This window comes from Bufo gargarizans, chromosome 1, assembly GCF_014858855.1.
Source record: "Bufo gargarizans isolate SCDJY-AF-19 chromosome 1, ASM1485885v1, whole genome shotgun sequence".
Lineage (NCBI taxonomy): Eukaryota > Metazoa > Chordata > Amphibia > Anura > Bufonidae > Bufo > Bufo gargarizans.
This window is the reverse complement of record NC_058080.1, coordinates 104,605,453-104,677,541: the sequence shown is the minus strand read 5'-3', so window position 1 is coordinate 104,677,541 and position 72,089 is coordinate 104,605,453.

The window sequence follows — 72,089 nt, the reverse complement described above, 5'->3', positions numbered from 1 at the left end:
ACTTTTGTAATTGCATATAATTTAAAATTTTGCATAGCCACTAAGATTTTCAATAAAAAAAATAATAATTTTGCCAGCTCACTGAGATGGCCACACATGCGCAGTTTCATCCTTCAACTGCCTCCTAAGCTGTGATAGGGAGAGAGCTCCAGCAGAAAGGACACACCTCCTGAGCTGCAGCAGAAAAGACACTCACCTTGAGCTGCCAGCTTGATATATACCTGTATCTAGCAGAACAATGAATGTGGAGATCACTGGATCCACGTGAGGTACAGGCTGACTCTTGCATTGTTAGAAAGAGATTGTCATTAGAGATGAGCGAAATTCTCTAAAATTCGATTTGGCTACTTCGCCGTGCATGAGATTTTGAGAGGGATCTTCAAGCAAGATGGCCATGCGTCCTCTTAATGCTCAAATGGATGAGGTAAGCATGATTTTTTTTTTTTTTTACTGCTATTTCAGAGAAAATTTATTTGTTACCATGAAGCACAAGGAAATTCAGCTTTGCTCCAAATCAAATTATTCCTGAAATTCAGATCGACGTTCACTTCATCGCTTAACACTAATTGTCATGTACTATATAATGTCTTATTTTTTATTTTTACATTAGTCATGGGATAACCCATTTTATTCTCAAAAATACATACGTTATATTTAGTGTTGAGCGGAATTTGGTCCAAAGCACTGAACCTGAATTTTCTCAGGTTTGGTAGAAACGAATCCGGTATTTCTAAAATGGTGGATGCACATGTTACAAAGAGAAACTAAGTGTAGAGGAAACAAGCTGAGGAAGGAAAGATCACCCATAATGCTGTGCAGCCAGACAATCTGCAGATAGCCATCCCCAATGATGTCACAGCCTTATAAAAACCTCATCCCATTTGGTTTCCACTATTGTCCTGTGAGCTGAGCATAGGAAGAGATGTGGCAAGCGCTCATGCGCTAGGGACAGTGTTTCTGAAAATGATTAATAGGGGGAGTGCAGGGAGACTTATTCTGCGTCAGTTTTATTTATTTATTCCTACATCAGCTGTAAACTAATATGTAGTTCAATACCAATAAGATGGAAGCCTTTATTATTCCACTGCCAGCATACCAACCAATACCATCCGATCTACACCCCCTAGGGTGGCCAGGTCTTAATGATGACCATCCTCATGTTTTGCTAGCTTTACTTCTTCCGAATCCTCATTCAAAGTCTCCATGTCCTAGAAAAGTCAGCAAGATGCAGAGAGATAGGAGTTGCTGGATGTTCCTGATGACATAGATTATGTGAAAAAGGAGGAAAATCAGATGGCAGAAGAAGGGCTCCCACCTGTAGGGCAGGAGAGCTCTGGGGTTAGAGAAGTGGGTATGTCAGAGCTGATCAATATTATGTGTTTACTGTCAAATAACCTGCAGGAGATTGCAGGCAAGAACAGCAATAATAATCATATTTGTTTACCCACCTAACCAGCCAAACCCCGTACCAGCAACCGCTCCTGTTTAAAGGTGCCACATGGCCATTAACAATAAAGACTGGCTTTACAGTGCGGTCTTCAATATTAAATGAAAGGCAGCTGTGGGCTAATTGGCTGCAACCCATCGACAGCACGGCCACTCTGGTATGGACCCTAAGGCAGAGTGGCCTGGGTACACCTGATTTATAGCAATATGTGATTAATTAATTTGTAATGAATAGTGTTGAGCGTGACAAATTCAAATATTGCCGCTGCCACTCATCACTAGTAATAAACTGAATTTCTTGTGGTAATTCTGAGAAACTTCCTAATCAAACATTTTAAAATTTTGCTTATCTGTAGATATATTGTAGTATAGTCCCTTAAATACTATGCACAAATTGATGATGGGTATGCTAAAAGAGCATTTTGTTTTGCGCAGACTGCTAACTATGCCCCTAAAAGGTTTTTGAAGCATGACAGTAGCTTTCTTCCCGTAGAATTTTAAAGTAGCTAAAATATATGGTAGATTTTTTTACAAGTGATCTATGATACTGGTGGAGAATAATAGGACCGTTTTCTAGAAGTCATATATCTACAACCAATATTGAATAAACAAACACAATGGAAATTTACTTTGTGGCTCCAAGGACAAAATAAGGTAAATCTACTTTATCCCTTCTCTGTAGGAATAAACAACAAAAACATTAGTAGAGGAATAAAACACTTGACATGTTATAGCGTTATTCAAATGTAGGCATGCCAAGGTGCACGGTCTAATACTACTTTGTATTATTGCAGGCTAGAAGATGGAAGCATTTCTAATTTCCAAGACTGCTCTAGCAATTCATGTCATGAGTTGCTGTCACGTCTGTACTTTATCCCAAGATTTTCCTAAAGGCTATTCCTGGTCAAGCGGTGATATTTCTACTTTCCAGACTTCTAGGCAGGGAAGAATTTAATTTCCTTGAAATATTGCTTATACTGTATTTCAAGGAAATGAGATTCTGTTCAAGCTGGATGAAACCTTAATTCTCTTCTTTTCAAACTAATAATTTATATGTAAAGAGTCTTTCATAGATGTTTAGATTGGATATAATAACTTGCTGAATGGTTTGATTCAAAGACGGAGTTATAAGCAGTGGGGAAAAAAATCTCATAAAGGCAGCTTACACTTTCTTATATAGAAGGATCTTTTACTACAAAACATTACACCATCTATTATACCCACAAAGCTAAGGCCAAAGACATAAATAATGGAAATGCAGCTATGAACTCAGCTTTCATTTGTTGTTGTGTCGTTTTTTGGTATTAACTCTCATATTAAATGGATAAAAGGAAATATTGTAAATGGAAAGACTGAAAATATTTTGTTTATTTTCTAAAGGATGGGGAAAAGTACAAAGTGTTATTTGTTATATTATTTTTTGTAAGTTCTGTTCATAATAAGAAAATAGTAAGAAGTTATCATGCAGCATGTAGATTTAATGTTAGGGTACTTTATAAAACATTAGAAAAAGAGAGTATCAACAGCCTTCTCCCGTTAATTTGCATTACATATGGTTTTTGCCACTGACTTCACACTATGCATTGCAAACAATGAAATCCAAGATTTCTGCATGCTACAGATTTCATATTTCAACATGGTTGGTTTTCATTGCACATGGATGGAGTTTTCAAGTGCCACTTATGTGTGGTCTAGAAATAATTGTATGTGGCAGTTTTAATAATTGCATTGCCACTGACGATGGAGTTTTCACTGCTGGAGAATTGTCTGCCTTTTAAAGTGAGGAAAAACCAAAGCATTGGAATTTATTGATTTATTTTGTGTTTAGCAAAGTAACAGGCAATGGTTGGGTTTGAACAGTTAGTTACCTGTATGATGTGGATGGAGTAGTCAAAGGAAAAGCGATGGGTGCCCCCTTCCTGCAATAATGGACTGGACCACCCCAATTAATGGAGATTATTCCATACAAGTGGCCCAGTCATAGTGTATATGACATACCCCCCCCCCCCCCGACTACCCTGTTTAGCAGTCCGTTTTTGTTATTTAAAGGCTATGAACATCCTTGCACTATTTTTTTTATTTTTCATTTGCTTAAATACAAAAAATATATAATTTCCTACCTGTGCTGAGTATGTAAGTCCTTCAGTTAAAGCTCTGATCATGTTTCTAACAGCTATCTGCTCATCTATCCCTTCTTTCCGTGTTAGAGATAGCAACAGGGATGGGAAGGAGGTTGATCACAAATAATCAAAGTGTGGGCAAGGTGAGCGCATATAAGGAGGGCAGATCACACAGGCTGTAGATGGGGAGAAAATCCCACACAAGGCAGACTGCATGGGATAAATATCACATGCCAGTGGTGGAAAACCTATGGCACGGTGCCAGAGGTGGCACTAAGAGCCCTTTCTGTGGACACCCATGCCCTAAAAAATGTCTATGGTGTACAAATATGCCTTAGAATTTTCCTGCCATTCATGAGCTCAGGGCACACTATGAACAGCACAGGGTATGCTATGAACAGCATAGGCAGCATACTGAATGCAGGCAGGCTATTATAGCTAAATGATAAAGTACATGGAAGATATACTACAGGGTGGGCCATTTATATGGATACACCTTAATAAAATGGGAATGGTTGGTGATATTAACTTCCTGTTTGTGGCACATTAACATAAGATAGGGTGGAAACTTTTCAAGATGGGTGGTGACCATGGTGGCCATTTTGAAGTTGGCCATTTTGAATCCAACTTTCGTTTTTTCAATAGGAAGAGGGTCATGTGACACATCAAAATTATTGGGAATTTCACAAGAAAAACAATGGTGTGCTTGGTTTTAACGTAACTTTATTCTTTCATGAGTTATTTACAAGTTTGTGACCAATTATAAAATGTGTTCAATGTGCTGCCCATTGTGTTGGATTGTCAATGCAACTCTCTTCTACCACTCTTCACACACTGATGATGTGTTTCCCTCTTTATGCACTGAAGCTGGCACGTTCCCTGAGTTTTTCCAGCAAGATGGTGCACCACCACATTATGGGTGTCAGGTCCGAGCATTCCTAGATGAACAGTTTCCTGGAAAGTGGATTGGTTGTCGTGGGCCAGTTGAATGGCCCCCAAGGTCTCCCGATCTGACCCCCCTTACACTTTTATCTTTGGGGTCATCTGAAGGCAATTGTCTATGCTGTGAAGATATGAGATGTGTATCACCTGAAACTACGGATACTAGAAGCCTGTGCTAGCATTTCTCCTGCGGTGATGCTATCAGTGTGTGAATAGTGGGAAAGAGAGGGTTGCATGACAATCCAACACAATGGGCAGCACATTGAACACATTTTATAAGTGGTCAGAAACTTGTAAATAACTCATGAAAGAATAAAGTTACGTTAAAACCACCCATCTTGAAAAGTTTCCCCCCTCACATATACTAATGTGCCACAAACAGGAAGTTAATATCACCAACCATTCCCATTTTATTAAGGTGTATCCATATAAATGGCCAACCCTGTATATTGGTATTCAGGTTAAATTGCCATTTTGGCACTTTGTGATAAATAAGTGGGTTTTGGGGTGCTGTTTGGGCACATGGCCGCTAAAAGGTTTGTCGTCACTGTCATAGGCCAGGTACAATGCAGATAGAAAGCAGAGCATCCATTGCAAGAGATAGAAGACCCCAATTGAGCAAAAGAGGTTTAAACAAGCGCAAGAAAAAATATTACTATATTAATAATGAATGACAACGCCAGTGCCCAGTGACTGGATTAAGTGGGCGACTATGATCAAAATAAATGTGCAGAAAAGAAGAGTTAAAAAGAGTTCTTCAAATAAAACAATTTTGTCAGAAAAAGTGAAATGCAAAACAGATATGTAAAGCATCATTGTATCCATAAACTTCCCCAAATGGGCATGGAACATAGGATATGACTGCCCTCAGAAAACCAAGGGATACTGAAGTGGACCTAGGCTATAAAGTAATAATGGGTCCAGCAGAAAACAGCCCCATTTCAACATGGCTTTGCAGGTACTCTCTTGCCACTAGTATCTATTTATTACCAGCTGATTCACATTTATCACATCAGACCTTATTGAAGATATGTTTTGTGAGTACAGTGGTAACAGCAAAGGTTACAATATACTGTAATTATTAATGGTTTCATATTCTGTATAGATAAAGGATGAACCTCAGAATAATTTCCTCTAGTCGGCCTGACACTAAGGAAGTGTGTCATAGGAGGGATCAGAATGACACTCTTTCCATCATAATAAGATGCTTTACATGAATCAGCAAGTGACCAATTCTTATCCTGTCAAATTGTATTGTAAATGTAACATTTCCTGTTGCCTTTTGATGTAAAGGAAAGCTGCCTCACGGTTGGAGTAGACCTGGACTTTGTGGTATCTTGAAAATTGTTTTACAGTTTTCCCTTCATTTGATGTCATGGTGAAAAAGATGAAGAGTGTCTTTCAAAAGCTTCAAGTAAGGCCTCATGCACACGACAGTTTTTTTTCACGGTCCGCAAAAACGGGGTCTGTGATCCGTGACCGTTTTTTCGTCCGTGGGTCTTCCTTGATTTTTGGAGGATCCACGGACATGAAAAAAAAGTCGTTTTGGCGTCCGCCTGGCCGTGCGGAGCCAAACGGATCCGTCCTGAATTACAATACAAGTCAATGGTGACGGATCCGTTTGACGTTGACACAATATGGTGCTATTGCAAACGGATCCGTCCCCATTGACTTTCAATGTAACGTCAGGAGTCCCTTTACTTTCACACTTGTGTTCATAATGCAGACGGTGGCTCCGTTCAGAGCGGATCCGTCTGCATTATATTGTTAAAACATTTCTAAGTGTGAAAATAGCCTCAGACGGATCCGTCCAGACTTTACATTGAAAGTCAATGGGGGACGGATCCGTTTGAAAATTAAGCCACAGTGTGTCATCTTCAAATGGATCCGTCCCCATTGACTTACATTATAAGTCTGGACGGATCCGCTTGCCTCCGCACGGCCAGGCGGACACCCGAACATAACTTGAAGCGTCCCCATCACCATGGGAACGCCTCTACGTTAGAATATACTGTCGGATATGAGCTACATCGTGAAACTCATTTCCGACAGTATATTCTAACACAGAGGCGTTCCCATGGTGATGGGGACACTTCAGGTTAGAATATACTGAAAAACTGTGTACATGACTGCCCCCTGCTGCCTGGCAGCACCCGATCTCTTACAAGGGGCCGTGATCAGCACAATTAACTCCTCAGGTGCCGCACCTGAAGGGGTTAATTGTACTATCATATCCCCCTGTGATATCCCCAGTTTGAATATCGTTGGTGGCACAGTGTGCGCCCACCATCGGGCCCCCCCCCTTCCTCCCTCTATTGTTATAAATCGTTGGTGGCACAGTGTGCGCCCCACATCGCCCCCCCCTCCCTCCCTCTATTGTAATAAATCGTTGGTGGCACAGTGTGCGCCCACCATCGCCCCCCCTTCCTCCCTCTATAGTTAAAAATCGTTGGTGGCACAGTGTGCGCCCACCATCGGCCCCCCCTCTCTCTATAGTAGTAACAACCATTGGTGGCAGTGTGCGGCCTCCCATTTCCCCCCCCCCCCCATCATTGGTGGCAGCGGAGTTCCGATCGGAGTCCCAGTTTAATCGCTGGGGCTCCGATCGGTAACCATGGCAACCAGGAAGCTACTGCATCCCTGGTTGCCATGGTTACTTAGCAATAGTACAATTGTAGAAGATTCATACTTACCTGCTTGCTGCTGCGATGTCTGTGACCGGCCGGGAGCTCCACCTACTGGTAAGTGAAAGGTCTGTGCGGCGCATTGCTAAAGAACTGTCACTTACCAGTAGGAGGAGCTCCCGGCCGGTCACAGACACCGCAGCAGCAAGCAGGTAAGTATGAATCTTCTACTGTTGTACTATTGCTAAGTAACCATGGCAACCAGGGCTGCAGTAGCTTCCTGGTTGCCATGGTTACCGATCGGAGCCCCAGCGATTAAACTGGGACTCCAATCGGAACTCTGCTGCCACCAATGATGGGGGGGGAATGGGAGGCCGCACACTGCCACCAATGGTTGTTACTACTATAGAGATAGGGGGGGCCGAAGGTGGGCGCACACTGTGCCACCAACGATTTTTAACTATAGAGGGAGGGAAGGGGGGGGGGCGATGGTGGGCGCACACTGTGCCACCAACGATATTCAAACTGGGGAGGGGGGGGTCTGCCCCCTGCTGCCTGGCAGCCCTGATCTCTTACAGGGGAATATGATAGTACAATTAACCCCTTTAGGTGCCGCACCTGAAGGGGTTAATTGTGCTATCATATCCCCCTGTAAGAGATCGGGTGGTGCCAGGCAGCAGGGGGCAGTCTTGTACAAAGTTTGCAGTGTATTCTAACTAGAAGCGTCCCCATCACCATGGGAACGCTTCTGTGTTAGTATATACTGTCGGAAATGAGTTTTCACGAAGTGAAAACTTAGATCAGAAAAAGCTTTTATGCAGACGGATCTTCGGATCCGTCTGTAAGAAAGCAACCTACGGCCACGGATCACGGACACGGATGCCAATCTTGTGTGCATCCGTGTTCTTTCACGGACCCATTGACTTGAATGGGTCCGTGAACCATTGTCCGTCAAAAAAATAGGACAGGTCATATTTTTTTGATGGACAGGATACACAGATCATGGCCTCGGCTGCAAAACGGTGCATTTTCCGATTTTTCCACGGACCCATTGAAAGTCAATGGGTCCGCGAAAAAAAACGGAAAACGGCACAACGGCCACGGATGCACACAACGGTCGTGTGCATGAGGCCTAAGGCTGACAATCATAAGCCTGGAACTTTTTCTAAGTCAAAGGTTACTCTTCTCATACATGAAGGACCCTTGGATGTTTAATTCAACCAGGTCAGGAGAAAAAAGAATTTGTATGCCTCTCATGAGAAGGACAATAATGATATGGGGAATATTATAATTCAACATCTACATTGCTACATTAGCAAACCATTTCATTTCAGGACTTTGGCAAACACCAGGAATATATACTCCTATGGCCAGGTACAATGGAACGTAGAACAAGTACTCGTTTGACTATTACCATCCCAAAGATCAGGGTTGTAATGACTTTGAAGTTGGATAAGCCTTCTATTTATTTGCATTTAGGCCTCACTTGTCTTAGTTCCCTTATTTATTTAAGTCACAGATCAATACATTGCTTTAGGAATAATGATTTAATTAAGATAAACTCTCTCGCTAAATGTTTGTCTCTACCACAAGGGAAAGCCAATATCAGGTAAGGGGTTTTCAGCAGAGTCGCATGCTTTGTCATAAATAACAAAATTAATGTTTTCTACCGACACTTCATTTTCATTTCAGCAAATATAATGTTCAACCAACTTCATTATAAGACATAAAAGCCGCTTTACACAAGTACTTTGTAAAATGATATGCTAATATTTATGTTGTCCTGAGGAATATATAGAAGATATTTTGTATACAAGATTGTAAAAGAGCTCAGTTTGATTATTTTTAGGATATGATCACAAGGGGAAAATATGTGCTGCAGATATCCTCTTGTGGAATTGCTGGTAGAAAATCTGCAGCATTTTACAAATAGCAGCAAAGTGGATGAGACTTTACAAATTTCATCCACATGGTCTGTAAAAATCTATTTGGGATCGATGAGGACATTCATCTGCAGTGTGGGTTTTAAATCTGCAGCTTGTCAATTAATGCTATTATTTTGCATAGCGGAATTCACCCTTTACTGTGCATAGGGTAAAATCCACAGCAAAATATCTGACAAAACCCACATGTAAATCATCTAGATTTTCCCTACAGATTTGAAAGCTGCTTTTTAAGTCCTACATGAATATACATTTAAGCAGGTTCTGTCATGACCTTTGACTGTCTACCTTGTTCTGCCACTCTTTAACAATGGAAGAAGATGGTTGAAAATTATCCTCTTAAATCCACCACATAAAGAGACAAGATGCTCCCCAAAAACTAGGTAAAACTCCACTTATTTATGTAAACTAATAAAAAAGGCATTTGCACTTGGCCAGGGATGCTCTATTTCCCTGACGGCACCCTGGGTGAATGTTTTGGAGGCCGGGGGTGAGTCGTACCCTAGGATAGCAAAGGTGCTACAGACGCCAGGGATTGCAGGCCCTAATTCTATCAGGGTTTTCGCCACCACCTACGTTAGTGGCTCCAACCCCCACTTCTCCTCCTCCTCCACTTCCACCTCAGAATTATCCACGTGCAGCACCAGTCAGTCATCAATCTGTAGCTGGAAGCAGTGTAGCACTGCAGTGGGGAAGCGGAAAAAGGTGAAGCTGAAGCTGATATGCTTGGGAGACCAACAGCACACCACCGCAGAGCTATGGCAGGGGATAAGAGACCAGACTGAGCTGTGGCTCTCACCATTCAATGTAGAACCAGGCATAGTTGTGTCTGATAATGTCCGTAACATGGTGGCGGCTTTGGAGCTCAGAAAGCTCACACACATCCTATGCCTATGCTCAGTGGCGTAGGGATCGCCATAGCAACCATAGCAGTTGCTATGGGGCCCTACGCCACTGGGGGCCCGTCCTGACCGCATAATTTTTTATATTTTTTTATATTTTTTATTAATACACTCAGGCAGCCAGCAGCCAGGCCCGACCGCCCGCCCAGTGTAGTGGGCGGGGCGCGGGCGGTCCGCGGCTCGGGCCTGGCTGGGGGGGGAAGGCGGAAGCCAGAGTCACACAGGCAGCCAGCAGCCAGGCCCGGGACCGCCCGCCCAGTGTAGTGGGCGGGGCGCGGGCGGTCCGCGGCTCTGGCCTGGCTGGGGCCCGGGGAAGGAAGGCGGAAGCCGGAAGGAGGAGAGGAGGACAGGAGGACAGGACGGCAAGTTGGTAGGTACTAGGCTGGCGGTCGGCGGACGCGGTGGAGGGGGCCGGAACGGGGGGCGTAGCTGAGGCGGAGCCAGGCTGGCACCAGCGCCGTAGACCCAGTGTAGGAATTAGGAAAGGAATGAATTTCCTCCGGCTCCTACTAACTAGAGGGACTGAGTGAGTGGGAGGACTCAGGTGGTGGAGGGGGCGGGGCCAGGCCGGAGGGGGCGGGGCCAGGCGGGGGGGGGGGGTTATGAACTTATGACCTACCTGACCTGTCCTGCTGTGGAGTGAGTGGGACTATGAGGCAGGCGCTATCTAAATCTGATATCCTGATTCCTGGCTGCCCAAAACCAGTCTGAACTAGTCTGAGGGGCAGGGCCAGAGTCCAGAGAGGAACCGGCTCACAATCAGTCACTACACTAGTCTCCTCTAGAGTCCTCAGTGGAGTCAGTGCCTGCCTGGTCTTCTCCCCACTCCAGTCCAGTGACAGTGACTCCTGCCGTGTGCCGTTGGTCGTGCCAGCCACTCCAGTCTGTGCGACTACTACAGTCAGTGACTCTAAAAGTAAGTGATCACTGATGTGAATATGTATTGTGATTCATTTGAATGTCAGTCACCGGGATTTTGTGCATGGAGCTGGGGACATGGGCTGCTAGATGGCCGTTAGCACATCCGCAATAGCAATACCCAGTCCCCATAGCTCTCTGTGTGCTTTTATTGTGTAAAAAAAAACGTTTTGATCAATATGCAAATGAACCTGACTGATATGTGTCCTGTGTCCGGAGATGAGTCCAGCGGAAAGGAGCCCAGCACCGCCCCGTGTCCTCCGAATCTCCTCCTTGCTGGCTGTCGTCACAGAGCTGGAGCGCCGAAATCTCGCAATGCGCGAGCTAGCGCATGCGCAGTGTCGGCATCATGTTCATTCCTTCGCTCCCTGTGCTGATGCGCATCACGCGATTTCGGCGCTCCAGCTTTGTGACGTCAGCCAGCAAGGAGGAGATTCGGAGGACGCGGGGCGTTGCTGGGCTCCTTTCCGCTGGACTCATCTCCGGATACAGGACACATATCAGGTCATTTGCATATGGATCAAAACTGTTTTTTAACACAATAAAAGCGCAGAGAGCTATGGGGACTGGGTATTGCAGATGTGCTAGCAGCCATCTAGCAGTTCATGTCCCCAGCTCCATGCACAAAATCCTGGTGACCGTGACAGGTTCCCTTTAAGGAAGTGAGATTATTGAGAATTTATGATTTCTGAGATAATCTAAATTCTTAAATTAAAAAGAGCTGCCTGCAGACTCAGAGTGGGGCCCAAGAGAAGCGCCCCGCCCTCCTTATCCTTGCAGGTCTGCTGGCATCTCTTTTTAACTTCAGATGATCAGACTCTTACTAATTACAGCACACGCCCTGCGCCCTGGCCTGTAGTGTCCACCATCAGACAGGGGAGGGAAGAAACCCCAGAACTAGAGTGTGGCACATTGGGGGGCACACTGACACTCTAGTTCTGGAGTTTCTTCCCTCCCCTGTTTGATGGTGGACACTACAGGCCAGGGCGCAGGGCGTGTGCTGTAATTAGTAAGAGTCTGATCATCTGAAGTTAAAAAGAGATGCCAGCAGTGATAAGGAGGGCGCCCCTTCCTTCTTTTGGGGGGCACACTCTTATATGACAGACATAAATGTACTTTTATACTTGCGGCAGGACGGATCCGGCAGTCTGTTCAGCCTGTCGGATCCCCGTCCTGCCGCTATTTCGCTGGACCGCTGCTCCGTCCCCATTGACTATAATGAGGATGGGGGCGGAGCTCCGGCGCAGCACTGCACGGTGAGAGGCCACCGGACGAAAAAGTCAGACTTGCAGTACTTTTCGGCCGCCAGCCTTTCACCGCACACTGCCGCGCTGCATCGGAGCTCCATCCCCGTTCCCATTATAGTCAATAGGGATGGAGTGGCGGCACGACAAAATAGCGGCAGGACGGATCCAACAGGCTGAACAGCCTGTCGGATCCGTCCTGCCGCAAGTGTGAAACTACCCTAAGTTCTGCTCCTTATTGAAGGTTGCTGTACTCGCAGTAGATGGTAGATGGTTCCACTGTGGGCGGGCTCAGGGCTGGTGGTCTGGTGGTGGCAGAGGCACTACTGTGGCAGGCACCAGGCTAGTCTGGACTGGGAGTCTGATGGGACTGACTTGTAAAAGTTAGATGAGAGTGCACTCAGACTTTTCTCTCTCATCTAACTGAAGACGCATGGTAAGGCCCCATTCACACGTCCGTAAGTGTTTTGTGGATCCACTGGGCCCGTGGATCCGCGGAACACTGACATCGTTAATGTGCGATCCGTAATTTGCAGTTGCGGACAAGAGTAGGACACGTTCTATTTTTTTCGTGAACGGAATTGTGCTGGTCCGCAACTCCGTATCCAGGCTGCACATCGTGCAGCCCCATAGAAATGAATGGGTCCGCAATTCCGTTCCGCAAAATGCAGAACAGAATTGCGGACGTGTGAATGGGGCCTTATTGGTAGGTGCCAGACCAGATGTGAATGGGGCCTTATTGGTAGGTGCCAGACCAGATGTGACAACTCCAGACCCCAGAATCTGCTCTGCACCCCTATAGTATATGAAGTGGCACTGCCTTGGGGTGCCCCATTACAGGACCAATGATCCAGCTTCCAGCCCGTTACTCTCCTGGGGCAGAGGGCTGGTTTGGTGGTGGCAGGCAGTACTGTGGGACTTGTAAAAGTTACTCTGGAGTCCGGATTAATTGGGTCCTGGATCATGGTCCTGTAATGGAGCACTCCACCTACCATGTCGTCTTATGCAACTGCGGCATATGGCGGTTGATATGAGTGGTTCCGCAGATTGTGTGCGGACCACAAATACAAATGTTTGAATGAGGGAGGCCTACAAATAGAAAATCAACATGAATTTCTGTCCGGATTTCTGTGTTTTCTGCACTAATTCCACGTGTTACTTTCTGTTTTTTTTGTTGCAGATTTTCGCGGATCTCAACCACACATTGAAAACGAAAAGGGTGAAAACAGCACAAAGAATTGGCTGCAGATTTCACAATCCAGGTAAGTTACCACTCAGAAATAAAAAGAAAATTGTACAATCAGTTTGGAAAATATTATTTACTTTGCAAGTACTCTATAAAGCTACATTCACACTAGAGTTTGGTGCGGATCTGTCATGGACAGATCTGTTCAGATAATACAACAGTCTGCATTTGTTTAGAATGGATCCGGTTGTATTATATTTAACGTTGCCAGCCAAGACGGATCCGTCATGAACACCACTGAAAGTCAATGGGGGGCTGTTTTCTATTTTGCCAGATTGTGTCAGAGAAAATGGATCCATCCCTATTGACTTACATTGTGTGTCAGGTTGGATCCGTTTGTCTCCGTTTCATCATGCGGACACCAAAACGCTGCAGGCAGCCTCCAGAGCGGGATGGAGACGGAACGGAGGCAAACTGATGCATTGTGAGCAGATCCTTTTCCATTCAGAATGCACTAAAGCAATAGGTAAAACTGATCTGTTTTGGAGAGCTTGTGAGAGCCCTGAACGGATCTTAAAAAACATAAACCAAAATGCCAGTGTGAAATTAACCATATTTAGTTGATGCATACTTTAGGAACTTTTCAGAAATAAACCAGCGTTTAAGGCCCCATTCACACTTCCGCAATTCTGTTTCACATTTTGCGGCCCTGACACGGAGTTGTGGACCCGCACTTACGGGTCCGCAATTCCGTTAACCGAATAAAAAAATAGAACATGACCTACTTTATCCGCAACTGCAACAGTAGTAGGCATATTCTATGCAGGGTCTGCAAGTTACGGATCGCACATTGCCGATGTCAGTGTTTTTCAGATCCACGGACCCGTGAATCTGCAAAACACTTACGGACGTGTGAATGGGGCCTAATATGGCTTTTCATACTGTGTGACAATTAAGGGTCTTTCTTTGCGCTGTTTTTCTAGAGATTGTAACATGTCTTCCTATACTTATCAAAGTGGTGCTCAAAAACGCAAAAAAAAGAGGGAAGAAAGCCAGAAAACACAAAAAATTCCCCAAATTACCAGCTTTTTTACTTCTCCCAATGCTGGTGAAAGCTCTAAAGATGCTGAGGGAGCTAGCTCAGAAAGCCTTCCTAGTGTAGGTAGTCAGATGGCAGTGCAGGATCCGATATCGCATGCATTTCAGGATTCCTCAGGTGAAACAAGTGCTGAATTGCCTACTGAGGTTGAACCAAGCCGGGCATATGATGCTGAACAAGCTGGAGGTCACACTCTTGATCTGCACAGCATTGCATCCGAAAAAAATGTCACAGACAGGGCACACTTTCCCATAACCATTTTAGATCCACAAGTGAAACGCTTTATTCTTTCTCATGGTCCATGTAGGCCTTCAGGGCCTTTTCCTAGAGACAATGATGCAGATAAAAGATGCTTTTTAGAAAAATACTATGAGAAAATCACCAAAACAGGATTTAAACTCCCAGTGACCTGGCTGTGCTACTCCCCTAAATTGAATTCGGTCTATTGTGAACCTTGTTGGCTTTTTGGGGATCGAAAAAAACTAGGCGTTGAACCTGCTTGGGCCAAAGGCATCCAAAAATGGAAAGGCCTGTCAACTAAAATTCAGTCCCACGAAAACGCACAGGCTCACTTAAATGCCTGTGTGGTTTATGACCAGTGGAGGAGGCAGGGCACTATAGATGAGTAACAAGAAAAACAAATCCAAAAAGAGAAAAACTTCTGGAGGGAAGTTTTAAAAAGAATAGTCAATGTTACATTGACAATGGCAATGAGCAACATGGCTTTTCGAGGCCACAGGGAAAAGGTTGGCGAAATAAATAGCGGTAACTTCCTGGCCATAATTGAGCTCTTAGCAGAATATGATCCTGTCCTTAAGCAGCTGTTGCAGCAACCTCATGGGAAAGTAAAATATTTAAGCCCTACAATTCAAAATGAGCTTATTGATATTTTGTCCAATCAGGTCCTCAATGATATCCTGTTAGAAGTCCAATAAGCTAATTTTTACTCATTGATCATCGATACAACACAGGATATTTCACGAACTGATCAAATGAGCCTGGTTGTCCGATATATTACTGTGGACAGAGATTCAAATATGAGAGTAACAAAAATCAATATACATGAGTCTTTTCTCGGTTTTCATCCCATTACAGATCAAAGTGCCGCTGGGATAGAAAACCAAATATTGGCAAGCCTTGAAAAAAAGGGACTTCCTTTAGACAAATGTAGAGGTCAGGGTTACGATGGAGCAGCCACCATGAGTGGCATATATTCTGGTGTGCAGGCAAGAATTTTAAAGAAACAGGAAAATGCACTTTATGTGCACTGTGTGGCCCATAACCTAAATCTGGTTCTTCAGGATGCTGTTTCAGACATCACTGAAATATCCAGTTTTATGACCACATTACAAAGCCTTATTCGTTTTTCGGAGACAGCGGGAAGCGATGGGGCATTCTATCATCATTTACAAGTGAATCCTCTGTCACACTGAAAAAACTGTGCCCCACGAGGTGGTCTTCTCGCTATGACTCACTGTTGGCCCTGCGTTTCCGCTACCCAGATATTTTGAGGGCTTTGTCAAAAATTGTTCTGCTGTCATCAAAAAAAAGTGAAAGAGAGGAGGCTATGGCATTTAAGAAAAAATTGGAGTCATTTCACTTCATCTTTTTAATTGTTCTGCTATCAAAAATATTAAGCAGTGTAAACTCCTTGTCCAAAATTCTACAGTCTGAAAATATGGACTTGGCTAGAGCTTCTCAATTTATAAAAACTGCCATGGAAAGCCTTTCAGCATTCCGTAACAATTTTGAGAATGCCAAAACAGATGCCATTACCCTTGCAGAACAGTGGAATATAGCTCCAAAATTCGAAAGTAAGCGAATTCGCACAGTAAAAAAGCATTATGACGAACTGTATGTCGATGAGAGACTGCAAGACCCCGAGCAACGGTTCAAAGTCATAGTTTTTTACCAGTGTCTTGACATCATAGTAAACCAGCTTGCCAACAGATTCCAAGGACTGAATAACGTTGTTGAACGTTTTAACATACTTCAGCCTGCAGTTTTATCATCTGTCTCAGATGATAATTTGTTTACAGCTGCATCAAAGCTGCAGGAAAAATACGATAGTGACCTACCCCCATCTTTCCCAGGGCAGCTACTCAGCTTTAGAACAGCACTAAAAGATGAAATCCAGAAGGCACCTACTGTAAAAGATCTTGCACACTTGCTCCTGGTTGAGAACAATGCACTGGCATCAAATATACCAGATGTGTGCATAGCCTTTCTGCTGTTTCTATCACTTCCTGTGACAGTGGCCTCTGCGGAGCGGTCCTTTTCAAAATTAAAACTAATCAAGAGCTATTTGAGAAGTACTATGTCAGACCAAAGGCTTTCTGGGCTTGCAATCCTCAGCGTTGAAAATGTAAGAGCTAAAGCCTTGCATCTAGACAGCATTGTGGACACTTTTGCAGAAGTAAAAGCACGTAAATGTGTTTTCTAATGTAGTCTTCTGAGTGAGTATACTGGTTCAAATAGTTTCAAAACTTCCGTTTTTTCTTTCTTCCGTTGAAGAAAGTCAGTTCATGCTAGTTACACCACCTGTTGTGGTAAAAAAGAAGCAGGATTCCAGCCAAATGTTTCATCCTAGCCAAATTTTATAATTCAAATATTTTCAATTTAAAAACAAATCTGTCAGTTGTCTCCTCTTCAGATCTCCCCCTGCACAGCAGAATAACAAAAAAAAAGGAAGCCTAGTAGAAGGCTTAGTAGTTTGAAGAAATTTGATAAGAAACAGTAAAAGTATTTCAAAGGGAGGGAAGTGAATGTAATTGCTCTGGAATATGCAGTCGGAGTGCTCCTAAAGCTGCTCAGGTGACAGAGCAACCATAGGTAATGGGGTCACTTATCTGCCTTTGAAATGTAGCAGGGGAGTGTGAATCACAAGACAAATCAGATATTTCACAGGTAGAAGTCTGTTTGGCTGTAGTTCTGCTTCAACCGTTCAAAGGGAACCGGAAGTGAGGGACATCGAAGCTGCCCTTAAACCAGCAGACTACCTCAAATACTTTGACATAGACCCTGAACAAGCATGCAGATCAGGTGCTCTGACTGAAGTCTGACTGGATTATCTGCATGCTTGTTTCAGCCAGGTGTGTGATGCAGACACTACTGGTGCCAGTAAGACCAGGAAGACGGCCAGGCAACTGGTTTTGTTTAATAAGACACTTTAGGTACCCTTTCAGTTCAACGTTGACCGTTAAAGATAATTCTTCTTGCTTCACTGTTTACAGCTGCGTTGCACTCATTTTCACAATTTGTAAAGCTTTTTACAACTACACCTACAATCTTTTATAGGTTCAGCTCACCTGAAGGCCCTCATCTATAATTTTTTAGAGGGCCAGCTCACCAGCAGGCCATCGCATATAATTTTTTACAGGGTCAGCTCACCAGCAGGCCCTCACCCACAATCTTTTATAGGGTCATCTCACCAGCAGGCCCGCACCTAAAATCTTTTACAGGGTCAGCTCACCTGCAGGCCTGCATCTAAAATCTTTTACAGGGTCAGCTCACCTGCAGGTCCTAACCTAATTATGCCTAATAGGTCATTTGCTTGCATGCCTCCTTGCTTGAATGTGATAGCCATACTGATTCACCATTACCCGTGGTCACCATGGTTTGAGATGAAAATAACATCGAAAGTTGATAGAGCAGAACTCCGAATGGATAATCGCTGTCACAGGGACGTGCGATCGGCCCCAGGTCATCTAGAGTCACCAAAGCAGCAGCAGGCCCTCGCTTATAATGTTTTAGATGGTCAGATCAGCAGGCCCTTGCTCCAAATGTTTTTGAGGGTCACCAGCAGGCCATCAATCATAATTTTTCAAGGCTGCGTATGATGCCCTCCTTATTGTGTAACAAAGGGTATATTGGAGAGCTGCTTCCTTGTAATTTTTGGCAGCCCTTTCACTTACTGCATAGGCTTTATGAGTGTAGCAGTCCCACTACATGAACAATTGTACCACAATGTGAAAGAGAGCCTCTTTTATGTCATATACAGGTTGTATCGGGAGTGCCTCTTCCTTGTAATTTTTGGCAACACTTGCACTTTATATACAAGTAAATATACAGGAAAGAATGTTTCCTAACATTTTTTCTTCTAAAATCGATTTTATCTTCGGTTTTGTGCTTATTATTGTCAGTCTGTACTACTCGGACAACATAATTCCCAGCAGCGACCTGGGAGTTCAAGATGCATCCAGACATCCTCTCTATGCTGTTCCCAAACCATTTTGGTGGTGTTTCCATCAATTTCTGACCTTTCCCTATGAACCAGGCACCCTCCCCTCTTCAGAGCAGGGGTTGCCTGGTTTAATGCTCAGGTTCTCCCATTGACTTCTATTTTACTCCTGAGCATCCTGATGTGTTCGGCCAGAGCACCCGAGCACTTTCGTGCTCGATCAACACTAAAAATGACCCAGAATTTTGATAAGGGCATCTTTCACTAGTTTACGCTGATCTTCGTGTGATCATCATAACATTGGTGACAGATTTATTTTAAACTTCAGGGATATCAATCTGTCCAGTTAGGAAGCTTAAGTGACAGTGAATCAATTCTTCCTGCTTTGCTGCAAATGAAAGTGACAACATTGGAAAGGCAACTGCAAGGCAATCCCCTAAAATAGAATTGTTTCATAGGTGGTGGTTACAATAACACTTTTCTTATCCATCCTAACTTTATTCTTCTCTAGTTTTGCTAGTGTCATTGTCACTACTAGTAGCATGAATTGGTTCCGGCAGCCCAATTAGGTTGCATAAATAGTCCTGCACCTCCAAGATGGCATATGCATGTGTGCTGTCACAACAAGGTTAGTTGTGTCTCCCAGTACCATCTCAACAGTATGCAACAAATACCAGTATACAGACCATTACATGAAAAGAGCTGGACAGGGCTAAGGAAAGTGCAGTAACTCAGCAAAGTATCAGTCTGTCATAACCCTACAAAATGACCACCAGTGGGCTACTGCCCTGTATGTTTTGGACAAAGTTGTCAGTAACAGACTACATGAGGGATACATGAGGTCCTGACATCCTGTAGTGGGACTTGTGCTCACAGTACATGCAGCATACTTGACATTCAAATTAGAACACCAGAATTGGTAGGTCTGCCATTGGTGCCCCGTTCTCTTCGTAGAAAAGAGCAGGTTTACACTGAGCACATTTAATAGATCTAAAAGAGTCTGAAGACTCTGTGGTAAACGTTTTATTGCTTGCAACATCATCCAGCATGACTGGTTTAACATTAGGTGACAGTCAGTGGAGGCATATCCTTGAGGGCTTCTCAAACATCCACAAGATAGCTAACAGTACCTTTAGTGCTGTTAGGTACTGGTAAGAAATCCTCACAGCTATTGCAAGACCATATACTGGTGAACCCTGGTTTCACGTGGCCACAATGTGTAGGCTGTTCCTGGATTGTGAAGACAAAGATGCCATTGACTGGAAAACACATTTCCCAGACTTAAACCCAGTTGAGAACCTGTGGGAAATTGTGAATAAGTGCATCTAATGCCTTCAAGGAGCATCACAAGAACTCACTAATGCCCTGGTTGAGTTCAGGAAGGAGATCCCCAAGGAAACCATCCATTGTCTTATCACGAGCATGTCCAGACATTGTTGAGAGTGCATATAGGCATTAGGGCCATGCACTGATTCAAGTAATGAGTTGCTCTGATGAAATTCATACATGAGACTGCCTATGATTTGAATATTTGTCTATGAACTTGGGAATGATTTGGAATCCAGCCTTCAGTTGTTGATCATTTTAGTTTTTATTGAACATTGATACATACTTTTTTCTCAATGATTTGCTCAATTTATATTGTAAGGATTGTCAATTTGAATCTATTGTTCATTGAGATATGGTATGTGATTTGAGTGTTAACATTTTATGAGCATTGCATTTAAACACCATCTACATATTCAGCTTTCTGTCATTCAAATTGGAGGAGCTCCATCCATACAGTTTATTGTATAGCAGTATAATGGTACAATAGACTGTAAATAAAAGCAACATGTGTTTTGCCTAGTAGGAAAGTAGTGATTCTTAACCTCTCTACCTGCCTATTAATCTGTCTCTCTTCTTAGCTGCAGCAAAATGAAAGACTATTTTACTATTTTGTTCCAGCCGTAACAATGTGCAATACTCAAAAAATTTTCTTTCGATTCGATAAAATCTAAAAATGTGATATTTACTTTATGTAGGAAAATATATGTCATGCTTATTGCTACATTTATAGTACAAAATGGCTCTTTAATTGAAGAGGTTGTCTAGATAATTAAAGTCAGTGTGGCAAACAAGTGGTGAAGAGAAGGTGCTGAAAGTATGATTCTTTACATAGCGGAGGCAGGCTTTGGGCATCAGTGAAAAATTACTTATTCCTGGACAACACTTTTTTATTTTTGCAATTTCTATGAGCATTGAACAGTCTGACCTTGGGGTTAAATATTCTGGGATGTCCACTCCTGAAAAGATTTGCAGCTCTTGAATGTTTTCCACTTATGGATATTCTTGCTTACTATAGAATGATGGACTTTAAATTGTTTGGAAATAGCTTTATAACTCTTTTCAGATTGATGGGCAGCAACAACTGCTTCTCTAAGATCATTGCTGATGTCTGTCATCCTTGACATTGAAATTCTCCTGAATGTGCCAGATCAGCAAACAGCTGCAGATCCACCAATTTCCAGGCTGCTCTGCTGCCATCCACGATTTGTGTAACCACTACTCTGTACATCAGTAGTCCATAGGGTTGGCATCTCCCCAACAAAGCTTACCTTCCAAATATACATGGCGATGTGATTTTTGGGGTGTGGCTTAACATAACAACATGTGGTTTGATCATATTTTGAGTTTTGAGACTTTTTAATAAATTTTTCCTTGTCATTTTTAATATAAAATACAACCAAAATTGTTGCATCATCCGCATGTTTGAACAGGTATAATGTGTTTCTGGAGAAGCAAATTACCACAATGCCAGAAAAAATACATCCTTAGGACCTATTTGACTGCTGCCCCTTAACTTTGGCGCTCTACAGTATGCAGAAGTCAAGTTTGCCCTGATTTGTTGTCATAATTTGTTTTCTAAGATTAATTGAAAATGATCAAGGTAGAATTTTTTTTTTTTTTTCTAACTGACAGAAACATTTTCCATCTGTCAGAAATAGATTTGGCATTCCTCTCTAGTGATAGTTATTATCACTATTATTGCAGCATGTAATAAGAGTGACAGGTTAACACAAAACTATACTGATATTTATATGTTTGGAGCAAGTAATCTGATGAGATCTGAACGGTGGTAAATGTCTGGCATAGCCTAATTCAGCATAGCAAGCACTCATCTTCTCACTCCTTTTTTGGAAAAACTACCCTTTTAGGTGACAATCAAAGAGCAATTATGTTCTCAATAATGGGGGGATTACATGCACAGAAGTCCATGTTTTGGTATATCTGTCAATAGCCTCCACTGTAGATTCCTTAAAAAATACAGACAGAATAGAGCTGAACTTACTGCACCTTTTTGTCCGGTAAAATGAAGAGTTTTCTAATGGAAACCACATCCCATTACAGTCAGTGGGGTCCATCAGGTGGCATTGTTTTTTGTCATTTGATAGAAACATAGCTTCCATTAGATATAAGTACATTTTCCATGTAAAAAATACTATTTAGGTTTTTAGACAGAGAAAATCCTTCAAGCAATGACTAGTGAACCATGTAGCTCACTGATAGTTTCTGCTTCCCACAGGTCCTAGGTTCAAGACCTCGCAGTGATCTTAATGAGGAGGCAGAATAAATTTATAGGGGGATCACTAAGCACTGTAAGAATGCTAAGCAAAAAATATGGGACTCTGCAGACCAGGGACATGACTACAAAACATTTCTAGCATGTCAATGTGCTAGTAAAATAGAATTCTAGCACTAGCTTCCTGTCACAAATACTGGCTAGGCTAAGGATTTCCAAGATTACATTTATACCACTGTTTAGTGAGTCATTATGTCATCACTCATAGATGAAATCCGCATATCTTTTTTATTTCATACAGAATCACTGGGTAGATTTCGATTTGCGATGGATGCTTTAAACTTATTTATCAAGTATTTGTTTCTTGTGTATATATGTGTGTCATCTGTGTGTACATTTTTTAATAAAAGAAAATACTAAACAGCCTTTATTTAGATATATAAAAATATGTTTTGTGTAATAATTGTTTTGCAATCTCCAATTTAGGCCTCATGCACACGACTGTGGTGTGTTTTGCGGTCTGCAAATCGCGGATACGCAAAACACAGAAGCCCAGGCGGCCCATTGTAGAAATGCCTATTCTTGTCTGCAAAACGGACAAGAATAGGACATGTTATACTTTTTTTGTCGGGCTACAAAACGGAGCAACTCTCCGTGTGCTGTCCGCATCTTTTGCGGCCCCATTGAAGTGAATCGGTCCGCATCCAAGCTGCAAGAACTGCTGCTCGGATGCAGACAAAAACAAAGGTTGTGTGCATGAGGCCTTAGAGTCATGTATATGTGCACACATACTCTCTGGGACAATCAGAATGGCAGTCCAGAGGGACTTTCAGAAGTCTAATATATGGCTTAAAGGGAATGTATAATCAGAAAATGACCTGTGGTTTAAATCACTTTTCTATGTTTAACATATTTTTAAAGATTTTTTTATGATGTTTTTATGTTTTCATGTAAAATAAATATATATATATATATATATATATATACAGTACAGACCAAAAGTTTGGACACACCTTCTCATTCAAAGAGTTTTCTTTATTTTCATGACTATGAAAATTGTAGATTCACACTGAAGGCATCAAAACTATGAATTAGCACATGTGGAATTATATACATAACAAAAAAGTGTGAAACAACTGAAAATATGTCATATTCTAGGTTCTTCAAAGTAGCCACCTTTTGCTTTGATTACTGCTTTGCACACTCTTAGCATTCTCTTGATGAGCTTCAAGAGGTAGTCAACTGAAATGGTCTTCCAACAGTCTTGAAGGAGTTCCCAGAGATGCTTAGCACTTGTTGGCCCTTTTGCCTTCACTCTGCGGTCCAGCTCACCCCAAACCATCTCGATTGGGTTCAGGTCCAGTGACTGTGGAGGCCAGGTCATCTGGCGCAGCACCCCATCACTCTCCTTCATGGTCAAATAGCCCTTACACAGCCTGGAGGTGTGTTTGGGGTCATTGTCCTGTTGAAAATTAAATGATGGTTCAACTAAACGCAAACCGGATGGAATAGCATGCCGCTGCAAGATGCTGTGGTAGCCATGCTGGTTCAGTATGCCTTCAATTTTGAATAAATCCCCAACAGTGTCACCAGCAAAGCACCCCCACACCATCACACCTCCTCCTCCATGCTTCATGGTGGGAACCAGGCATGTAGAGTCCATCCGTTCACCTTTTCTGCGTCGCACAAAGACATGGTGGTTGGAACCAAAGATCTCAAATTTGGACTCATCAGACCAAAGCACAGATTTCCACTGGTCTAATGTCCATTCCTTGTGTTCTTTAGCCCAAACAAGTCTCTTCTGCTTGTTGCCTGTCCTTAGCAGTGGTGTCCTAGCAGATATTCTACCATGAAGGCCGGATTCTCCTCCTAACCGTTGTTCTAGAGATGTGTCTGCTGCTAGAACTCTGTGTGGCATTGACCTGGTCTCTAATCTGAGCTGCTGTTAACCTGCGATTTCTGAGGCTGGTGACTCGGATGAGCTTATCCTCCGCAGCAGAGGTGACTCTTGGTCTTCCTTTCCTGGGGCGGTCCGCATGTGAGCCAGTTTCTTTGTAGCGCTTGATGGTTTTTGTGACTGCACTTGGGGACACTTTCAAAGTTTTCCCAATTTTTCAAACTGAGTGACCTTCATTTCTTAAAGTAATGATGGCCACTCATTTTTCTTTACTTAGCTGCTTTTTTCTTGCCATAATACAAATTCTAACAGTCTATTCAGTAGGACTATCAGCTGTGTATCCACCTGACTTCTCCACAATGCAACTGATGGTCCCAACCCCATTTATAAGGCAAGAAATCACACTTATTAAACCTGACAGGGCACACCTGTGAAGTGAAAACCATTTCAGTTGACTACCTCTTGAAGCTCATCAAGAGAATGCTAAGAGTGTGCAAAGCAGTAATCAAAGCAAAATGTGGCTACTTTGAAGAACCTAGAATATGACATATTTTCAGTTGTTTCATACTTTTTAGTTATGTATATAATTCCACATATGTTAATTCATAGTTTTGATGCCTTCAGTGTGAATCTACAATTTTCATAGTCATGAAAATAAAGAAAACTCTTTGAATGAGAAGGTGTGTCCAAACTTTTGGTCTGTACTGTATACAGACGTGGACAAAATTGTTGGTACCCTTTGGTCAATGAAAGAAAAAGTCACAATGGTCACAGAAATAACTTTAATCTGACAAAAGTAATAATAAATTAAAATTCTATAAATGTTAACCAATGAAAGTCAGACATTGTTTTTCAACCATGCTTCAACAGAATTATGTAAAAAAATAAACTCATGAAACAGGCATGGACAAAAATGATGGTACCCCTAGAAAACACAGAACATAATGTGACCAAAGGGACATGTTAATTCAAGGTGTGTCCACTAATTAGCATCACAGGTGTCTACAACCTTGTAATCAGCCATTGGGCCTATATATATGGCTCCAGGTAATCACTGTGTTGTTTGGTGATATGGTGTGTACCACACTCGACATGGACCAGAGGAAGCAAAGGAAAGAGCTGTCTCAAGAGATCAGAAAGAAAATTATAGACAAGCATGTTAAAGGTAAAGGCTATAAGACCATCTCCAAGCAACTAGATGTTCCTGTGAGTACAGTTGCACATATTATTCATAAGTTTAAGATCCATGGGACTGTAGCCAACCTCCCTGGACGTGGCCGCAGGAGGAAAATTGATGACAAATCTAAGAGACGGATAATCCGAATGGTAACAAAAGAGCCTAGAAAGACTTCTAAAGAGATTCAAGGTGAACTTCATGCTCAAGGAACATCAGTGTCAGATCGCACCATCCGTCGTTGTTTGAGCCAAAGTGGACTACATGGGAGACGACCAAGGAGGACACCATTGTTGAAAACGAATCATAAAAAAGCAAGACTGGAATATGCCAAACTACATGTTGACAAGCCACAAAGCTTCTGGGAGAATGTCCTGTGGACAGATGAGACAAAAATCGAAGTTTTTGCCAAGGCACATCAGCTGTATGTTCACAGACGAAAAAATGAAGCATATCAAGAAAAGAACACTGTCCCTACTGTGAAACATGGAGGAGGCTCTGTTATGTTCTGGGGCTGCTTTGCTGCGTCTGGCACAGGGTGTCTTGAATCTGTGCAGGGTACAATGAAATCTCAAGACTATCAAGGAATTCTAGAGAGAAATGTACTAGCCAGTGTCAGAAAGCTTGGTCTCAGTCGCAGGTCATGGGTCTTGCAACAGGACAATGACCCAAAACACACCGCTAAAAACACCCAAGAATGGCTAAGAGGAAAAAATTGGACTATTCTAAAGTGGCCTTCTATGAGCCCTGACCTCAATCCTATTGAGCATCTTTGGAAGGAGCTGAAACATGCAGTCTGGAAAAGGCACCCTTCAAACCGGACACAACTGGAGCAGTTTGCTCATGAGGAGTGGGCCAAAATACCTGCTGAGAGGTGCAGATGTCTCATTGACAGTTACAGGAAGCGTTTGATTGCAGTGATTGCCTCAAAAGGTTGCGCAACAAAATGTTAAGTTAGGGGTACCATCATTTTTGTCCATGCCTGTTTCATGAGTTTATTTTTTTACATAATTCTGTTGAAGCATGGTTGAAAAACAATGTCTGACTTTCATTGGTTAACATTTATAGAATTTTAATTTATTATTACTTTTGTCAGATTAAAGTTATTTCTGTGACCATTGTGACTTTTTCTTTCATTGACCAAAGGGTACCAACAATTTTGTCCACGTCTGTATATATATTTATAATGATAAAATTCTGCAGTTTTCACACTGGCCACTATGTCTAATGCGCCACTTCTTGGTTTATACAGATCACTTTATTGCAGTTAACTCATTCTAATCCTGCCAATAATAATATCACCTCTGCGTACAGATAAGACAGGTTCCACCATTCACAATAGGTGATCAGAGGTGTCAGATCTTATCTCTTCTTTCCTTTTACAATGACCTCTGCACAGGTTAGAGCATGCCTAGAAATGTCCCCCATAGAAGTCAATGAGGTCCCCTCCTGACCATTGTGTCTATAGCCCTTGGGGCTGCCATAAAGCAATTTTCTTAATGCTTTCTAAATGCTGCCTGTGAAGGTTCTCATTTATCCAGGTCATGGTATATATCTGTAAATATCTAAATGCTGTTAAGAACTACTTGCACAAGATGGCAGCCCCCATGATTAATGTTCAGGAAACAGAATAAATAAATCTGCAATCAGAAAATAAAAACAGATTAGAGAAAAAGGATATATGTTACCCTCTGGTTTTAACTGGCAGATAAAAATTTTGGTGACACATTTCCTTTAATTTAAAGAGCTCTGTCTAGTGACATGTCTTATATAAGAGCTTATGCCCTCAAGTATACAGTACTTGCTCAGTGCCTGTATTGTGGACCAGTCCACAATATTCGGGCACTGGCCATGTGTACTCTGTATCACAGATGCAGACCCACTGACTTGAATGAGTCAGCATCTGCCAGATGCGACCAAAGATAGGGCTTCACTTATCTCTTTGCGGTGCTGAGACATAAATCGGAAGCCCACAGAAGCACTACGTAGTGGTTTCTAGGGGTTTCTGATTATGCCTCTATCTTTGTTCTATCTTTGGCCATACGTTTCGGATCGCAGATCCATTCAAGTCAATGGATCCGTATCAGCAAGCAGGGTGCACATGGCCTGTGCCCGTGCATTACAGCCTGCAATTTGCAGTTTGCATCATGGGCACTAAGCAAGTACGCTCATGGGCTTGATCCCTAATAGAGTGAATTAAGGTATAGAAACTTACATTTTTCAAGTTGTTTTCATATTCTTCATATAAAGGCATAATTCACTACTTGTTGTCAGAGTTGGGAGAACATTTCAGAAATTGATTTGAGACATTTACAGTAATGCAATTACACCATTAACTGAGGGAGAACTGGGGAAACTGGATGATTTTTTTTTTCTTGGATATATACTATACTTTTAATTTCATTGGCAAACTTGTAATGTTCTGATGAATTAGATTAAAGGTTTAAAATGAGAGATGAGCAAATAAAAGTTGATGAAGTGGAATTTGATCAGAATTTCAGGAAAAATTCTATTCGCACTGAATCCAAATTTCCTCACGCTTCATGGAAACAAATTGCATTTTTTCCTAAAATTGCTGCTGCATATGTTAGCACTTGGAGCAAAGAACTCTGGGAAGGAGGGATCACCCACAATGCCATGCATGCAGCCAATCAGCAGCCAGCCAGCCCTATGATATCACAGCCCTATAAATAGCCTCAGCCATCTTGGATTCAGCCATTTTCCAGTGTACTTAATGCAGTGAGAGACGTCAGCAGGCGCTAGGGGCGGTGCTAGGAAAAACTTGAGAACTTTTATTTTGCTGAATAGAAGTTCAGGGAAAGATCATTAGAAGTGTAGGGAAAGGATAGGGAGGAATTATTCCACACCATAAAAGGAGAACAGGGTCTAATAGGAGAGTGTATAGCCCGGGTAGTTTCAACAATCCTATTACACCTTGCTGCACCGACCAAATTGCCATTATACAGCTCTGTAATTCCAGCAAACTGTTCTTGTTATTGGGGTGCAAGTGCTGTTTGATACAGCCATTAACAGAGTTTATTACAAGGAATTATTTCTAAGTTTTATTTGCCCTTGTGCGGTGCAGTTATATGCACTAAAGCATTTTTTGGCTTGTATTAGTGGGAAAAAAGGGCTTATTAGCCGTTGTGTGTTGAAATGAGAAAATTACAGCCCTTTTTGGTGTGTATTAGTGGCAAAAGAAATAGCCGTTCAGTAGTGAAGTTCCATTGTACTACAGCCATTTACAGGTTGCATTAATAGGATAGATACGTAAGTCCTATTAGCCGTTCTAGGGTGAATTGTGATTGTTATATTTCTTTTTTTGGGGTGTATTAATAGGAAAAAAAATGAAAAATTTATGGGTGATTGTAGACTTTCTTCTGTATGAACCGAATTGCGTTGATTAGCCATTCATTGGCAATTTTGTTTGTGAAACAGCCGTTTTTGGGAAAATTGATGGATGATTGTAGACTTTCTTCTGTATGAATCAAATTACGTAAATTAGCCATTCATTAGTGAATTATTTTTGTGAAACAGCCATTTTTGGGAAAATTGATGGGTGATTGTAGACATTCTTCTTTACGAACCAAATTACGTCGATTAGCCATTCAGTAGTGAATTTCTTTGTGAAACAGCCTTTATGGGAAAAATTGATGTGTAATTGTAGACCTTACTTATTCTGTATGATCCAAATTATATTGATTAGCCATTCAGTGGCAAAATTTGTTTGTGATACAGCCTTTTTTGGGAAAATTGGTTGGTAGCTATAACAATGGTTAAGGACAATATATGTCCTTTACGGTCCACTGGTTAAATGTGGTTTCTGCCGAGCCACACCAGCAACTTGGCCATGTGACGCCACTTCTGCCTCCCCATTCTCACGCTGTTGGTCCTGCTGTTGGTCCTGCGACAATGTCCACCTCTACCTCCTCATCGTCCACCGTGTCCTCAGCCTCCACTGCAGGGACAATTCACAATGCTCCTCCAGCATAACACATGTGCAGGGCACGGTGGTGTCACGCTGTTCTATACCTCGTTTGCTTTGGTGAATGGAGTCACACAGGGGAGAAACAGCGCTGTGTCCTTCATCAAGAAATCTAATCCTGGCTTTCTCCACGACAATTCAAAATCGGTACCATGGTGACCGAAAAGAGAAAGAACATGATGTCGGCACTGCGTCAAGGAGGGCTGAGCCATGGGCCCTGCATGGAACACATATTCAATATGTTTGTCAAGCGGTTCCTGAAGTCTTCCACCTATCTGCAAGACATCCTAAAAATGGCCAGAAAACTTTGCATGCACTTTAGTCACTCGTACACTGCAAAACACACCTTCTTGAGGTGAAGCGGAAGAACTACATACCCGAACATAGGCTGATATGCGACTTTTCCACCCATTGGAATTCCACCCTCCATATGTTGGACTGACTATACGAACAGATAAACGCCATAAATGATTTCTTGATGATCCAAGAGGACAAGAGTACTTTGGGGAGGCCATGTTATTTGTCAGTTGCCAGGACTACGGGATGAACAACGTCATTCCACTGCTTTATGTTCTGGAACAGATGCTGGTAAATCTGGCTGGTCAGGGGACTGGAGATGTGGCGCCTAGATCTCACTGCCAAATGAGCACTGTGGGCACTGAACTAGAGGTGGAGGAGGAGGATATTGGAGCACAAGCAATGTGTAGTGAAATGGGTGGATTTACAGACAGGTGACAGTAGAGGAGCAGGAGCACCCAGAGGAGCTACAGGGCAATGAGGAAGATGAGGCAGAGGACCCATACACACCGTGGCAGTATGCAGTGGAGATGGAGGCAGGGAGCCCCTCTAAGATGCTTGCACAAATGGCCTGATGCATGCTCACTTGCTTGCGTAGTAACAGCTGGATTGTCACCATTCGGCAGAGGGATGACTTCTGGCTCTCCGCCTTGTTGGACCCTCGCTTCCAGTCCAAAATAGGGACCTTTTTTACACCCGCTGCGAGGGAGAACAAACTTAACTACTATAGAGACATCCTATGTAGTCAGTTGGCCGCTCCCTATCTGCGCCATCATCCATCCTCTCGCAGGTCAGACGGAGGGGGCCCACTTTCCACTGCCATGGCTTCTGCAGCAGGGTGGGGGGTAGGAGCAGTACCAGATCCATCAGCAGCAGCTTCAGTCTATAGTCAATGATGAGCAGCTTTCTTCACCCACTTAGTGAAGAAACTACTCACCAGTAGCATCAGCTAGACCTGGAGCAGAACCTGAACCAGCAGGTGGTGGCATACTTGGAAAGCACCCTGCCACCCCACATTGAAGATTTGCAGGCACTACTGGGCAGCCAAACTGGATTTGTGGCCGCAACTGGCCTAGTTTTCCCTGGAAAAGCTGTCCTGCCCAGCCAGTAGTCTGGCATCAGAGCGAGTGCTTAGTGCGGCGGGGGCCATAGTTACCCCAAGGGGAACTCGTGGCCTCCTCATTCTGCTGCTGCTGCCACCTCCGCACTATGTCACCTTGCCACTTTGTGTTCTCCTCATGCTGTTGCTAAATCAACACTATGTCACTGGGCCACTCTGTGGCCTCCTCATGCTGCTTCCACCTCCACACTATGTCATTGGGCCACTCTGTGGACTTCTCAAGCTGTACTCCCACCCTCCCCACTCCATGACTGGGCCACTATTTTGTCTTTTTGGCCTGCTTGACATCATCATTTATTTGGCCCTTCTTTTGATCTGTTAGAATAAAGGAAAAGTGAAACGCACAAAGGATACTGTCTGTGTAGCAGCTGTAAGGCCTGTAAGCTCCCATCAGAATTGGCTTATGATTTTATAGCCAAAAGCAGGAGTACAAAATACAGATCCACTCCTGTTTTTTTTTTTTTTTTTTTTTGTCTTTAGCAATACTGATGGATTACTGACCAAATGCTGACCAAGAAAAGGCAGATGCTTAACAGACAGGATCCGTTTTTTTTTAGGATGGGGGGGGTTATTGTTCTGATGGATCATAGAAAGGGAAAACTATTCAGTGACGTCAACACAAACTTACTGCTGAAACCTTCTCCACTCTGTCAGGGGGGCTCTACTTGTATAAGCGTTTACTAGAACAGGTTCTGTACACATCTATGTGAAATCAGCTGACAACTGTGTAAAAGGAGTTCGCTCTTTCAAGCTACAGTAGGATCTTGGGCCTCTTCACGGTTCTTTATACCTGGCGCTAACATCAACCTGTAAGGCTAAGTTCACACTTAAGTTATTTGGTCAGTTTTGGCCTCGTAACTGCCCAAATAAGTGAAGTGTGCAGTGATTCTAAGAGCGACGTCTGTCATGTGCGTGTCATACTGACTCACAGTATGGTTTCACTACCACAGGAACTCCCTACACATGTTACTGCAAAGCACAGTGTTCTACGCCACTATTCAGGCTCTATGCAGCCAGGAATAAATTCGGATCAAATTAAATCTTTTCGGAAAATTTGGCGAACTGGCCGAATCAAATTTCTGAGAAATTCATCTCTATTTAAAATCATTATTAGGGATGAGCGATGAAGCATCCAAAGTCGATTCGCATAAAATCTTGTTTTAATACTGTACGAACCAGGATCTCCGTATAGTATTACAATATATTGGCTCCAATGAGCTGAAGTTATTACTTTGTGAAATCTCACAAGACTTTGTGGAATAACTTTGGGAATACATTTTTACTGAAAAAAACGTTGATACCGAACTCGTGTTCAGTTCCAAAGTACCACTTGGAACCAAACCCGAGTTCTGTATCAAGGTTTTTTACTGTAAATGTTAATTCCCAAAGTACAGTATTAAAACAAAGTTTTATGCAAATTGACTTTGGATGAAGCATCTGAAGTTGATTCGCTCATCCCTAATAATTATTGTTGCATATGGTGATGATGCTAAAATTAGTAACCATATCTTCTGATGCTTCTATTTGATTTATAAAAGGAATTAAACATCATTCATCTCATGATTTTGCTGCTGCATTCTGTTATTATGGCTGAAATACCACTGCATGTTTAATGTCATGATTATTAGCTGTAATTGTTGGTCCTTGATGTCAATGAGTCAGTATAACCCCTTCCCTTCCTATTTTTTAAAATTCACTGCCTTTCAAGAGCCATAACATTTTTTTTTTCATCCACATAGGCATAGGAGGATATTTTTTTGTGCAGGACAAGTTGTACACAAGGTAATCTTGCATACAATGTAGTGGTAAGCTGTAAGAAATTCTCTATGGGGTGGAATTAAAAAAAAAATGTCTTTCTTTGCATTGTCAGCTGCTGACCCCCCCCCCATTATTTTTTTTATATTTATGTCTACGGAATTGTGTAAGAGCCCTCTTTTGTTTGCATGGCTGTCTGTATTTTTTTAAACCATTTTGAGTTTTTGATCACATTTTTTCTTTTCATTTAGATTTTTTTTGCTGTGGCATTTACAGTAAGGGATAAATACATTTATGTTTGAATAGTTCAGGCCTTTTGGGATGTGCCAATATCTTTTTTTTATATTTACACTTTTGAACATATATATATATTCTCCTATAGACTTCAGTGAATTAACCCAATGCTGCCAAGCTCCCTTGGTGTAGCAATGTTGTTCTGGCTCTGGGAGAAAACAACCTCTCAGATGCCATGGTCATAATTGACCACAACATCTCAGGGGTTATAAGTCTATGAAAACAAAATGGGAGCCAAAATTTTGAATAGTTAGCTAGTTTGGAGAAAGCTAGACTGGGGTACAGAATCTAACGAATCCACTGGTTAGGAGATCCCATTCCAAACAATCTTTAGCAAGTTGGCAGCCAGACACATCAGTGATAGTAGGCCAAAGGACAAAGCAACCACAGAACCAAGAACAAAGGTGGGACAACATAGGGTCAGAACACGGAATAGAGGAAGGGTCAGGGCCAGAAAGACCAAACTGGACTTTTGGAAAATGGGGCAATGGAGGAGCGCCAGAAGGTCTGAACTGAGGCAAGATTTAATAGAGTCATAGGACAGATCCTGGAGAAACAAATTAGAGCATTGTGCCATGTCCATGGCTTGGAGCCCTGGATTCGAGCTAGGAGTAGGAGGCAGGAACAGACCATGAGACAAACCAGAAACACAACAATCATTGAGTGAGGTCAAAGCAGAGTTAAGGAGCAGGCACAGTTGGAACCAACACAGGGGCGGATTTAGAACCTAAAGTGACCCTGAAAGAAAATACCTAAAAGTGGCCCCATATGTAGGAGGGTCTAAATTGACAGGAGGCAGGGCAACAAAAGTAGGGTGATCATCAATACCATAGCGCAAAATACCACACAATGTACTTCCCCCAAAAGCTGTCCCTCTGAGCTGGCCATGAGTAGTGTCCATTTTCTCTCCGCCTCCTCTAGTCGTCTCTGATTAAGATATAGAGCAGGGTGCTTAGGAGGTGAGATGTGGGCCACAGCTGTTGAATTCAGGAGGGCATGTGTGGTTGCTGGCTGAATACCTGATTCTAACACTGTTAATTATCACTGAGAGCTCCTTATTAGTGTTGAGCGGTGCATGCTCGGCTGAACACTAAGTGTGCTCGAGCGCAGCTCGAGTCAGTGTATTTAAATCAAATTTATACAATTTAGCCTATATATCTATGCAGAAGATCGCTGTACAGTAGGTGAATGCCCCAGTGTGAGTCCGTGGCTTAGGAATCCGGGCTCTGACTCTATATATAGCTATTTCCATATATGGAGTCAGTGCTTGGGGAGACCCAGTGTATTTAAATCTAATTTAGTCTGTATTTCAGAAAAGTTTCTGCCGGGATTTGCATTAGAAGCAAGCTTCCTAACCACTGTGTTTACAACCTAATGATAAACTGTGCTGGAAAAACCTCATAGTAGTTTTGGTAGTTTCTGTATCAGTAAGTATTCCTTCTGTATAGGAATACTTAGTACTTTAGAAACTACTATGAGGTTTTCTTGCCTCTAATGCAAAAGGTTGTGAGTACAAATCCCGGCAGATACATTTCAGAAATAGAGATTCAATTTATATATTTTATATGCTTTTTAGTAATTGTAAAAAATGTATGGCACAAAACAAATGTGTAATTACAAAAAAATAATATGTGTATATATATATATATATATATATATATTTATATATATATATAGATCTTGAGAAAAATAGGACTGCACTCCAGATAAAAGTGAAAAATAAGTGGAAGGCTCTTGTGAGCCGAAACGTCGCAAAGTTGCCATATCATGGGTGAATAAAGTTCCACTTATTTTTCACTTTTATCTGGAGTGCAGTCCTATTTTTCTCAAGCCATATTATTAGGGCATTGCCGCTGCCCTTGTGGATTTTGCACCCGTTTCCTGGTTGGTGCTCCCGCTGGATTTTCTTCAAGATATATATATATACCGGTATATATATATATATATATACATATTATTATATTTTTTTTGTAATTACACATTTATTTTGTGCCATACATTTTTTAGGGATGAGCGATGAAGCATCCAAAGTCGATTCGCATAAAACCTTGTTTTAATACTGTATGGACCCTGTAAGGTCTATAGCCAATCTGCCACTGAACAAACATAATGACAAGGAACCAGAGTTCAGGAGACAAAGTTCAGGAACAAGGAACCAGTGTCACTGTGCCTTTCGAAAGTGCTCCCCCTTGTTGCTTTTCTTGTTGCATTAAAACTGGGAATTAAAGGTGCAAAATAGGCATTACTGCTACACATTCAATATTTAAGAAAGTCAGTATTTACCACTTGAAATTCAATTTGCTGCTATTACAGATGCAAGTCTCTCAGATACTCTCTCTATTAGTTTTGCACATCTGGATATTTGCCCATTTTTCCAGACAAAACAGCTCCATCTCTTTCAAGTTAGATGGGTTGCTTTGGATTAAAGCAGTCTAAATTTGTTACCACAAATCGGCTCATTCAGGATTTTGAAGTCAAGAAGGTGGTTTTATCAGTGATAGACAACTATCTCTGTATATACAATCATAGAGGAAATGCTGATAATCACTGATAGGACTGCCTCCTTGACTTTAAAGCCCAGAATGAACAGGAAACAGAAATTTAAATGAATGCAAAACAAGTTATACTAATTATTTTCTCATTAAAATAAATAATAATAATATATATATATATATATATATATATATATATTTCCGCTCAACTGCCTGGTTTATAACTTGATGCCTGCAGATCAGACAACATGTTCAATTTTAAAATGTTCCCTTTAACTTAAATACTCTAAAGAGCATCATTGAAATTGGATTCTAAACCGAACAAAATATATCTTTCTGTTTGGGCAAAATTAAGACAGAGAAGGATGTAATTTAATTTATAGATCATAGAATTCCAGCTACTAGCTCTCAATATGTGAGTATCTTTTCCTTAGGCTACTTTCACACTTGCGCTTTCTCTTTCCACTATTGAGATCCATCATAGGATCTCAATAGCGGGGGAAAATGCCTCAGTTTTGTCCCCATTCATTGCCAATAGGGACAAAAATGAACTAAATGAAACGGAATGCACCAAAATGCCTTCTGTTCCATTTGGTTGCGTCCACATCGCGGACAGAATTATGCTGGAAGCAGCGTGTTTCTGTCCGTGATGTGGAGCAAGACGGATCCGTCATGACTCAAAATGTCATTTTCTCTAAAACAATATAAAACGGATCCATCCCCCATTGACTTTCAATGGAGTTCATGCTGGATTTGTCTTGGCTATGTTACAGATAATACAACCGGATCCGTTCATAACAGATGCAGGCAGTTGTATTATCAGAACGGAAGCGTTTTTGCTGATCCATGACAGATCTAGCAAAAATGCTGGTTTGAAAGAAGTCTTACTTGTATAGTAAAATTAATTTAACCTGGCTTTGGATAAACCAGGAATCCTAATACTCCCTAATTTGCTTTCTGCACATACTTCAAAACAATATGGAATCCCACAAGACCAAAACTTTGTATAGAGATGCTGCTAGATCTAAAAATAAAGTAGATTAAAATGCCCACACAATATTAGCAACTTTTATTTTATACTGTCTTTCTTGAAGGTCTCCATCATAACATCCAAAGTAAATTAAACTGGAGGAATTTGATAGAACTTTGGAGAGTAAAGGTGATGTCCCTTTACATGGGACGGCAGAGTAGTAGATTGATGGGAAGGAAGTGTTCCTTCTAGACAATCTGCTGCTCTCTTGTGGAGGAGACTTCTGCACTTACATGCAGAGATCTCCTCCAGAGTATGGGGAGGAACGATCGCTAATGCCATCGCTCTTCCCTATAGTGAGTGACTCATAGTTTGTCAGCAGCAGATTATGAATACACATCGCAATCTCCTGCCAGTAAATGATAATTTTTGTGTGCCCACAAATGATTCAACTACCCAATGGACAAGCATTTTACTTGTTCATCTAGTAATTGGCTGCACCGTTACACCGCCAGATAATTGCTGTTTTATCTTTTGTATTCTCAGCCCGTGGAAAGGGTCCTTAAGAAAAGGAGTGAATAATTTAAGATAAGCACAATCCAGAAATTGGAAGCCTAACCTAACACATCAATTTAATCACCAAAAGTTGCAGTGAGTTACACAAAAACAATGTTTTCTTGCCACAAAACAAAGGATCCAAAGGCTAAAATAGTGTTCTGTAATGGATCTCCTGGCACCCCGACCGGGTACCTCCGTCGATAGATGCTCCTAGTGCTCCACTTGACTCCGCAAGCGCTGCAGACCCCACGAACCGCCGAAGCTTGGTTGAAGTCTCACCGTCTCCTACCCACCCTGGACCTACGACAAGGCTCCAGGCTCCAGTGGGTGAACCTCTCCTAAATCCACAGAGCAGGAACAACTCTTACAAGAGCTAATAGTATAGCCAGGGGAGTATAGCAAATCTTCAGCGTATAGCAATCCCCAGTGTCGATCAGTTACCCAAACACCAGCCTCAACATGATGAAGGGTAAAACAGGAACTCTTTATTGAACACACAAGCATTGACTTATACACATTTTCCAACAACGTTACCACCCACAGGGTTTTGTAAAAACAACCAATAAACACATACAATACACTCCAAATCCTCCCCTCTGCCTGTGATACAATTACCCCACACAATGGGATGATGCAATTGTATCACAGGCAGGAGAATGCACAGTGTCTTCTGTCCTGAAGACAACCGAGGAGTAAGTCAATTATCTCTCAGGAAAAAGGGAAATCGCCAATACACACGTGGGGACAATAGGACAGACATCACTACTCAAATATACAATGTCCCACCATTTACAGTACACATAGACATTTAACATATCCCAAAATGGCACGAATTAGACCAGGGGTTTAAAAGTTAGTAAAAGTCTTTTGTGAACAAAGGAAGCCTGGCTGATGAGAGGGCCCATAATCCTGGGGCAAGAGGCTGGTAGCCAGGCTTCTCCACCACCCAGTGCGAGGTTGGTTTCGTCACAGGTTCCTTAGACAAATACAGAATGCTATCATATTAAATCAATATTTGTTAGATAAACACCTACAGTAGCTTTCATTACAATAGTATGCAGTGCATTGAAATGGAGAATTTGTTTATTGAGGAACAGATAGTAATGTGATAGAAAGAAGTGAATAAATTAGAGAACTACATATCTGCCTCATCACTTGTTTGATGGTAACCAATATAACTGATTGTGTTTTGCCGATAATAATGTTGATAGCAAACTGAAACATAAATCTAAAGAAACACAAACAAGTAATCTACTCGGTTCATAGTCATAGAATGAAATCATCTCACTATTTTCCCTACAGGACAGAGAAAAAAAAATCTATTCTGAGCAATTCTTATATTTGCAATCATATCCAGTTGTAAAGCAATCCCCCATGTAGTGCAGTTCATCTACATTTAGCATTCTGCTTATCACTGAACCTCAGCTTCAGAGAGAATAGAAACCCATGTTGTAAGTGAATATGAATGAGGTCCCTAAAATAATGACATCAGGAATGTGATTAGATCCATCTGCCAAGTTACAAAAATACTTGATTGCTTAGAGAAACCAAAGAAGACATGAATACACATTGAGAGTTATTTGAAAAGTGACTTAAATTAGATCTTTACATAGAACGCTGTCAACTAGCGCTACACCGCATGGGATTCGCAGCGGTGTATTAGCAGTCCCGCAACCTGCCAATAAAGTAATGTACAGACTAGCTGTACAAGACGCAGAAAAACTAGAAACAATAATGTTACACCGCGCGCTATGGTAGAAGTGGTGCCAAACAAGTTAAACAAAGCGCACTCCTCCTTATCACGTACTTTTACACTATAGGCAGTAAATCTGTGCGTTTGTCCTACCTTTACTCAGATGTATCTGCCGCGATGTGGTGTTCCGTGATGGTCCACGTGTCTGTTCTGTGTTTGAAGCAGGGCAGGAGACGTGGATCCAGGAAGGATGGCTGTGGCGTCGGCTTTTTGTTATTAAGGTATTGGGCAGTAATTCGCCCCGGCCGGTAGCAAAATATGCCCGTTACCTGTTTTGGATTAAAGCTCACGTCTGAGCTGGTGACGTCACCGTTGGTATGCTACGGGTAGCAGTGGAGGTCAGTCCTACGCGTTTCAAGTGCAACGGCACTCTTCCTCAGGGAATGTTACATCCACTGCGTTGAAGCTTATTATTTATAGTCCGTGCTGTCCATCCTTCCCACCCCTCTGATTCCGTGACTTATTCAAAACCAAACAGTTCAATTTCCGAGTTGAGGCCTTTGGGCAACATGGTATCTAGATTAAATATCCATTCTGTTTCTTTTTTTGATTGTTTCTTAATATAATCTCCTCCTCGGGCGTCTAGTTCTACTTTATCTATGCCCATAAAGGACATACCTTCTAATCGTCCTCCATGTTCCTCCGTAAAATGCCTAGATAAAGGATGCCCTATAGATTTTTTCTTTATATTGTATATATGCTCGCTAATACGTTTTTTCAATTTTCTCTTAGTGCGTCCAATATACAACTTATTACAGGGACATTTGATGGCGTAGATAACCCCTTCGGTGTTGCAGGAGATGTGACCCCTTATTTTTTGCTCAAAGGTGCCCTCAGGATTTTTTACGTACTGTGTTTTGACTGTATTTTTAGCTGTATTTTTACATGGGACACATCTTTTGCAAGGAAAAAATCCTTGTAGGAGATTGGTTTTTGTATTTATCTTTTTGCCCACAATTCCTGCACCTTTACTAGTGGAGGCAATCTTGTTGCCTATATTGGCTGCCCTTTTAAATATGAAAACCGGTCTTGGTGGTATGAGGTTACCTACAATTTTGTCTTCTTTTAAAATATCCCAATATTTTCCTACGATTTTTTTGAGGATATAAGTTTGTGTGTTATAGGGTATTATAATGGGTGGTATTTTGTCTTTCATTTCTATTTCTTTCTTTTTTTCATCTTCATTTATCTTTATTCTTATTAATTTTTCTCTTTCTATCATTTTTATTTCTTTTTTGTGAACTTCCACTATATCCATATTATATCCCTTTGCTGAAAATTTTTTTCCTAAAATATCTGCCTCTTTTTCGTATTCAATAGTTTCAGTGCAGTTTCTTCTTAAACGAAGGAACTGACTTCTAGGGATATTATCCAGCCATCTAAGCAAATGACAGCTCTCTCTGTTAATATAACTGTTCGAGTCTGTGGGTTTTGAATAAGTTTATTCAAAACCCACAGACTCGAACAGTTATATTAACAGAGAGAGCTGTCATTTGCTTAGATGGCTGGATAATATCCCTAGAAGTCAGTTCCTTTGTTTAAGAAGAAACTGCACTGAAACTATTGAATACGAAAAAGAGGCAGATATTTTAGGAAAAAAATTTTCAGCAAAGGGATATAATATGGATATAGTGGAAGTTCACAAAAAAGAAATAAAAATGATAGAAAGAGAAAAATTAATAAGAATAAAGATAAATGAAGATGAAAAAAAGAAAGAAATAGAAATGAAAGACAAAATACCACCCATTATAATACCCTATAACACACAAACTTATATCCTCAAAAAAATCGTAGGAAAATATTGGGATATTTTAAAAGAAGACAAAATTGTAGGTAACCTCATACCACCAAGACCGGTTTTCATATTTAAAAGGGCAGCCAATATAGGCAACAAGATTGCCTCCACTAGTAAAGGTGCAGGAATTGTGGGCAAAAAGATAAATACAAAAACCAATCTCCTACAAGGATTTTTTCCTTGCAAAAGATGTGTCCCATGTAAAAATACAGCTAAAAATACAGTCAAAACACAGTACGTAAAAAATCCTGAGGGCACCTTTGAGCAAAAAATAAGGGGTCACATCTCCTGCAACACCGAAGGGGTTATCTACGCCATCAAATGTCCCTGTAATAAGTTGTATATTGGACGCACTAAGAGAAAATTGAAAAAACGTATTAGCGAGCATATATACAATATAAAGAAAAAATCTATAGGGCATCCTTTATCTAGGCATTTTACGGAGGAACATGGAGGACGATTAGAAGGTATGTCCTTTATGGGCATAGATAAAGTAGAACTAGACGCCCGAGGAGGAGATTATATTAAGAAACAATCAAAAAAAGAAACAGAATGGATATTTAATCTAGATACCATGTTGCCCAAAGGCCTCAACTCGGAAATTGAACTGTTTGGTTTTGAATAAGTCACGGAATCAGAGGGGTGGGAAGGATGGACAGCACGGACTATAAATAATAAGCTTCAACGCAGTGGATGTAACATTCCCTGAGGAAGAGTGCCGTTGCACTTGAAACGCGTAGGACTGACCTCCACTGCTACCCGTAGCATACCAACGGTGACGTCACCAGCTCAGACGTGAGCTTTAATCCAAAACAGGTAACGGGCATATTTTGCTACCGGCCGGGGCGAATTACTGCCCAATACCTTAATAACAAAAAGCCGACGCCACAGCCATCCTTCCTGGATCCACGTCTCCTGCCCTGCTTCAAACACAGAACAGACACGTGGACCATCACGGAACACCACATCGCGGCAGATACATCTGAGTAAAGGTAGGACAAACGCACAGATTTACTGCCTATAGTGTAAAAGTACGTGATAAGGAGGAGTGCGCTTTGTTTAACTTGTTTGGCACCACTTCTACCATAGCGCGCGGTGTAACATTATTGTTTCTAAATTAGATCTTAATACAGGCTACAGAATTCTGCATATACAATGCAGCTGTGTTTCAATCCCCTCTGAGGTCTTTAGTTCCCTGGGCAAATATGCACATATAGTAATGTCTGAAAATTCATATGGACCAAATATGAGTTATGTTAATTAACACAAGTTAATAAATATTCACATTTATCTCTATGATCTGTGCTTTAATGATATACTGGAAGTCTGAGTCAGTAATTCATGGACACAGCAGAGTAGTGCCTCACATTACAATACCTTTAACAGACACCACAATCTTTCCTCCACCATTGTGAAAGGAAACCTGGTTTAACATACAGCACCACAGACACTGACTATGTAAAGCACATGATTGGCAGAACATCAACCCAATTAGAATGAATATTTTACATGAGGCACATGCAATAGAGATGAGCTAATTGATTTTAAAATTCAGAAATTCGACCAAATTATGGGGAATATAAGTTTAGGTCATGCTAAAGCTAATGGACAAGAAGTAGTAACTTTACAATGTTGTGCTGACACAACATAAATAAAAACAAAATCCAAGAAAAAAGTATTTTTGTACTAAAAAAGTGTTTACAGCATGACAGGGACATGAATATATAATTTTCTTGGATAGTTGGACAACCCCTTTAATTATTGTTACACTGTTGTGCTTATCCACTGTCATAGCAGCCTGTCTACATCCTCCTTGACTGTCTAATTATTTTGACAGCATCTTGATTCATCAATTAAGCCTTCTGTGAATCTAGAAGATCTAATGGCCCAATGTGCAGACATATGCATACTGGGGTCAATTTCATGTAAAGCTGATAAACCTAAGGGTCTGGCCAATCTGTTATAAAGTTACAATGGTAGTTGACCTACTGGAAATTATTCTTATCTACACACAGGATCTCTGAAGCTCAGCCAGAGTGAACATTGGGTTCATGGTCACATCTTTTATCAAAGCCTTTCTTCCCTGATTAATTAGTTTGGTGGGGTGGCCATGGCCTAGGAAGCATTCTGGTTGTTCCAAACATTCCCTTTAAGAATTATGGAGCCTGCTGTGCTTTTGGGAACTGTCACGGTAATATTGTTGTTTGACCATGACACGGTTGCCGTGCAGACTGGTTGCCGGTGGCAACGTGTTGTCAGTTTGCACGTGTATTTCCCCTTTAAGGTGTGACTCCTTGCGGTTTGGTGAGTGAGGAGTTAGTCATCTAGCTAGTGGAGATTTAGGTGTGTCCTGGGTGTGGCCACTAGCTTGACTTTATCAGTGGCTTCCTGGCTGGGGGCAGTTGTACTCCAGCCTTGTTTGGTGATGGAGCTCTGCTTCTTTCCTGGGTGAACCTGACCAGTCCTTGATGGCCACCTTGTTGGACATAAATTGTCTTCCCATTCTATCCTCTATGTACCCTCACCTCTCTTGTTGTATGTCTGGTGTGGGTTTATGTTCAGGATGTGGTGCATGTCTAGTGCGTTGTTTGGTCTGTTTATGTTATGTCCAGCATGTCTGTTAGACATTTCCCCTAGCTGTTGTTTCCTCCGAGAGGGGGCCCCATTGGTTTCCCGGAGGGGTGAACTAGAAGTCTAAGATGTGCAGTTGCTGGAGTGCTGGTTCTAGTGTATCTGTACATACTGAATCCTTATGGTGTTGGATTGCAGTGCGTTTGTATGGGTTTCAGTTTTCTACGTTGTGTTCCACTTTGGTGCCTTCCAGCAGCTGCGGCAGGTAAGTGACCAGGTTTACTGTTGTTCTTGGTTCAGTTGTCTCTGGCCACTGGTTACTTTCCTGTCATTCTACTTGGTGTCCTTTTCCTTTGTTGCTAGGCCTGTGGGAGACTCTGGTTTATCCATGTCTTCCAAGAACAGGTCGTCTCTCCCCTGCTTCTATGTGATGGATTATCAGGGCGACTCAGGGTCCTAGGTATCCTGGGTATGAGCCATCCTACCATCCAGGTCCGCTCATACGGTGAGGAGTTAGGGCGAGGATTAGGGATGCTTTAGAAGGTGACCTGCTCCTACTATCCCGGCATCCTGGCCTAGCTGCTTCCCCGGTTACCCATTATCGTACAGTGAGGAGTTTCCCCCACTCCCCACCGTGACAGGAACTTTAAGTGCAAAAGAAATTGTTTGAGCACTTTCCTAGATCTGTGCCTGAACACAATCATGTCTTTGAGCTCTATAGGCAGTTCTTCTACTCAAGGGTTGTTTTTTGCTCTGATATGCATTGTCTGTTGCAGACAATATACCATAAGATGCAGACAATATACCATAAGCTGATTTATTTCCTGTTTTATGTAGCTACCACAGCTACATTACTATATAGACATGAACAGGGTCTGCAGTGGTCAGGGAACTTCTGTCATAGTGAAGCACTGACTTCCTCTGTGAATTATAAAAAGGTTTATTATACTCACAAACAGAATCTTGATAAAAGCGTATGTATAAAATCACAAAGGTGCACATTCACAGGTATCACCCGACCCAGGTTTCGCTTATGCGCTTCTTCAGTAGTGTACACCTGCACTCCAAATTACCAGTCTTATAAACCCCTCATAATCCCACCCCTTCCCACATTATCTAATCACACAAACTTAAAACTGAAAGTAAATATACACAAAGATAATAAAACCAAAAGCTTCCTCACTAATTCATATGTATCACCTCCTATAATACTTCATATTACCTATCAGAAAAATATGCCGCTTCCCTTTACCTTAATCACTCGTCATTTTTACTAGAACATATTACTTGCGTTGCCCTCAATCTATCATTCCTGCTTCTGTTTTTGCAAGGGAGACAGAATCCACACCAGGTAAATTCATCCTCTCTTTTTCTCTCATCACTCTTGCGTTCAGCACTATGTACTAGCTGCTGCCGAAGATTAGGGGCCTTTTTAAAGATGACAACTGGGTGCTCAGAAAGAACTCCTCCTAACACAGGGTAATTTTTCAGTATCCCCCAGTTTTTCCTAATTGCATTTTTTATTTTGCCTGCATTTGTGTTAAATTGCAAAAAAAAACTAAACTTAAAGGTATTCCCTCCTTCCACTTTTTCCACATTTTTAAATTCCTTCAACCTCCTCCCTACATTTATTCAATTCTCCTTTGTCATAGCTTTTTTCAAAAAAAAATGATCTTTAATAGTCTGATTCTGCTGGTGAAAGTCCCTTTGTTCTGCAAAGTTTCGATTTACCCTCTTAAATTGTCCCTTGAGAATATTCCTAAACCAAGGATTATAATGACAGCTTGTAAGGTCAATATACGCAGTAACATCCGTGGTTTTGAAAAAGGTCTTCGTTTTTTAGCGGCCATTTTCTCTAAAAATAGTAAGATCTAAAAAAAATCTATCAAAGTGGCACTTATATTACTAATATTAAAATCTTCCAAAACCTGTCTTTCCCCTCTCCAAGCAAGCAAGCAATCGTCGATGTAACGCTTCCATAGCAATAGGTCTCCTTTCTCAGTTTTATTAAATGCCGGACTGATGTAAACCCTCTCCCACGCTGCCATAAAGAGGTTGGCGAAACATGGGGCGAATTTTGCCCCCATTGCCGTCCCTGTGCACTGGAGGTAATATGTGTCCACAAACATAAAATAGTTGTGACACAAACAGAAATCTGTACAATCCACTATACATTTTCTTTGGGCAATATTCAAGTCAGAATCCCTCTCCAAAGCATCCTTAACTCCCCTAAGACCCAGCTGCTTCGGAATAACTGTATAAAGAGAAGTGACATCAATGTCATCTCCACCTAGCCCAAGAGTTTTCACTATCTGAATTACATCTCCAGAGTCCTTTAAATATGACAGAACCAAGACTCTGGTGAAAGTGATCCACATACTTTGTGAGCAGTGCAGTCTTTTTACATAATGATTTACTGGACTTTGTGATTTCTGCCCACATCATTTCGAGGACCTGCAGAGTGATAAGTACAGCTACATATCTAAATTAAAATTTGCTTGCAGGGAACATCTATGTTCTACTGCTGGTGGTGTAAATAAGACCAAATAGCAGACTCCCGCTCACTATTTTCCGCTCACAATTTTAATTAGGGATGAAAATCAATAGATAATTCACATTGGAAGTAGTCGGAAAGAAATTCATCCAGTACTTTATAAAGAACAAAAACAGTAATTTTTTCATGTTAAAAAAAAACAAAACAATTTCCAGGGGTGCTTACGCTTCTTAAACCTCTACTGAGGTTTCTGAGTAATAGCATATCTATCTATATATATAAAGAAAGATGTATATATGTGTGTATGTATGTATGTTTTGTAATCACTCTAAAACGCAACCATCGATTTCAAAGAAACTTAGTATGCACATCCCTTGCTACCTGGAAAGAAATCTTGTGGTATCACAGTTATCTAGGATGTACCGTTCCTGAGATATAAAAAAAAAAAAATGACCTGCACTAGCCAATACAAGCCTGCAAGTTTTTCTCTTGATATCCCAACTGCCATACACACGATAACATGTCCCTTATCAGCCTATAGAAGCTCGCAGGCCCTTAGTCTCCACATACACACATTTTTACCCCAGGTTTCCATAGCAACCCAGCCATTTTTCTTCACTGCTGTAGGTCAGCTTTAGGCAACAATAAGTTGCATGACACATAGGGCACAACTACACTGCCACATATGTCGTGTGGCATTCATGTTGTACCAATGTCGTGTAACAATTTTTATAATGATAGTCTATGGTATTGTACTGCGACATGTGACATCTTGAGACTGCGTCTCGACAGTTGTAGAAAAATCCATCTTGTATTTTTGCAACTATCCTGTCACAGTCGCAGCATGTCACATGTCGCAGTACGACACTATAGCCTATCATAAACATTATTGAGACAAAAATGTGTTTGACACAAGTCACAGTATAGCCCTAGCATTAAAGGGGCAGGGTGCTGTGGAGGTCACTGTTAAAGGGACAGGCATTGTGAAGGTCACTGTTAAAGAGGCCTTCACTGTTGATGTTACTGTTAAGGGGGAAGACCGCTGAGGAGGTCACTGTTAAAGGGGGGACACTGTGGAGATAATTGTTAAGAGGGCAGGGGCCACTATTAAAGGGGCAATTGCTGTGGAGGTCACTGTTAAGGAACTGTGAGATCACTGTTAAGGCAGCGGGGTACTGTGGAGGTCCCTGTTAAGGGGGCGGGTCCCTGAGGAGGTCACTGTCAAGGAAGTGGGATGCTTTGAAACTCACTGTTAAAGGGGCGGGCTTATGTGAAGGTCAGAGTTAAGGGGTGGGCTGCTTTGAAGGTCAAAGTTAAGGGGATGGGCTGTTGTGGAAGTCCCATTTTAAAGTGGTGGGGCACTGTGGGGGGGTCAGTGTTAAGGAGTGGGGACTGTGAAGTTCACTGATAAAGGGGCCGGTGCTGTAGAGGTCATTGTTATGGGGGATACTGTCAATATGTTTTAACGACACACGCAAATATTAAATTAAATAGATGAAATATACCCATGCGAAGCCGGGTCCTTCTGCTAGTTCATTATAAATATGAGTGCAGACATAGATAAGGCAGAATTGCAATACCATACTGTACATTATACACACATGAAGATATGTGTACTGGGGTTGAAAATTATAATTATAGACTATAAATCCAGCTGATTTATTTTACTGGTAAAGTTCCTATGGCCCTGGAGGCTTATCATTCCTTACAGCCAATCAAAGATGAGCATGTTTGTAAGCTCAGAAATAACCACTCCTCTCATCATTCACAGCTCCAATATGGTGTCTGTAACTAGGATCAATGTTTCTGTATGGACCTAAATGCACCTGCCCTGGCTGTATATTGGCAAGTCCTTCTTATCAATTGTATGAGCATATGGCTACAATCAGTTAACTACTAGCGAACAAAAAACTGGACCTTAAGTAAATTAAAAGGGATCAGGTTGAAAATTCCAAAAAACAAACAGCTATGTATACAAACAACTAATACACCAAGTCATAATAAAAATATAAAAATATCCAAGCTTTATTCCGAAGATACATCACAAAATATTTAATGGTGGCAATTTACAGGAACTGTGACAGGAAATCCTGGTCACATCATATGTGCATTAAAAGTTAGTTTAAATAAACCTTAAAAATATTCCTATATAATACAGGACATCACCAATATACAGTCATGTGAAAAAATTAGGACACCCTTTGAAAGCATGTGGTTTTTTGTAACATTTTTAATAAAAGGTTATTTCATCTCCGTTTCAACAATACAGAGAGATTAAAGTAATCCAACTAAACAAAGAAAACTGAAGAAAAGTCTTTTCAAGATCTTCTGTAAATGTCATTCTACAAAAATGCCTATTCTAACTGAGGAAAAAGATAGGACACCCTTGCCCCTAATAGCGAGTGTTACCTCCTTTGGCTGAAATAACTGCAGTGAGACGGTTCTTGTAGCCATCTACCAGTCTTCGACATCGGTCTGAGGAAATTTTACCCCACTCCTCAATGCAGAACTTTTTCAGCTGTGAGATGTTTGAGGGGTTTCTTGCACGTACAGCCCTTTTCAAGTCACCCCACAGCATCTCAATGGGATTCAAATCTGGACTTTGACTTGGCCATTCCAGGACTCTCCATTTCTTCTTTTTCAGCCAATCTTTGGTTGATTTACTAGTATGTTTTGGGTCATTGTCATGTTGCATGGTCCAGTTCCGCTTCAGCTTTAATTTTCTAACTGATGGTCTCACATGTTCTTCAAGCACCTTCTGATACACAGTAGAATTCATCGTGGATTCTATGATGGTGAGCTGACCAGGTCCTGCTGCAGCAAAGCAGCCCCAAACCATGACACTTCCACCTCCATGCTTCACAGTTGGTATGAGGTTCTTTTCTTGGAATGCTGTGTTTGGTTTACGCCAAACATGTCCTCTGCTGTTGTGTCCAAATAATTCAATTTTGGACTCATCTGTCCAAAGAACATTATTCCAGAAGTCCTGGTCTTTGTCAACTTTATCTCTGGCAAATGTCAGTCTGGCCTCGATGTTTCTCTTGGAAAGCAAAGGTTTCCTCCTTGCACACCTCCCATGCAAGTTAAACTTGTACAGTCTCTTTCTGATTGTAGAGGCATGTACTTCTACATCAACAGTAGCCAGAGCCTGCTGTAGTTCTCGAGATGACACTTTACGGTTTTTGGAGACCTCTTTTAGCATCTTGCGGTCTGCTCTTGGGGTGAACTTGCTGGGGCGACCAGTCCTGGGCATGTTGGCAGTTGTTTTGAAAGCCCTCCACTTGTAGACTATCTTCCGGACAGTGGAATGGCTGATTTCAAAATCTTTTGAGATCTTTTTAAATCCCTTCCCAGACTCATAGGCTGCTACAATCTTTTTTCTGAAGTCCTCTGACAGCTCTTTTGCTCTCACCATGGTGCTCACTCTCACTTCAACAGTCAGGAGCACACCAAACTAAATGTCTGAGGTTTAAATAGGGCAAGCCTCATTTAACATGCAGAGTAACGATCTACTAATTATGTGCACCTGGTGTGATATACCTGTGTGAGATCTGAGCCAATTTAAGAGGGAACACATGTGAGGGTGTCCTATCTTTTTCCTCAGTTAGAATAGGCATTTTTGGAGAATGACATTTACAGAAGATCTTGAAAAGACTTTTCTTCAGTTTTCTTTGTTTAGTTGGATTACTTTAATCTCTCTGTATTGTTGAAACGGAGATGAAATAACCTTTTATTAAAAATGTTACAAAAAACCACATGCTTTCAAAGGGTGTCCTAATTTTTTCACATGACTGTATGTGAATACATAATATATCCTTACACAAATATATATAAAGACATCCATCTACAATCTAAATGGACATAAAGGGGGACATTGTGTATTTTTAGTGTCTTTTTAAGCCCGTCTTTGCCTTGTGTGTCTGTGACAAATTTATAAAATGGTGTACCTGAATAATATGTGTGTATGGTGTGAGTGCAATGTGGTTTTCACCTGAAAAATGTCCCCCATAGTATCCATATAGACCAAACAACTCAGCCATCAAGCCCCAACACGTGTTTCACCATGTCTTCTTCAAAGTTTGTGCAGATCATTATAAATATTTATCGACGTACATAGATTGAAGGGGCTTTCCAACTTTTTCCACTGGATAGGTAATCAATATCTGATCACGAGGGTCCGACACTCAAGACCCCTGCCGTTCAGCTGTTTGAGAAGGCACTCATAAAAGAGCCATGGCGTTCCCGCTGCGTAACCTTGGCCAGTGATGTCACATTCATTGGTCACATAGCATAGACACAGCTCAGGTTGATTCAAGTAATTGGGGCTGAGATATGATACCAAGCTCTACTGCTATACAATATACAGCGCTGTGGGTGTCGGATACAATGTTTCTGGGTGTTGGATACCCATGGATCAGATATTGATGAATAATCCTGTGAATAGGTCATCAGTCAAAAAAAAAAAGTCAGAAAACCCCTTTAATACGCAGTAATACAGATAACTAATGTTCAAATAAAGTTTAATTAACTGAAAAGCTCCTATAAACTTTACTTTGTGACCTTTTGGTTGCTCCTGAAGTCCATCAGTATACTACAGATTCACATGTATGGGAGTCGCAGACTAAAAACCATCAGAAAACCTGAGCAATTTAATAAAAAAATATCAAGGAATTAATTATAATGCATCTCCTCTACATATCATTATCTAGACTCATAAGACGCATCTAAAATTAAATCCTACTTAGAGAAATCCTACATCAAGTGCTTTCATAAATGAAAGTGCATCTCCTATGTAATGTGAACAGTTATAAAAAGTCATATTATTAATTTGAATTAATTACAGATTTTTGATTAAAGTGTCCCCGCCTGTCATTATGTCAATACACATTTCCAGTTTATGTCACATAAATAAATATTCATGAGATCATGCACCTCGCATAATCAAACAAATGCTAAATTATCTGTATTAGTTTGCATATGAATTTCCTCTGTATAATCTTCATTAAATGACAGAATAATTAAGCCTGTGAAAGCGTGCTATTTGGGAATATACAATAGCTTGGCAGCCATTGAAAGGCATAAATCAAAACAGTGTTTTAAGAAAGATTATATCCTCGGAAAAGCCTGGGGTGAAGGATTAGCGTGACGCTGCTTTCAGATTCCACACAATGGTCAGAGAGATCAAAACTGTATGCAGAAAATACAACCAAATGCATGAATATTTCCAACATGTTAAATCTATATTTAGACAAGTTTGATGAAATAAAAAGAAAGCATTACTTGATCAATTCTTCGCCATTCCAGTGTCCCTCTGGTGGTTCCCACTGTCTTTGTTAATTTTCCTGCAGTGGTGACATGCTATCCAACCCTACCGCTGCTGAAGACAATCACTGCTTGCAAACAGGCAGATTTTTATTTTTATTTTATAATTCTTGTATCTCAGGAACAGCTGAACATTTTTAACCCATTTCCGCTTTTTCATGTACATGTACATGAGGGAATGTGGTACCTTACCGCATTCCCACGTGCATGTATGTGATGGGATCGGACAGGTGCAGGAGCTGCCCCCGCCCGATCCTTAGCACAGGCCCAGCTGTTACTGATATCCGGGCCCCTGCTGCATCTGCCGGCATCGCTGTATGCGGTGATGCCGGTGGATTAACCCTTTCACATGCCCTGCTGTGTCAGACGTTGACAGCTCAATTCAGTACAATACGACCATAACGACCTGCTCTGCAAAAATATCACATGACCTAACCCCTCAGGAAAAGAAAAAACACGGTATAAAAAAAGCTATTTTTTGTCATCTTACATCACAAAAAGTGTAATGCCAAGCAATCAAAAAGTCATACGCACCCCAAAATCATACCAATCAATACCAATCAAGCATACCAATCAAGCAGCAAAAAATAAGACCCTACCTAGGACAATCGACCAAAAAAAACCAAAAAACTATGGCTCTCAGAATATGAAGACACCAAAACATGATTTTTTTTTTGTTTTTTTGTGCGAAACTTAAATAAAGAAAAAAGTATACATATTAGGTATGGCCAAGTCCGTAGAAACATGCTCTATAAAAATGTCACATGAACTAACCCCTCTGTTCCAAAAAAATATATAAAAAATGAAGTGTGTAAAAAAGCCATTTTTTTGTCACCTTATATCACAAAAAGTGTAATTCCAAGCGATCAAAAAGTCATATGCACCCTAAAATAGTACCAATCTCATACCGAAAAAATGATCCCCTAAATAAAACAGTTGCCCAAAAAATAAAAACTATGGCTTCCAGAATATGACGACACAAAAAAATTTTTTTTTTCAAAAATGCTTTATTATGCAAAACTGAAACAAACACCAAAAAAAGTCATATTTGGTATTGTTGCGTCCATAACTACTGCTCTATAAAAATAACACATGATCTAACCTGTCAGATGAACATTGCAAACAACAAAAAAGAATAACCGTGCCAAAACAAATTGCACTCTGGGGTCACTGATTACGGAAACATTCAATCAGTTGTTCAGTGAGCTTATAGTGTGCAGTCAGTTAAGGGTCTCCTTTGTCATGAGTAAGGACCAAAAAATCTAAGGTCTAAGGGCGCTAAGAAATTTCTAGAAGAAAACTATATGGAGGATAACAAAAGATCTATGTTTTATATATGATGAAGCTTGACTGAGAGGGTAGGCGTGGCGGGAGGTGTTTTGGTAATTGTCAAAAAAAAAATCTACTTTTAGCATGATGGTTCTTGCTAATTTTATGTGCATAGACACTGTCATTTTGTGATTGCTATGATTAGAGATGAGCAAGGTAGTCAAAAATTTGATTCAGCTGTTTCGCCAAATTTTACAAAAAAGAATTGCTTTGTGACTAATGATATTGCATTTCTTTGTAAGTAGTGGGTGCAATGACAGGGAGGAGCGATTGCACCGCTCCATGTCAATTGTACGGCTGAAATGCTGCGTTCATAGCTGATTGTGGCATCTGAAAGTAATAATACAGTGTTCAATAAGAAGAAAAAAATATTACACTTACGTCATCCATTTGCTCGCGATGGGCCGGCCGCCACCATCTTGTCTGAAGATCTGGCATAAAATCTCGCTTGGTCCGTGATGACATCATCATGTCGGCCAGCAAGTTGACGTCATTCACCATGCATGGAATTCCGTGTGAGATCTTTAATCAAGATGGTGGCTGGCCTCTTGCGATCAAATGGTCCTTACTCATGACAAAGGAGACCCTCAACTGACTGCACACTATAAGTTCACCGAACAACTGATTGAATGTTTCCCGTAATCAGTGAGCCCAGAGTGCAAACAGGAACACATGTTTCACATTTAAAAAAAGTTACAACATTATTTAGATTGAAAACAAAAAAAAAAGATTATTTTTTTTTTTTTTCTTTTTTACACCATTTCAGGGAAAATCAATTCGCTACCACGAAGCATGAGGAAATGTGGCTTTGCAGCGAACTTTGTGGACTTCCATTCGCTCAACTCCATTTGTGATCACTTTAATACATTTGGTGCAATTTCTACCTTTTATGTCCACTTCTACCCTGTCTTACTTTAGGGACGTAGTAATAATAAATTTCATGGATTTTAGGCATTTGAGCCCACAGAATCAGAGTTAGCATTGGCTGATGAATGAAATTTGTCAATCTAAATGGTGGTGCTTCTCACACATCATTACCAGGAAGAGTATCTGAAATATCTTACATGGCACATGGGTTGTTGTTGCCTCTTCTTACGAAAGAGGAAGGCACCCCACTAGGTAAAGGCAGTGAAGACAGGCTTCTCTGCGGCTGCAAACCAGAGGAGCAGGAGGAATGATGTGACCCCTGGCACAAAGGCACAGTGTCAGACTCAGAGGTGATATCGACAACATCCTGCTTTGAGAGGAGAGCTTTGGAGAGTGAACCATCCATTCCACGATGTCATACTCATTGTCCTAGTGTGGTGTCTACTGGAAGCAAGTGAGAACTTTGTCTTACTGCTGCTACTACTACTAGTGGCCTGAAGGCTGGTGCTTATAATGCTGTTTGAACTAGGAGAGCCTCCAACATTCTGACTGCACACTAGTATTAACAATTTACAATGGTATATTGATGCAGTCCAATGCATTCAATTTTGTATGGTATATTAATGCAAAAGTATATGCAAAACTTTTTTCTGCTATAGCAACACAACATTATAATGCATACAATTTCTCTGATATGTTAACAATACAGCATAATGTGTTAACTTTCTCTGGTGTATTAAGACAACAGTATAATGAGTTACATTTCTGTGGTACGTTAACACAACAGTATAATGAGTTACATTTCTGTGGTACGTTAACACAACAGTATAATGCATGGAATTTAACAGGAATATTAAGGCCTCTTTCACACGAGTGTGACGGATTAGGTCCAGATGCGTTCAGGGTGCGTTCAGGGAAACTCGTACCATTTTGCAAGCAAGTTCAGTCAGTTTTGTCTGCGATTGCATTCAATTGTTTTCCACGCGGGTGCAATGCGTTTTGATGCATTTTTTACTCGTGTGATAAAAAACTGAAGGTTTGCAAACAACATCTCCTAGCAATCATCAGTGAATAATGCATTGCATCCGTACTTGCTCCCGGATGCATTCTAAATGTATACTGTAGTGTTGAGACTGCCTAGGAATATGCCTTTAACACAAACTGTAAAAGCTTCAGGTTTTTTTTAAATAAAAAAAGTCAGCTGGCTGTTAAGAAAATGATGCTTCTGCAGACACTACATGAGTTTGGTTATTGTAGAGTGAAGCTTTCCATGTGCATTACCTGCCCTCAGAATAAAATGCACAAGAACTGCGAGTGACCAATACTTTCCCTATCTGATAAATCCCTTAGTTTTCTTTCTCTTGATTCAATCTACCTAACAAAATGTGTCCCTACACTGTCTCTACAACACTCTAAGATTTCTTGCTTGTCTCTGTAATTGCTTTTTGCCAGATCCAACACGCGTCCACTCACATTGCAAGCTACACTCAGAATGGCATCTGTTGCTTTTGAGCAAAAGACATGAACTCAAGGACCTGCCAAAATTCTGCCCTCTGATTGGCCCACAGACTGTCTGTCAGTCTCTAAACCAATCTGGGCAAGACTACCTCCCTCCAAGGGTTATGTAATCCTCCATTTGCATCCTCCCAGCCCTGTTTCCCACTAATTCACATGGTAAAATAGCACAGGTGCGATTTTGCATGATTTGTCAAATTTGTAATGAGTTAGATTCATTCAGAATCAATTAACTCATCTCTAGTATAGAGATACTATACTTTCTATCACTGCACCACATTTATCACCCAGCCTGAGTCACCAGGCAGGTCTAAACAGCACGCCATCTAGAGGACTAATAATTCTGCCCCATTATGAGTTGTAGACCATTTTTATGCCTCACCAGGAATTTTGGAAAGGTATCCAGAAAAGCTAAGAGGAGTTGTAAGGAGCACCAGATTTATTAATATTATGCGCTAGAGATGAATGAAATTTAAAAAAAATTTAATCGGATGCTTCACCAAATTTCACAAAGAAACTCGTTTTGTGATGAAATACTTTGTCATAAAGTGCATTTATTTGTAAGTAGCAGGCTCAATGACAGGGAACGGCTATTGCGACATCCCCGCCATTAAACACATCAGATACAGATCACGGCATCTGAGATGAAAAATGAGGGCTTTCAGGGGTTAATCAATTTAAATAAATAAATAATACTCACATTATCCATTTGATTGCAAAGAGGCCGCAGTGGCCATCTTGATTGAAAATCGCACATGAACTATTGCGTGGTGCGTGATGACGTTATACATCACCGCACGCAAGATTTTTTGCTGCCATCAATTCTAAAACTTCGGATTCCCTCAACCCTAATATGCGCTATTATTTAGTCATTGTTATATGCAAAGCACCACATTCATGCTTCAGCCTGCATCACTTTAATACATTTGGTGCAATTTCTACCTTTTATGTCCACTTCTACCCTGTCTTACTTTAGGGATGTAGTAATAATAAATTTCATGGATTTTAGACATTTGAGCCCACATAATCAATTATCAACGTATAGCATATCACAGCATATTCTATAAATGTCTGACAGATGCAGATTCTACCTCGGATATTTCTGACTGTTTACATGACTTCCATAAAAATGAATGGGGAGAGCTATGCACATGACCTGTCTATTTATTCTCCACCTGGATGCAGCAGCCAGCACCTTTCTCACTGTAAGCAACGAGGATTGGGTGGTAGGTGCGAATCCCAGAAATCTAAAATAGGAATACCGCTTTAGCTCCTTTACAGATTTTCACAACACACCTATGTTTCCATCCATTCACTGTTCAGGCCCCATTTACTTCACCTGTGATGATGTTCTCTGCACAGCAGATGGACATGACTGTGCAGGAATAATTCAGAAGGAGCTCTGTCCCTTTGTACTGGAGATTGACAGATATGTCACAGATCAAGCTTCCACTCAGGGCCTGCAAACTAGGCAATTGCCCAGGGACCCCATCATTTAAGGGGCACCCTGCTTCAATGCTACATTGGGACGACTCTGACAGTGTTATTGAAGAGTTGGGACTCTGGTTCATAGGCTAGGAGTCTCTGCTCTAACTCAATATATGGCTGTGCCCATATATGGAGCCAGTGCTATGAATATGAAGAGGGTATCCCCAAGCATTGTTAGTATGCTTGTGGACACCCTGTGTATTTAAGTCTTATTAACCTCTATTGTTTGAACCCATCTACATTGAAGGCAAGGACCTTAACCGCAGAGCTATAGAGCTCAATGTTAAACTGTTGTAGAAAAACCTCATAGTAGTTTATCATGTATTAGTTATTTATATACAACAGAAGTATCATTTTATATATTTTTTTGCAATTGTAAAAAAATGTATGGCACAAATTAAAGATGTACTTAAAAATATATAAAATGATACATAAGAAACTACTACTGAGTTGTTAGACATGATATTGGAAAGGTGGAAAGATTTATTTTATTGAAAAAAGAAATGGAGCAAAATATATGATCAACTAACACCTGTGTTAATCCATGGCAACCTTTTTAACTTGTTTAACCAGGCTCATTTTTTGCAGGACGATCTGTCGTTTTTGACGATACCACTTTGGGCTGTGTATGACTTGATCACCTTTTATTAAATTTTCTTGGGAGATAAAGTGATGGAAAAACAACTACTCTGCCTTTTTGATTTTTTTTCTGTTACGCTATTAACCATCCGGGGTTTTTTATATTTTAATAGTACAGGCATTTTTGCATGCGACAATGCCTATAATGTTATTTTTGTTTGTTTGTTTAGTATTTTGGGAAAGGGTAATGATTTGAATTTTTAAGTTTTTTTTATATTTTCAAAACTTTTTTCCCTTTTGTTAGATTACCAAGTGGAGCACAACTTGCAATCATTCAATTGCAACTTATACAGAATATTGGACATTGCTCCATTATTCTGTATAGAAATCACTGTATCACATTTCAGTGCTACCATCTAGTGGCCTGAACTGTGACATACTAATAACGAGCCTGGAAGCCTAATACAGGCTGCGGCTCATTAACAGGGCCCCTACCTCCACTGGGGGAAAGCAGGCTTGTTGTTTGTTCATTATTACAATACTTGGGGCCCCACTTTTGAATTTGCCCGGTACCACATTTTGTCTAAAACTGGCCCTGCTTCCATTTAATTAATGTCATAATATACAATATTCCATCACTTCTGATAATGAGAATGTCACCTTAGATTTTAATTGAGGGTAGCGCCTCTTTTAGACTGAACACGCCCATCTACCTGGGACTTCTGAGCAGAGTACTTATGTAGCTGGTTCCTGCACTGCCCTGAATATTGTAGGATTAGGTAAGTCCAAAGAGAGGCAGCATACTAGTGTTAGGGACCCATCTGCGGAAGCCACCTTGACACCTGGTAGATGGGCCCGACACACGTTTGATCAAATATGTACGCTAAGAGCTTCCATTGACTCATTTATAGTAGGTATGATACCACTTTTATTTAGAATTATCCCCATTTCTTAGCTTTATTGTTTGTATGTAAAATGGTGTGCAGTCATTTTCTTTTTTATTACCTTAGATTTTAAGTCAGGGACAGCCAAAAGCCACATATATTAAAATATAGATATTTTCCAGTTTAATGAGAGCTTTCCTAAAACAGACCATAGTTTTTGTACTAGGAAAGCTGGAACTTTTTCTTAGTTTGCTTTAACTGTGACCTCGTCATCCTCTAGGTTATGACTGTAAAGACAAGAACATAATAGAACAATCTTTACTGTGATAGGACTTTTTTTTTCTAAAATGTATTTCCTTGTAATTAGTAATTATCAGTAGCATTTTATATAGTTGGTATTGCAAGTACAACATGCAATTTTACCACATTAAACTTTCATTGTCATGAATTTTAATCAAGTCCTTAACAACTTTGATTAAATTTGAATAGGCTTGCAGATTCATCTCGAAGAAGATTTCACAGTAAAATAGATGTCATTTGTCATAAAATGCTTCAGCAATCCCCAAACAATGGCCAATTTGTTACTGTGTTTTTTACTAAAACCTTATTTATTTTTAACCTGTTGAAATATCACTTTTCTTAACTATTGTATATGCTGTGTAGTCAGTGTAGATTAAGTAATGGCTCTTAGACCTTTAACAATGCTATTATATGACATAATAGCTATTAGAAACGATCTGTGAATAAAAGGAGGGAAACTGGAGGAATTCCGATGTAAAGGGTTATGATGGTTAGATGTGTATCACTCTTAATATCAAGAAGACAAAGTTCCAAATATATCAGGAGGCATAATGGGGGAGATTCACCAAACTGAGCAAAACTGGCTTAGTTGCTCGTTGCAATCAATCAAATGCCACCTTTATTTTTCCAGAGGAGTTCTATAAAAGGAAATGTGCAATCTGATTGCTTGCTATGGGCAACCAAGTCAGTTTTTCTTTACACCAGTTTTGATAAACTGAGCTCTACATTTGGTAAAATAAAGGACTAATATTTCCCCTAAATATTGGAAGCCATATGAGCTTTTATACTTGTGGACTATTCTAGGTAATGTATTTTAGGAGTCACAATTTTTTTGTGAATCTTTCACCTCAGTGTGCCAGTTATTGATGTCAGCAACCAACATCTAAAGTATATGGGGTTACTAGATATTGCCTTTTTTGTTTTTTGCATATGTGTGTAGTTTAGAGGTGAAATAATTAAATTCAGTGTCAGAAGTTTGCAAAGGAAGATCTTAACATGCCTGATGCATATTGGAAACAACTCCTATAGAACTATGAAGTTTAAATAGAATTGGTTGGTCACAATGAGCAAATGTTGAAAAAAAAAGAAAAAGAAAACTTCTCCAACTATTAAGCATACGAGTGGATCAATCAAGCTTTGGGGTTGTGTTGCAGCCAATAGCAAAGGGATCATTTCATGAGTAGAGGAAGAATGGATTTAATTAAATTTTCTGCAAATTCTGGAAGCAAATGGCTTCTACAAATAGATAGTGATCCTAAACACACCTCAAAATTTGCAATAAACTATCTCAAAAGTTACAAGCCAAGGGTTGTACCATGGCCCTCACTGTCCCTGATCTGAACATCATTGACAATCTGCGGACAGACCTCAAAGGAGCATTGCATGCAAGACAACCCAGGAATCTCACAGAACTGAATTACTTTTGCAAGAATGAATGTATGAATGAAAATCCCTCAAACATGAATTGAAAGACACTTGGTTGGCTATAAAAAGCACTTACAAGCTGTGATACTTGCCAAAGGGGGTGCTACTAGGTACTAACCATGCAGGGTGCACAAAATTTGGTTCAGGACCTTTTTCCTTTTTGTTATTTTGAAAATGTAAAAGTCTTTGCTTAAAATACAAAGGGAATGTGTCATCTTTAACTTTATTCCTTTTTGGAGATCATTTCATCTTCAACTTGCTTAACTGTTCACAGTAACAGTAATTTTGATCAGAGGTGCTAAAACTTTTACATGCCAAAAGTTCCTATAGATCTCAGGAAATAATTTTTAATTGTAGTTACACTTTAAAGGTAGGTAAGAACTAAAGGAGTGTCTTAATAAGCTAACAGTAAAAGAACAAGGTGGAGTCTAAAACTTTACTAAAAGTCATTGAACCTGATACTAAAAGAATCCTGTCATTTCTGCATAAATAATGGGAAATGCTGCCTTTTAATATTTTTTCAAAAGGTTTTGCTATCTAGTTTACTCTATCTAATATTTATTTAATAACTTTATGGTCCATTTACATATCTTTCTCATTTGTATGTAACAGTTCTTTCATGTATCACTCTGCAGGTGTAATGCCATATACGATTTCATATTCATGACAAGCAATAAAGATATAATGTCATTGCCTTCATGCATTTAATAAAGGCTCAAGCGTCCAGATGATATTACATAAAATAAAATAGACATATTTATCTTGTTTACACAGAATGAAATACATTGTCAGGTATTAATTAATGTTTATTATAAAAATGCTAATTCTGTGCTACTTGAGAACAATACCTTTTATAGAAATATTAATATTCACAGAAGTTAGTTTTGTTTCGGGTCTATTGAAATGTACGGTATAATGTGTATCATAAAATCTATTCTTAGCTAAATATGTTGTATTGTATAAGTCTTGAGATAATACTAGCATAAGAATTATATTTGTTTTTTTTTTGGTCCTTGATTCAGGTCCTTCAACTAACCTCAGCACTATGCAAGTTACTACAATCCATAAAGATCCTGCAATCCTATAAGTTACTACAATCCATTATTATTTTAAAAAAAAGGCATACAACAGAATCAGGGTGTAAGAAGCCACACAGATGCAGCAGGCGGCGATGGCCGTTTCACGTGAATACTCTTCCTTAGGCCACTTTATTTGTGTGAAATACATGTCTGCCCCCTCTCTGCCTTCATTAAGCCGCAGTCCACTTTTACCCTGTTCCAAGTCTATATATGATTACATAATACATACTAGCTCCCGTTCATTTAGACACAGCATGCTCTATCCAAAACATGTAAGAAAATGAAGTTACTAGCATAAAGGAAATGTGTCATCAGAAAATGACTTATTGTTTAAATCATGTAGCTATGGTAATAATTCAATTGTTGATAATGTTGTTGTTAGTTTTCCAGGTCATATAAGTATATTTTGTACTAGCCTCTAAGCCAAATAATAGGCATCATTTCTTGTTCTGTACAGATCACCTTACTACAGTTGTCTTCTTATCATCACAGGCTGGATTACAATGACAGATATTTTATATACACTACTTATACAAAAGTTAGGGGTATTTGCCTTGTGGGTGAAATTTCATGATGAACCTAAAATGCACTCTAACTTTTATAGGTGAACTTAATGTGACCTTCTCTAAACTTTGAATACACAACTGTTCAGTGTAAAAAAATCTACAATCAGAAAATAAAAACAGATTAGAAAAAAGGAGATGTATTACTATGTGGTTTTAACTGGCAGAAAAAAAAATTGTGGCACATTCTCTTTAACCCAAGCAACACTAGCAGGGTGGGTTTACCTGATAAAAGTCACAAAAATGTTTTCTATGGTTAGCCAATCCCAAATCATTCAAATATTCTTGAGATATAAATGAGACAAAGGGATTCGGCATTATGCCCATGTTTTTTCCATCATTCAATTCACTACATAAAAATATTTGGCTGAGCCTAGCATGAAGATGCATGGGAGAATCTAGAAAGATAGCTGTGGGCCAAGCAAGCATTCAGTCAACATCTTGGGTATGGCCAGCTTAAGGTGTTGAAACATAAAAAGGCAGTAGTGCTTGTCCAAACTTGATCACATTCTACCTGTAATACTACATACTGATTCCCCTGTTCTTATTTATGGACCAAAAAATGGCGTCTTGCAATACAACACTTAGTCGAGAATTTAGGGATGAGTCAATTGATTTAAAAATACAGAAATTTAACCCACATTTTCAGATGGTAATGATTTTAATCATCAGAATTTTGTGTGATTTGAGAAAATCAGGGAGAGCGAGTGAAGAACTGTTCTAGGTAATCAGATCACTTTCTATTTGGGTAGAAATTATTCAAGTCCAAATCAAATTGGATTCATACTTGGGTCAAAACAGACCCAAACTGAATATTAACAAATTCGCTCTCTTTTCCTAATTTTGAAACTGGCCAAGAACACCATTTCCATGAAGTTCATGTAGGTTATCTCTGAGGGCTTCTGGTTTCCTAGAAAACTCCAAATGTTTATTTTAATTTTTGTATGTAGCCCCCCTGTGCATGTGTCTGAGATAGGGTAAATCAATTCTGAGTACAATTGGGGACATGGACTGATATAAGTGATATCAATCACTTTGGCACTATATAAACAACAGAAATGAATATATTACAATAAAAAATTTTGAGCAATGTGGGCAAATATGAATATAGGACTAACACAGATGCCTTCAGCTGCCAAGTGCACATGCAACAGGTTAGACAGTACAAATTTGATGAAAATGCTCTTAACATGATGCATCAATTTGTAGATTCTCATTTTAACTCTTTTATCATGTAAATAAATCTAGGTTGAAGATGAACAAGAATATATAATTGATGAAAAGGCGGAACATCAATTGGAATAGAAAAGATACCAGTAGAAAAATTGACTGTATAATCCTATTGGCTGGAGTACCTTTCTCCTATTGGCTAATTTTTAAACAATCACTTAAACTGAATTGCACAAAAGGTGAACGTTATGACAAAACAGCAATCATTGTAGTAGGGACTTGTGAAATTAATGTAAAATGTGAAATTAAATTCTACCTTTAAGTTGAAATTTGATTTGACTGCTAAATTTGCAATATTAATACACATGATCAAAAAGAGTCACCAATGGCCTCTCTATCAAACTGTTTGCACAGACACATGGCTATGGTTCACCTGATTAAAATGTAGATTTTCTTTTGTTAAGGCTACTTTCACACTAGCGTTTCTATTTTCCGGTATTGAGATCCGTCATAGGGTCTCAATACCGGGAAAAAGTTTCCGCTTTGTCCCCATTCATTGTCAATGGGGACAAAATGTAACATAAGGGAATGCTCCAAAATGCATTCCATTCCATTCACATACCGGAGAGCAAACTGTAGCATGCTGCGGTTTGCTTTCCTTCCTGAGATGCGGAGCAAAACTGATCCGTCATGACCCACAAAGCAAATCAATAGGGACGGATCAGTTTTCTCTGACACAATCTGACACAATAGAAAATAGATCCGTCCCCCATTGACTTTCAATGGAGTTCATGATGGACCTGTCTTTGTTACGTTAAAGATGATACAACCGGATCCATTCATAACAGATGCAGACGGTTGTATTTTTAGTGATGGAAGCGTTTTTGCTGATCCCTGGCGGATCCAGCAGAAACGCTAGTGTGAAAGTATTAGGGATGAGCGAACTCGAACTGTATAGTTCGGGTTCGTACCGAATTTTGGGGTGTCCGTGACACGGACCCGAACCCGGACATTTTCGTAAAAGTCCGGGTTCGGGTTCGGTGTTCGTCGCTTTCTTCGCGCTTTTGTGACGCTTTCTTGGCGCTTTTTGAAAGGCTGCAAAGCAGCCAATCAACAAGCGTCATACTACTTGCCCCAAGAGGCCATCACAGCCATGCCTACTATTGGCATGGCTGTGATTGGCCAGAGCACCATGTGACCCAGCCTCTATTTAAGCTGGAGTCACATAGCGCCGCCCGTCACTCTGCTCTGATTAGCGTAGGGAGAGGTTGCGGCTGCGACAGTAGGGCGAGATTAGGCAGATTAACTCCTCCAAAGGACTTGATTAACTGATCGATCTGCAGCTGTGGATCATTGAGCTGCTGATCCTCAATTGCTCACTGTTTTTAGGCTGCACAGACCGTTTGTCAGTCTCATTTTTCTGGGGTGATCGGCGGCCATTTTGTGTCTTGTGGTGCGCCAGCACAAGCTGCGACCAAGTGCATTTAACCCTCAATGGTGTGGTTGTTTTTTGGCTAAAGCCTACATCAGGGTGAAGCTGTCACACCAAGTGCATTTAACCAGCAATAGTCTGTTCATTTTTTGGCCATATACAAAATCAGGGGCAAGCTGCGCCTGTCACCAAGTGCATTTAACCCTCAATGGTGTGGTTGTTTTTTGGCTAAAGCCTACATCAGGGTGAAGCTGTCACACCAAGTGCATTTAACCAGCAATAGTCTGTTCATTTTTTGGCCATATACAAAATCAGGGGCAAGCTGCGCCTGTCACCAAGTGCATTTAACCCTCAATGGTGTGGTTGTTTTTTGGCTAAAGCCTACATCAGGGTGAAGCTGTCACACCAAGTGCATTTAACCAGCAATAGTCTGTTCATTTTTTGGCCATATACAAAATCAGGGGCAAGCTGCGCCTGTCACCAAGTGCATTTAACCCTCAATGGTGTGGTTGTTTTTTGGCTAAAGCCTACATCAGGGTGAAGCTGTCACACCAAGTGCATTTAACCAGCAATAGTCTGTTCATTTTTTGGCCATATCCCAGTCTAATTCTGTCACTAAATCCATACCGGTCACCCAGCGCCTAAATACTAGGCCTCAAATTTATATCCAGCTAAATCTGTCCCTAGTGCTGTAGCTGGGCGAGTTATTTAGTGTCCGTTCAAGCACATTTCTTGTTCTGGGTTGAAATACAATTCCCAATTTAGCAATTTCATAATTTAGTGGTTCCTGCTATATCAGAGCTCTTTGAAATCTATCCCAAAAAGGGTATATAATATTGAAGGTGCACATAGGGTCATTCAGAGTAACTTCACACACACCCGCTACTGTGTATTTCCAAGTCTAATTCTGTCACTAAATCCATACCGGTGACCCAGCGCCTAAATACTAGGCCTCAAATTTAATTCCCTCTAAATCTCTCGTTACCCACCGCTGTACTGTTGTTGCTGGGCAAGATATTTAGTGTCCGTCAAAGCACATTTTTTGTTCTGGGTTGAAGTACAATTCCCAATTTAGCAATTTCATAATTTAGTGGTTTCTGCTATATCAGAGCTATTTGAAATCTATCCCAAAAAGGGTATATAATATTGAAGGTGCACATAGGGTCATTCAGAATAACTTCACACACACCCGCTACTGTGTATTTCCAAGTCTAATTCTGTCACTAAACCCATACCTGTCACCCAGCGCCTAAATACTAGGCCTCAAATTTAAATCCCTCTAAATCTCTCGTTACCGTTGTCCTGTTGTAGCTGGGAAAGTTATTTAGTGCCCGTCAAAGCACATTTTTTGTTCTGGGTTGAAGTACAATTCCCAATTTAGCAATTTCATAATTTAGTGGTTCCTGCTATATCAGAGCTATTTGAAATCTATCCCAAAAAGGGTATATAATATTGAAGGTGCACATAGGGTCATTCAGAATAACTTCACACACACGCTTCTGTGCATTTCCAAGTCTAATTCTGTCACTAAATCCATACCGGTGACCCAGCGCCTAAATACTAGGCCTCAAATTTAATTCCCTCTAAATCTCTCGTTACCCACCGCTGTACTGTTGTTGCTGGGCAAGATATTTAGTGTCCGTCAAAGCACATTTTTTGTTCTGGGTTGAAGTACAATTCCCAATTTAGCAATTTCATAATTTAGTGGTTTCTGCTATATCAGAGCTATTTGAAATCTATCCCTAAAAGGGTATATAATATTGAAGGTGCACATAGGGTCATTCAGAATAACTTCACACACACCCGCTACTGTGTATTTCCAAGTCTAATTCTGTCACTAAATCCATACCGGTGACCCAGCGCCTAAATACTAGGCCTCAAATTTAATTCCCTCTAAATCTCTCGTTACCCACCGGTGTACTGTTGTTGCTGGGCAAGATATTTAGTGTCCGTCAAAGCACATTTTTTGTTCTGGGTTGAAGTACAATTCCCAATTTAGCAATTTCATAATTTAGTGGTTTCTGCTATATCAGAGCTATTTGAAATCTATCCCTAAAAGGGTATATAATATTGAAGGTGCACATAGGGTCATTCAGAATAACTTCACACACACCCGCTACTGTGTATTTCCAAGTCTAATTCTGTCACTAAACCCATACCTGTCACCCAGCGCCTAAATACTAGGCCTCAAATTTAAATCCCTCTAAATCTCTCGTTACCGTTGTCCTGTTGTAGCTGGGAAAGTTATTTAGTGCCCGTCAAAGCACATTTTTTGTTCTGGGTTGAAGTACAATTCCCAATTTAGCAATTTCATAATTTAGTGGTTCCTGCTATATCAGAGCTATTTGAAATCTATCCCAAAAAGGGTATATAATATTGAAGGTGCACATAGGGTCATTCAGAATAACTTCACACACACGCTTCTGTGCATTTCCAAGTCTAATTCTGTCACTAAATCCATACCGGTGACCCAGCGCCTAAATACTAGGCCTCAAATTTAATTCCCTCTAAATCTCTCGTTACCCACCGCTGTACTGTTGTTGCTGGGCAAGATATTTAGTGTCCGTCAAAGCACATTTTTTGTTCTGGGTTGAAGTACAATTCCCAATTTAGCAATTTCATAATTTAGTGGTTTCTGCTATATCAGAGCTATTTGAAATCTATCCCTAAAAGGGTATATAATATTGAAGGTGCACATAGGGTCATTCAGAATAACTTCACACACACCCGCTACTGTGTATTTCCAAGTCTAATTCTGTCACTAAATCCATACCGGTGACCCAGCGCCTAAATACTAGGCCTCAAATTTAATTCCCTCTAAATCTCTCGTTACCCACCGGTGTACTGTTGTTGCTGGGCAAGATATTTAGTGTCCGTCAAAGCACATTTTTTGTTCTGGGTTGAAGTACAATTCCCAATTTAGCAATTTCATAATTTAGTGGTTTCTGCTATATCAGAGCTATTTGAAATCTATCCCTAAAAGGGTATATAATATTGAAGGTGCACATAGGGTCATTCAGAATAACTTCACACACACACGCTTCTGTGCATTTCCAAGTCTAATTCTGTCACTAAATCCATACCGGTCACCCAGCGCCTAAATACTAGGCCTCAAATTTATATCCCGCTGAATTTGAATACAATACATTGGGCCAAATAATATATTTGTTGTTGTGGTGAACCATAACAATGAGAAAAACATCTAGTAAGGGACGCGGACGTGGACATGGTCGTGGTGGTGTTAGTGGACCCTCTGGTGCTGGGAGAGGACGTGGCCGTTCTGCCACATCCACACGTCCTAGTGTACCAACTACCTCAGGTCCCAGTAGCCGCCAGAATTTACAGCGATATATGGTGGGGCCCAATGCCGTTCTAAGGATGGTAAGGCCTGAGCAGGTACAGGCATTAGTCAATTGGGTGGCCGACAGTGGATCCAGCACGTTCACATTATCTCCCACCCAGTCTTCTGCAGAAAGCGCACAGATGGCGCCTGAAAACCAACCCCATCAGTCTGTCACATCACCCCCATGCATACCAGGGAAACTGTCTCAGCCTCAAGTTATGCAGCAGTCTCTTATGCTGTTTGAAGACTCCGCTGGCAGGGTTTCCCAAGGGCATCCACCTAGCCCTTCCCCAGCGGTGAAAGACATAGAATGCACTGACGCACAACCACTTATGTTTCCTGATGATGAGGACATGGGAATACCACCTCAGCATGTCTCTGATGATGACGAAACACAGGTGCCAACTGCTGCGTCTTTCTGCAGTGTGCAGACTGAACAGGAGGTCAGGGATCAAGACTGGGTGGAAGACGATGCAGGGGACGATGAGGTCCTAGACCCCACATGGAATGAAGGTCGTGCCACTGACTTTCACAGTTCGGAGGAAGAGGCAGTGGTGAGACCGAGCCAACAGCGTAGCAAAAGAGGGAGCAGTGGGCAAAAGCAGAACACCCGCCGCCAAGAGACTCCGCCTGCTACTGACCGCCGCCATCTGGGACCGAGCACCCCAAAGGCAGCTTCAAGGAGTTCCCTGGCATGGCACTTCTTCAAACAATGTGCTGACGACAAGACCCGAGTGGTTTGCACGCTGTGCCATCAGAGCCTGAAGCGAGGCATTAACGTTCTGAACCTGAGCACAACCTGCATGACCAGGCACCTGCATGCAAAGCATGAACTGCAGTGGAGTAAACACCTTAAAACCAAGGAAGTCACTCAGGCTCCCCCTGCTACCTCTTCTGCTGCTGCCGCCTCGGCCTATTCTGCTGCTGCCGCCTCGGCCTCTTCCTCCGCCTCTGGAGGAACGTTGGCACCTGCCGCCCAGCAAACAGGGGATGTACCACCAACACCACCACCACCACCTCCGTCACCAAGCGTCTCAACCATGTCACACGCCAGCGTTCAGCTCTCCATCTCACAAACATTTGATAGAAAGCGTAAATTCCCACCTAGCCACCCTCGATCCCTGGCCCTGAATGCCAGCATTTCTAAACTACTGGCCTATGAAATGCTGTCATTTAGGCTGGTGGACACAGACAGCTTCAAACAGCTCATGTCGCTTGCTGTCCCACAGTATGTTGTTCCCAGCCGGCACTACTTCTCCAAGAGAGCCGTGCCTTCCCTGCACAACCAAGTATCCGATAAAATCAAGTGTGCACTGCGCAACGCCATCTGTAGCAAGGTCCACCTAACCACAGATACGTGGACCAGTAAGCACGGCCAGGGACGCTATATCTCCCTAACTGCACACTGGGTAAATGTAGTGGCAGCTGGGCCCCAGGCGGAGAGCTGTTTGGCGCACGTCCTTCCGCCGCCAAGGATCGCAGGGCAACATTCTTTGCCTCCTGTTGCCACCTCCTCCTTCTCGGCTTCCTCCTCCTCTTCTTCCACCTGCTCATCCAGTCAGCCACACACCTTCACCACCAACTTCAGCACAGCCCGGGGTAAACGTCAGCAGGCCATTCTGAAACTCATATGTTTGGGGGACAGGCCCCACACCGCACAGGAGTTGTGGCGGGGTATAGAACAACAGACCGACGAGTGGTTGCTGCCGGTGAGCCTCAAGCCCGGCCTGGTGGTGTGTGATAATGGGCGAAATCTCGTTGCAGCTCTGGGACTAGCCAATTTGACGCACATCCCTTGCTTGGCGCATGTGCTGAATTTGGTGGTGCAGAAGTTCATTCACAACTACCCCGACATGTCAGAGCTGCTGCATAAAGTGCGGGCCGTCTGTTCGCGCTTCCGGCGTTCACATCCTGCTGCTGCTCGCCTGTCTGCGCTACAGCGTAACTTCGGCCTTCCCGCTCACCGCCTCATATGCGACGTGCCCACCAGGTGGAACTCCACCTTGCACATGCTGGACAGACTGTGCGAGCAGCAGCAGGCCATAGTGGAGTTTCAGCTGCAGCACGCACGGGTCAGTCGCACTACAGAACAGCACCACTTCACCACCAATGACTGGGCCTCCATGCGAGACCTGTGTGCCCTGTTGCGCTGTTTCGAGTACTCCACCAACATGGCCAGTGGCGATGACACCGTTATCAGCGTTACAATACCACTTCTATGTCTCCTTGAGAAAACACTTAGGGCGATGATGGAAGAGGAGGTGGCCCAGGAGGAGGAGGAGGAGGAGGAGGAAGAGGGGTCATTTTTAGCACTTTCAGGCCAGTCTCTTCGAAGTGACTCAGAGGGAGGTTTTTGGCAACAGCAGAGGCCAGGTACAAATGTGGCCAGCCAGGGCCCACTACTGGAGGACGAGGAGGACGAGGATGAGGAGGAGGTGGAGGAGGATGAGGATGAAGCATGGTCACAGCGGGGTGGCACCCAACGCAGCTCGGGTCCATCACTGGTGCGTGGCTGGGGGGAAAGGCAGGACGATGACGATACGCCTCCCACAGAGGACAGCTTGTCCTTATCCCTGGGCAGCCTGGCACACATGAGCGACTACATGCTGCAGTGCCTGCGCAACGACAGCAGAGTTGCCCACATTTTAACCTGTGCGGACTACTGGGTTGCCACCCTGCTGGATCCACGCTACAAAGACAATGTGCCCACCTTACTTCCTGCACTGGAGCGTGATAGGAAGATGCGCGAGTACAAGCGCACGTTGGTAGACACGCTACTGAGAGCATTCCCAAATGTCACAGGGGAACAAGTGGAAGCCCAAGGCCAAGGCAGAGGAGGAGCAAGAGGTCGCCAAGGCAGCTGTGTCACGGCCAGCTCCTCTGAGGGCAGGGTTAGCATGGCAGAGATGTGGAAAACTTTTGTCAACACGCCACAGCTAACTGCACCACCACCTGATACGCAACGTGTTAGCAGGAGGCAACATTTCACTAACATGGTGGAACAGTACGTGTGCACACCCCTCCACGTACTGACTGATGATTCGGCCCCATTCAACTTCTGGGTCTCTAAATTGTCCACGTGGCCAGAGCTAGCCTTTTATGCCTTGGAGGTGCTGGCCTGCCCGGCAGCCAGCGTTTTGTCTGAACGTGTATTCAGCACGGCAGGGGGCGTCATTACAGACAAACGCAGCCGCCTGTCTACAGCCAATGTGGACAAGCTGACGTTCATAAAAATGAACCAGGCATGGATCCCACAGGACCTGTCCGTCCCTTGTCCAGATTAGACATTAACTACCTCCCCATAACCATATATTATTGGACTCCAGGGCACTTCCTCATTCAATCCTATTTTTATTTTCATTTTACCATTATATTGCGAGGCTACCCAAAGTTGAATGAACCTCTCCTCTGCCTGTGTGCTAGGCCTAAATATATGCCAATGGACTGTTGCAGTGGTGGGTGACGTGAAGCCTCATTCTCTGCTATGACATGCAGACTGATTCTCTGCTGACATGAAGCCAGATCCTCTGTTACGGGAGCTCTCTCCTCTGCCTGGGTGCTGGGCCTAAATTTATGACAATTGACTGTTGCAGTGGTGGGTGACGTGAAGCCTGATTCTCTGCTATGATATGAAGACTGATTCTCTGCTGACATGAAGCCAGATTGTCTGTTACGGGACCTTTCTCCTCTGCCTGGGTTCTGGGCCTAAATTTATGAAAATTGACTGTTGCAGTGGTGGGTGACGTGAAGCCTGATTCTCTGCTATGATATGAAGACTGATTCTCTGCTGACATGAAGCCAGATTGTCTGTTACGGGACCTTTCTCCTCTGCCTGGGTTCTGGGCCTAAATTTATGAAAATTGACTCTTACAGTGGTGGGTGACGTGAAGCCTGATTCTCTGCTATGATATGAAGACTGATTCTCTGCTGACATGAAGCCAGATTCTCTGTTACGGGACCTCTCTCCTCTGCCTGGGTGCTGGGCCTAAATTTATGACAATGGACTGTTGCAGTGGTGGCTGACGTGAAGCCTGATTCTCTGCTATGACATGCAGACTGATTCTCTGCTGTCATGAAGCCAGATTGTCTGTTACGGGACCTCTCTGCTCTGCCTGTGTGCTAGGCCTAAATATATGCCAATGGACTGTTGCAGTGGTGGCTGACGTGAAGCCTCATTCTCTGCTATGACATGCAGACTAATTCTCTGCTGACATGAAGCCAGATTGTCTGTTACGGGACCTCTCTCCTCTGCCTGGGTGCTGGGCCTAAATTTATGACAATGGACTGTTGCAGTGGTGGCTGACGTGAAGCCTGATTCTCTGCTATGACATGCAGACTAATTCTCTGCTGACATGAAGCCAGATTGTCTGTTACGGGACCTCTCTCCTCTGCCTGGGTGCTGGGCCTAAATATATGCCAATGGACTGTTGCAGTGGTGGCTGACGTGAAGCCTCATTCTCTGCTATGACATGCAGACTAATTCTCTGCTGTCATGAAGCCAGATTGTCTGTTACGGGACCTCTCTGCTCTGCCTGTGTGCTAGGCCTAAATATATGCCAATGGACTGTTGCAGTGGTGGGTGACGTGAAGCCTCATTCTCTGCTATGACATGCAGACTGATTCTCTGCTGACATGAAGCCAGATTGTCTGTTACGGGACCTCTCTGCTCTGCCTGTGTGCTAGGCCTAAATATATGCCAATGGACTGTTGCAGTGGTGGGTGACGTGAAGCCTCATTCTCTGCTATGACATGCAGACTGATTCTCTGCTGACATGAAGCCAGATTGTCTGTTACGGGACCTCTCTGCTCTGCCTGTGTGCTAGGCCTAAATATATGCCAATGGACTGTTGCAGTGGTGGGTGACGTGAAGCCTCATTCTCTGCTATGACATGCAGACTGATTCTCTGCTGACATGAAGCCAGATCCTCTGTTACGGGAGCTCTCTCCTCTGCCTGGGTGCTGGGCCTAAATTTATGACAATTGACTGTTGCAGTGGTGGGTGACGTGAAGCCTGATTCTCTGCTATGATATGAAGACTGATTCTCTGCTGACATGAAGCCAGATTGTCTGTTACGGGACCTTTCTCCTCTGCCTGGGTTCTGGGCCTAAATTTATGAAAATTGACTCTTACAGTGGTGGGTGACGTGAAGCCTGATTCTCTGCTATGATATGAAGACTGATTCTCTGCTGACATGAAGCCAGATTCTCTGTTACGGGACCTCTCTCCTCTGCCTGGGTGCTGGGTAGTGTTGAGCGCGAATATTCGAAAAGCAAATTTTTTTCGCGAATATCGCAACTTCGCGATTTCGCGAATATTTCGAATATAGTGCTATATATTCGTAAAAACGAATATTCGTTTTTTGTTTCCCCCCCCCCCCCCACAAAATTACAGTACACATATAATTGATTGTTTCCCAAAGGTCCAACAGCTCAGATCTTACTCACATTGCCTAGAAAGTGATTGAGGCGCGA